Source organism: Panthera onca, chromosome E1 (genome assembly GCF_046562875.1).
Source record: "Panthera onca isolate mPanOnc1 chromosome E1, mPanOnc1 haplotype 2, whole genome shotgun sequence".
Taxonomy (NCBI): Eukaryota; Metazoa; Chordata; class Mammalia; order Carnivora; family Felidae; genus Panthera; species Panthera onca.
The window spans coordinates 11,355,487-11,422,488 of NC_138352.1; the positions used below are offsets into that span (position 1 = coordinate 11,355,487).

General features: G+C 55.6%; 4 protein-coding genes and 3 long non-coding RNA genes across 11 annotated transcripts; 2 read left to right on the forward strand and 5 right to left on the reverse strand.

Moving 5' to 3' along the window:
- Positions 1 to 7,132: 7,132 nt before the first annotated feature.
- On the reverse strand, positions 7,133 to 16,552 carry CYGB (cytoglobin). Of its 3 annotated transcripts, none has more exons than XM_081791118.1 (4): positions 16,250 to 16,552; positions 11,384 to 11,615; positions 10,927 to 11,064; positions 7,133 to 8,471 (listed from the first exon to the last, which is right to left on the reverse strand). In XM_081791118.1, exons 1-4 carry the CDS (start codon positions 16,390 to 16,392, stop codon positions 8,397 to 8,399), a joined length of 588 nt encoding a protein of 195 aa, XP_081647244.1. In that variant the 5' UTR covers positions 16,393 to 16,552; the 3' UTR covers positions 7,133 to 8,396. The 3 variants fall into 3 exon arrangements, with proteins under 3 accessions (XP_081647244.1, XP_060501280.1, XP_060501279.1); XM_060645297.3 differs by having other exon boundaries at positions 10,891 to 11,064; positions 16,250 to 16,549; XM_060645296.3 differs by having other exon boundaries at positions 10,901 to 11,064; positions 16,250 to 16,548.
- A 364-nt stretch (positions 16,553 to 16,916) lies between these two features.
- Positions 16,917 to 29,520, forward strand: PRCD (photoreceptor disc component). Of its 3 annotated transcripts, none has more exons than XM_078438112.2 (5): positions 16,917 to 19,312; positions 19,429 to 19,604; positions 19,912 to 19,980; positions 22,340 to 22,420; positions 27,919 to 29,520. In XM_078438112.2, the coding sequence occupies exons 2-4, from the start codon at positions 19,531 to 19,533 to the stop codon at positions 22,359 to 22,361; spliced, it is 165 nt and encodes a 54-aa protein (XP_078294238.1). In that variant the 5' UTR covers positions 16,917 to 19,312; positions 19,429 to 19,530; the 3' UTR covers positions 22,362 to 22,420; positions 27,919 to 29,520. The 3 variants fall into 3 exon arrangements, with proteins under 3 accessions (XP_078294238.1, XP_078294239.1, XP_078294237.1); XM_078438113.2 differs by lacking the exon at positions 27,919 to 29,520 and adding an exon at positions 26,646 to 26,702; XM_078438111.2 differs by lacking the exon at positions 27,919 to 29,520 and adding an exon at positions 22,821 to 23,236.
- Positions 23,254 to 26,566, reverse strand: LOC132687283 (uncharacterized). Its single transcript, XR_009614034.3, has 2 exons — positions 24,698 to 26,566; positions 23,254 to 24,053 (listed from the first exon to the last, which is right to left on the reverse strand). It is a non-coding gene; the product is annotated as an uncharacterized LOC132687283 (long non-coding RNA).
- A 148-nt stretch (positions 29,521 to 29,668) lies between the features above and the next one.
- On the reverse strand, positions 29,669 to 34,060 carry LOC132687281 (uncharacterized). The gene is made up of 3 exons (XR_009614033.3): positions 33,877 to 34,060; positions 32,737 to 33,165; positions 29,669 to 31,783 (listed from the first exon to the last, which is right to left on the reverse strand). It is a non-coding gene; the product is annotated as an uncharacterized LOC132687281 (long non-coding RNA).
- Positions 34,061 to 34,130: 70 nt separating this feature from the next.
- Positions 34,131 to 39,798, forward strand: LOC132687280 (uncharacterized). Its single transcript, XR_009614031.1, has 5 exons — positions 34,131 to 34,233; positions 34,690 to 34,772; positions 37,616 to 37,701; positions 37,828 to 37,866; positions 39,384 to 39,798. It is a non-coding gene; the product is annotated as an uncharacterized LOC132687280 (long non-coding RNA).
- A 1,196-nt stretch (positions 39,799 to 40,994) lies between these two features.
- On the reverse strand, positions 40,995 to 57,431 carry ST6GALNAC2 (ST6 N-acetylgalactosaminide alpha-2,6-sialyltransferase 2). Its single transcript, XM_078438109.2, has 9 exons — positions 57,017 to 57,431; positions 53,524 to 53,584; positions 48,624 to 48,798; positions 47,814 to 47,982; positions 47,305 to 47,443; positions 45,991 to 46,094; positions 44,158 to 44,241; positions 42,924 to 43,023; positions 40,995 to 41,770 (listed from the first exon to the last, which is right to left on the reverse strand). Exons 1-9 carry the CDS (start codon positions 57,139 to 57,141, stop codon positions 41,603 to 41,605), a joined length of 1,125 nt encoding a protein of 374 aa, XP_078294235.2. The 5' UTR covers positions 57,142 to 57,431; the 3' UTR covers positions 40,995 to 41,602.
- LOC132687279 (testis-specific serine/proline-rich protein) lies at positions 44,241 to 45,181 on the reverse strand. The gene has a single exon (XM_060645294.3). The coding sequence runs from the start codon at positions 45,115 to 45,117 to the stop codon at positions 44,242 to 44,244; it is 876 nt and encodes a 291-aa protein (XP_060501277.1). The 5' UTR covers positions 45,118 to 45,181; the 3' UTR covers position 44,241.
- Positions 57,432 to 67,002: the final 9,571 nt, after the last annotated feature.

Consider the following 67,002-nt stretch of genomic DNA (forward strand, 5'->3'; position numbering starts at 1 on the left):
TTTTCTTCCCTCAACCTTGGAGGCTGCAGTCACCCTGGGAGGGCGGTGGGGGCGGGGTGGGGGGATGCTGGCTTTGGTGGCAAATACTCCAGTCTACCCAACTCACCACTCACTAGCTGTTTGATGTGTTACATTAGGCAGTTTAGCTAACCTTAAGGTGCTGAGGCCTCCCTAGGAAGACACACTACCCTAGAGACTCCACCTAGAAGCCATAAGCAAAAAGATCGACAGATCTGATAACACAGAAGCTATAGACTTTTGTGCCATAAAAGATGCCCTTGACAAGGTTGAAAGCCAAGCAAATGGGAGAAAGTACTTCCGGTGAATGTAACTGATCAAGGATCAATATCTAGAAGCTAAATAAGAGGGCCCACAAATCAATTTTAAAATTACAAGATAAGAGAGGCACCTGGCCAGCCTGGCTGTCTGTCTGGGGAGCATGTGACTCTTGACCTTGGGGTTGTGAGTTTGAGCCCCACGTTAGGAGTAGAGATTACTTAAAAATAATTTTTTTTTTTTTTTCAGAGAGAATGAGAGAAAGAGAGAGAGAGAGCATGCACACGAGCGGGAAGGGGGAGGGGAAAGGGCAGAGGGAGAGAGAGAGAGAATCCCAAGGAGGCTCCCATTGGGGAGAGGGAGGCAGGGCTTGATCCCATGGCCCTGGGATCATGATCTGAGCCAAAATCAAGAGTCGGATGCCCAACCGACTGAGCCACCCAGGCACCTGTTAAAAATAAAACCTTAAGGGGCGCCTGGGTGGCTCAGTGGGTTAAGTGTCCGACTTCGGCTCAGGTCATGATCTCACGGTTTGTGAGTTCGAGCCCCGCATCAGGCTCTGTGCCGACAGCTCAGAGCCTGGAGCCTGCTTGGGATTCTGTGTCTCCCCCTCTCTCTGCCCCTCTCCTGCTCATGCTCTGTCTCTCTCTCTCTCAAAAATAAACATAAAAAAAATAAAATAAAATTATAAAAAGTAAGATAAAATCTTAAACAAAACAAGAGGAAAATTGGATAAAAGATATGAACAGATAATTCAAAGAAGAATATGTAAAAACAGCCAGTGAATATACCCGATGCCCAAGCCCACTAGTAACTGGGGGGAAATGCCAATTAAAACTACAGAGACTCGGGGCGCCTGGGTGGCTCAGTCGGTTAAGCGTCCGACTTCAGCTCAGGTCACGATCTCACGGTCCGTGAGTTCGAGCCCCGCGTCGGGCTCTGGGCTGATGATGGCCCAGAGCCTGGAGCCTGCTTCCGATTCTGTGTCTCCCTCTCTCTCTGACCCTCCCCCGTTCATGCTCTGCCTCTCTCTGTCTCAAAAATAAATAAACGTTAAAAATATATATATTAAAAAAAAAAAAAAAAACTACAGACACTCGTAGCATCCGGATCTCAGTACCTAAATGGAAGGCACCACTGAAGGAACCAGGGCTCCCTGGAAAAATGGCTGGCTCCGGGTCTGGGGCAGGGAAAGTGCATGGGGAGCTCAAGACATCTTGTTTGTGACAGAAAGCAAGGAAGCTTTCAGAGATTAATGGCATCATGTCAAAAGGACATACTAACCCGCTGGAAGGGACTCCCACTGGCCAAACTGACACAATCTGAGCATCAAAACGAAAAATGAGTACAGGTGATGGAAATACACTAGAATCACAAAAAGTCAGTGTTCTTGAGAAATGTGAACAGGAGAAATCCAGAGAAGCTCTTAGGACCCCCCGGAGAGGCATTTATTAAACCAATACCTTACTCTGAAAGCTGATGGGGGGCAGGGGGCATCTGGCTGGCTCAGTCGGGGAAGAGCATGTGACTCTTGACCATGGGGTTATGAGTTCGAGCCCCATGTTTGATGTAGAGCTTACTTTAAAAAAAAAGGTCAGGCGCGCCTGGGTGGCTCAGTCGGTTGAGCGTCTGACTTCCGCTCAGGTCATGATCTCGCGGTCCGTGAGTTCAAGCCCCGCGTCGGGCTCAGTGCTGACAGCTCAGAGCCTGGAGCCTGCTTCAGATTCTGTGTGTCTCTCTCTCTCTGACCCTCCCCCCATTCATGCTCTGTCTCTCTCTGTCTCAAAAATAAATAAACGTTAAAAAAAAATTTTTTTTTCTAAAAAAAGGTCAATAAAGGGAAAATCTCAAGCATCTCTCCTGCCTTTTCAGCAGGAATTGTGTTTTAAAGTAACCAAATAGCCCTACTTTGGAGGAAGGAAAGATCCACTTTTCAGAAGAATGCCAGGGGTATTCCTTAGTTATGGCTGCACTAGCGAGTTACCCGCTTAAAACAACACACACTATTCTCTCACAGTTTCTGTGGCCCAGGAATCCAGGGTATCTTGAGAGACTATAATTGAAGTGTTAGCTGGGCCTGTGGACAGCTCAACGCCTGGCTAAGGGAGGATCCATTTCCAAGTTCATTGGCAATGGCTGTTGTCCAGAGAGGCAGGGCCAGCTTCATGGGCATGTGACCCGGACAGCAGCACAGGGCCCTGTGCTCAGAAGGGCTCTGTGCTAGATTTAATGCCCTGTAGTCTGTCGCTACTTTTGTCTTTGAACTTGTGTTTTGTAAGTGAACCAATGGGACGATGTGCTGTGTACGTGAGCAGAGGAGACATGCCATATATGTGTCCCCCATCGTTCCTTGTGGCCCCATTTACATAAATTATTCAAGATGCCCCATGAGCACCAGGCACGGTGCAAATGCTTTCTGTATATGGGTGAATTCATTCCATCCTCCAACAGCCCATTATACAGATGAGTAACTGAGACACCATAAATTCAAGTCGCCTGCTCAAGGCTTTGCAGCTGGCAAGTGGGGGCTGTTCTCGGGCAGCTTATACTCTATAGAGTCCCTGGAGAGAGACTGTTCTATTTTACTTTAAATTCACAGACTTGATTTCAGCTTGGGTCATGATCCCATGGTCGTGGGATGGAACCCCCCATGGGGCCCTGCATTGGGCTCTGTGCTGAGCATGGAATCTGCTTAAGATTCTCTCTCTCTCTCTCTCTCTCTCTCTCTGTCTTTCTCCCCCTCTCCTTCTCCCCCACTTTCATGCACACAAGGGCATGCTTTCTCTCTAAAATAAGATTTGGGGGCGCCTGGGTGGCTCAGTCCAATGAGTTTCCGACTTCGGCTCAAGTCATGATCTCACGGTTCATGGGTTCGAGCCCCACATCAGGCTCTGTGCTGACAGCTCACAGACTGGAGCCTGCTTCGGATTCTGTGTCTCCCTCTCTCTGGCCCCCCCCCCCCCCATCCCGCTCACACTCTGTCTCTCTGTCTCTCTCAGAAATAAATAAAGACATTTTAAAATTTTTTTAATAAAATTTCAAAAATTCATAGGTATTTCTAGACTCTTTTACAATGAGAATATATAAATGTATATTTATGTAATTGAAAAAGAAAAATAGAGAAGGAGGAAGAAAAAAAGAAAAGAAATCCTTGTTCTGCATTCTTCTTCCTCCTGGGGCCTGGTCCTTGCCTTCCCGGAACCCTCACTGTGGCCTGGTGCCCAGACCCTCTCTGTTCTCAGGGGGGCTACTAGTCACCTCTACGGCTTTCAGTTCCCTGGGGCCCCCTGAAGTAACTCTCAGGGGAGACTCTGGGCTCAGCAGAAAAGGGAAGAGTTCAAGAGCCCGTGGACTGCAGTGGTCACCTGGCCCTTCGTCTGGGGCTGCCATCATTGGGGCTTAGCACGGGACAGATTTGCCCACGGTTGCACAGTAAGGCAGGGCAAATCTGGACCGGTGCGTATCTCCTGACGCCCGTCCGAAATGGTGCCACCCACACTCTGTCCTGAGAAACACGAAAGCTGTTCTGAAAAGCTTTGGTCCCTCGGGCTCCCAAAGTCTTTACCAGAGTCTGGGTCCCACCACTCCTCCCGAGCTGGGAACATGGGGACTCCTACCATCGGCCCAGATCTCAGTTCGGGAAAGAGAAACTCAGAACCTCAGGTCTGTGAACGCTCACTGTCACTTCTCTCCCTGAAGCTCTGTGGGGCCTTTTCGCTTCTCCCCAAAGTCTCAGACCCCAGCTCCTTTATCGACTTCCATAACCTCCCCCATTATTAGCTGTTGCTTCTATAGGGCCTTCTAGACCCCAGAGGGCTGTCCAGGACCTGGAGGCCTTTGGTAGGTCTGAGCTGGGGCCAAAAAGATTCGAGAAAGCATTGCCCAGCTGCTAGGTGGAGACAGACTATGAAAGCAGCAGAGTGGTGAGCAGGCCAGGCCACGGGCTCAGGCCAGGATTCCAGGCGAGGGGGGACGGCTTCTTGCTCTGTTCTGTGTGCTTCACTCTGCTTCTCTCTGCTGAGCTGTTGAGGGGCTCGGACTTTGGGGTCAGTCCGGAGTTCCTGCTCTGTGACTGTGAGCAAGCTGTTAACTGAACCCAGTCCTTGGGCCTTAAAATAGGGTCATGAGGAGTATCTCTGAGGCTGTTGGAGGAGAACAGATGAGGCCCGTCTATAGGCGCTCCCTCCTACCCCCAAGACTATTGTCCTCGCTGGTCTGAAATTATTTCGGGGTTCACACATTCTCAGGCGCCCCTAGTCTGCTTTTTTTTAATAGAGCATTTAACTTTTACCGCTTGGTTCAAACTACGGGAGGATATTTTCATATATAGGTGGGAGGGCTCACATTTTTCCTTTTTGCCTCAGATGATGTCCGTTAAAGCGAGGGAGGAAGGCGGGCCCACAGAGAAAGGGAAGTAGGAAAGGGAAGGTCGCCGGCCCACAGTGCTCGGCCTCTGGTGAAGGTCTCACCAGTCGGCCAGCAGGGGGCGCTGTGGGGCCGCGCGGCCAGGACTGGTTGGCGGGGAAGGAGCCGGAGCCTGGGCACCCCCGTTCCTGACACCCCATCACTCACAGCCCGAGAGCGCCAGGGGGAGCTGGCCCAGTTGCTTAGCTCTTCAGCGACAAGGCTATCCCTGAGTGTAGAGCACGAAAGCCCAGACATTGCTCCCCTACTCTGGGGACAGCCCACTGGGGACACCTGGGCTCTGCCCAGTTGGCGGTAAGTTGGACTTGTCCCTCCCCCACCCCACTCCCCACTTCCCACCCCTGTCCAGCAGCATCTCTAGCCCAGGTCTGGGGGGAGTCGCTCACTGCCTGCGCCCCCTCTCTAGGTGGTGGGGAGCCGAGATAAACTTTCTCAAGGGCCACATTCCAGAATGATTCCAGTTTTGCTGGGTTCGGAGGCCCCTTCACTAAGTGAAGTGAAGGAAGGGGTGTCTTTCCTCCCAGAGGCTCTCCCCCGCCCCGCCCGCAGATGCCCCTTTTCCTCTCGCAGCCCTGCAGCCCCCAACCCTGGCTCTGGCTCAGCCTGAGCTCCTTAGGGTCCTTCAGGCCACCTCGCTGTCCTTTGTCCTGCTTCCTGAGAGTTTCCTCCTTCATTCACTGCCTTCCTCTTTCCATCTCCGCCCCTCCTCTCTCAAGACCCATCTTGGCCAGTCCGCCCTCTCGCCTCCTTCCATTTGCTGCTTCCGATGGCCTGACAGTCAGGTCACCCTGCCCCGAGCAGCTCTTACGTCCCCAGTGCCGTGGCTGGCTTCTGTCCTCTTCCTCCTGGTACCTACCTTGTTCACTTATTTTATTTTTTATTTATTCATTTTGAGAGAGAGAGAGAACATGAGCAGGGGAAGGGCAGAGAGGGAGAGAGAGGGGATCCCATGCCGGCTCTGCACTGTCAGCGCAGAGCCCCACGTGGGGCTCGAACTCACGAACCATGAGATCATGACCCGAGCCGAAATCAAGAGTCAGACGCTCAACCGACGGAGCCACCCAGGCTCCCCTCACTCCTATCTTAAGTTAGAGGTGACCACGCAGCCCAGAAAGGCGAAACGGCTTGCCCAAAGTCACACAGCATTAGGAAACAGGCTGGCCCCGGGAGTCCAGCGCTCCATCCCGGGGACACAGCCTCCCTGGAAAGGCCTTGCCCCATTGACGTCCTCTCCACCCCGCACTTACGTCTCATGCACACAGCTCACTCTTGGCCCCGTGTACGGGTCTTGCTTTCTATGAGTGGAATTCATTTAGTCTCTGGATTTCTACTGAGCACTTCTGCTGTCCCAGGCCCAAGAGATTGAAGGCATAGCCTGCATTCAAGGAGTTCATGGTCTGGGAGATAAGACTTTTCCTGTCTGTCAGCTGAATCTTCCCAGGCAGCCAGGAGTCCTCCCAAGGGGCGGAGGCTGCTTCCTGCTTCTCCTGCAGCCCACCCAGGGGTGGTGACCTCCCCGCCCCTCCTTGGGGAGCTGATGCTCTGGCTGTTGCTTCCATTGTGTGTGGGGGCTGGGCAGGTCAGCCTGAGGCTGTGGGATTCAGGATACAAAGCTTGGGGAGGGGTGGGTGCGGAGAGCGCAGGGAAAGGGCTAGGGGTGTCAGGTTGGTACTAACAGACTTCCTTTCTCAAACTCCGGAGGGTTGGCCTTCCGCAGGGAACTGGAGAACACTTTGCTCTCCCCTTGTGGGAGGCTGGGTGCTCGGGTCTGACAAGTGGGGGCCCGATCCTTGGCTCTCTCACTGGCCCATGAGACCAGCAGAGGCCCTTCTTCCTGAAAGTCTCTCCCCGATTCCTCCCTCACTCATTCTATCCTCCTTAGGGAGGAGAGTTCCAGAACCAAAGATTAAAAGCCCCTTGACTTTTGAAAACAAGCACAGGGGCACCTGGGCGGCCCCGTCAGTTGAGCATCCGACTTCGGCTCAGGTCATGACATCGCGGCTCGTGGGTTTGAGCCCCGCGTCGGGCTCCGTGCTGACAGCTCGGAGCCTGGAGCCTGCTTCGGATTCTGTCTCCCTGTCTCTCTGCCCCTCCCCCGCTCACACTCTGTCTCTCAAAAATAGACAAACGTTACAAAAAATTTAAAACAAGCACAAACACCCTTGCTGGTTCCCTCACCACCCCCGCCCCCGACACAAGCCCCAAAGCCCAGCTTCCAGTCTCCAGCTCTGTGCTCCTGATGAAACGGGTCGGGGCGTCCACTCCCGTGGTGAGCCCCAACTCAGAGGAGCCCCGGCCAGCCTAGGCTGAGGTACAGGAGAGCGGGCCCTTGGGTGGCTCCCAAGAAAAGCCCTGAGCCCTGAACTGAGGAGGGGAGGCAGAGGCCAGGGACAGCTGGCAGGAAAAGACAGAATGAGCAGCACAGACGCGGGAAGAGCGAGTCTGTTTAATGACACGGCTGGGACTGGTTACAAACATCAGAAACTACAAAAGGGCAGACAGTTGACGCATGGCTGCAGGAGGAGGGACGGGAGGGGACACAGGCACAGCAGCCACAGCAGCCAGACACCCTTGAGGACGGTACACGACCAAGGGACACACATGGGGGGGGGGGGTCCCCCGCATCTCTGACCCAGATGGGTGGGCAGGACCAACTGCCAGTCAGCAGCCAGGGTGGGGGGAGGTGGGGAGGGAAGGCCCGAGGCCCGCAGAGCCCCGGGATGGGGACATCTGGCCCGTCATCTCTGACAGTAGCATAGAGCCCCTGCTTCTGCTGGGATCCTAAGCAGCAAAGGCAGATGGGGCTGGCATTCGAGGCTTCTTTACCACGGCCCCTCCCCCAGGGCAGGCATCCTGTCCCACACGCTGGCCCCTCTGCTGGCCCTTGCCCATATGGGCTGGAGCAAGTCAGGGAGCCACATCCTTTGGGGGTGGGGGGGCAGGGGGAAGCCAAATCTTTTTAACCTAGAAGTGGAAAGCAGGAATGTGGGGAGCTGGTCAGAGAATGGGCTGGACTTGGCTGGCAAAGCTGGGTCACCCCAACCCTGCCCACCCAGGCCCTCGGGTCACCCCAACCGTGCCCACAGGCCTAGATTCTCTCCGACACGGGACCCCCCATCTCTGCCACAACACTCTGTCCTCTGCCCAGAAGCATGACAAGGACCCCTCCCTGCCCCACACGCAGATGGGCAGAACCCAAGCTTCCCAAGTGCCTCTGGGCCCCTGGGCCCCGCAGATACACAGTATAGATATGTATGTATATATATATATATATATATATATATTTTATATATAGATCGTATATAGAATATATCTGTATATATGGTAGATGTGTGTGTGTGATGCTCTAGATAGGTGACACGGGACCTGCATGCTGGCCGGGCAGACAGAAACGGGGCTGGTTTATTCCCGGAGAGACTCGGACCTGCCCCGGACTCCTGCCAGCTGCTCAGCTGGGTCTCTGACAGAGAGTAGAAAAGCTAAGAAGGGTGGGCCCAACTCTTCGAGGAGGAAGGGTACCCCATCCCCACAGGCCACTGAGCTGGGGTCAGCATCCAGGCAGCCAGCGCCACCTCCTGGCGGCTCCGGTGGGGACCGTGGCCACAGCAGAGGCTGCCTCTTTCTGGGAAGACGAGTCAGGGATTCCTCCAGCTTCCTTGGCACCCAAGGAGGGTCTTCAGAACTCGGCCTTCGGCTCAGGGTGCTGCCTGGGAGGGGGGAGGAGTGAGGGGGGGTCCTATGGCCCCGAAGAGGGCAGCGTAGCCGGAGGGCTGTGAATGAGATAGCAGATGAAGTGAGAGGTTATGGGGGGAGGGGCATGGAGTGGGACCAAGGGACACCGGGAGGGGGGCAGCGGGGAGGGATCAGGGGATGGCAAGGCAGGACAGTATCTTCCAAGAGACCCATCACGCTGCAGCTTGGAGGCAACCCACTAGACCCCAGTTCTGCTAGGAACCTGCTGTGTGGCCTCAGACAAGTCAGGTCCCCCCGCCACCCGCCCCCGGCCCCCAGATCTTTCTCTCCACCATGCGAATCACATCTGAAGTAACATCAACTGTGTGAACGTGTTTCACACGCTGCAAAGAACCCTTCCAACATCAGCTCTTTTTCTATGAATTCTGAGACCCGTGCCTTCACTCTGGTTGGCCCCGCTGGGTACCCTTCCTGCCACACAAAGGCATTCTCTGCCCGTAAAGCCCCTGTGCTGGCCCACCACCGCTTCCCTGATGAGAGAGACTGGATGGAAACCCTGCTAAGACCCTGCTGTGTAACTGCCTCCCACTGTCTCAACCCATTTGAACCTTAGCAGTAGGTTGGGTGTGTAGGCCCCGGGCCCAGGGAGACAGGCCTTCTTGGGGCCCACGCCCCCGCCCTCAGGAGACCCGGGTGGGGGGGGGGGGGAAGAGTGTGCAAAGGGACGAGGGGACAATCGCCTTCATGTCTGGCGGGGGGTGGGGGTGGGGAGTGACCTAAATTCGAGATGCCCAAGTCTAGATGGGGGCGGGGCCCCTGTAGCCCTTTGCGGCTCACTCTGCGAGGAGCAGAAATGGGCAGACTGAGATTCTGCTGGTTTCTTCGTGTTTGGGGTTTGGCGAGATGGAAGTCCCAGGGGTCCAGCTGGGGCAAGACAGGGGAGGGGACAGGGCTTCGTGTCGGGAAACGCTGTCCATGTGTTTCTGATTCACTGGGGCGTGCACTGGCCAGCTCTCTCTCCTTCTCCCCCTCCGGTCCCTCTAGGCCCCTGTAAAAAAAGCCCTTTTCTCTAGAAGCAGGAAGTCTTGTCTCCTGGCTGTAAACAAACTCATCTCCGGCAGCAGCGAAGAAGCCAGGCCGGGGAGAGGCGTGGGAGGGCAACCCCCTTCCCCCCAACTGACCCTCCCTGGCCCCTCTGTCTGCTTCCGGCAGCTCTCTAGGCTCTGCCAGCACCCCCTCTGGCAGGTAAAGATCTCTTGCCTGCTTCCCATCCACCCTGGGGATCTGGGGCAGATCCCCAGGGCCCAGCTGTGCACATCTGGAGTTGCTGCCTGGCTGTAGCCAGAAGTTCCCGAGCTCCCCGAGCTCCCCGAGCTCCCCTCCCTCCCCTCCCTCCCCGGGTGGTGCCGATGTGGGGGGAAGGGAGCAGGAGCACGCTGGGGCCAGTGTGGTCAGCGGCAGGAAAGTCAGGAGGCCTGGCCTCCCAAGGTTGCCCTCCAGGGACCTCCCCCAGAGCTGGGCCCGGAGGCCTGCGAGCAGGAGGTCTAGGAGGTTCCGTGGGCCAGCTTGGAGCCTGGGGAGGAGACGCGCCTTTTCTATGGGAAACTGCTGGGAATGTTTCTCTACAACGCGTGTCCTGAGCTGCTGGCTGACCCCTGCTTCCCATTCCCGCCCACGCTCCTCTCCCTCTTCCCTACTCGAGCTCTGCCTCCTCCGCCCCTCCGTGGAGCTCCCAGAGCCGCCTTGCCCCTTGGGGGCCCAGGCAGGCCGGAGTGTTCCCAGCCACCATGTCTAGGGGCCAGCCCTCCCCTCGTGCTCTGACTCGGCTGGAGTCACTGAGGCTGGCCACCCTCCTCGAGCCCATCCCCAGAACTGGGAACCCGGCCTCCAGGGCCAGCCTAGAAATAAACACCCCCCCCCCCCACTCCCACCCCATGGTGTGCGTGGTGGTGATACCCACGCAGGCCCCTCGTGGGCCTGGGCACGTGCACGTGTGTGCACACGTCCTTGTGATTCTCTGGCTCCAGCCCTGTTGAGGCAGAGGCAGCGGGGAGCACTGGTCAGCCTCAGATGAAAAACAGCCCCCACGTGGTTGGTACCTAGGGAGGAAGTTGCAGGAGCTGGCCTGGGCTGCCTCTGGGCTCGATGAGCCAGCCTTCCTGCTAGGAACCTCTAGCTGCTGCTAGACCCTCCCTCTCTGCCTTGGGCCGCATTGGTGTTGGGCCCTCTGGGTGCTCTCTGGTTCTAGGCAGCGGGATGGCTCTCCTGGAGGAGGACTTGTCCGAGGCTCACTGCTCTGCGTAGCCTCGAGCAGGCGCCCTGGGCTCAAGCCGGCCCGTGCCTTTCCCATCGTGCCTGTTCTTAAGGGTGCCAGACCCCAGACCCAGCCTCCCGGAAGGGTTCCCGCCCCAGCAGTCAGCTCCAGTGCCCCAGGAGAGATGGGAGGTCAGGGGGCGGGGGAGGACACCGCAGGGAGGCTGCCCGGCCCACCCTCACCCCTCCTCACGTGGTGGCGTTGGGGACCTGCTGTACCCAGCCCACTTCCTTGTAGGCGGCCGTCACATGGCTGTAGATGAGGCCACGCAGCTTGGCCCAGGCTCTCTGCGTCTCTGGTGGGAAGTCATTGGCAAATTCCTCGGCGATCACTTCCAGAATTACCCCGGAGAGGATCTGGGGGCAGAGGGAGGAGCGGGAAGTAGATGCCTGGGCGTCTTGCTCCCCGAAGCTTCCCAGGGCCCGCAGCACCCCTTCTACCCAGCGTCTGGCCGAGGGCATTACTCCCGACACAGCAGCCTGGCAGCTTTGGGGACCAGACACCTTCGAGACCCAGCCCCGGCTGCCCTCCGATCCTGCTGCCCCTTGCTGTCACAGCCACCCCAGGGGAAGAAGCTGGGCTGCCCAGTGGTCACCTCTGCTGCCCCCTCCCCGAGCGTTCCCAGAGCAAAGCAAGGTGGGTGGTTAGAGTGGCCGTACCCACCCAGCCACGTACCTTGAAGTACACGGGCTCCACCTTGTGCTTGAGGGCGTGGGCTTTGCCCACAAGGGCGAGCACAGAGGATACCTTCTCGGGGTCATGTAGGTTCTCCACGACGGTGTTGAGGGCCCCCATGACCCGGCAGGCGTGTTTCCGCAGCTGGGGGCTCCGCTCCATTTCCAGGGGCTCGGTCATGTGCTTGAACTGGCTGAAGTACTGCTTGGCGGACGGGAAGTTCACGAAGAACCTGGCAGGAGGTGGGTGATCGCTGAAGGAGGGGCAGCCCGGCCCCGCCCCGAGGTGGCCAGGATACAGGGGGTGCGGGGTAGGAGAGGCAGGACCAGTCATCGTTTCGCCACCACGGGTGCTGTCTCTCGGACACAGGCCCTCCGTCTGGCCGAGCAGGCTTACATGCAGCCCCCCACCCAGGTCCTGGCCATTTCTGTCGGCCAGACTTGCACAGACGGTCGGCTCTGTCTCTCAGGCCTCTGCCTTCCTCGCTCTGGCCTCCTTTCTAGACCCTACGCGCCCTTCGACGCCTGCTCCAGTCACAGCAGAGACACTAGGAGCTCTAGTTCTGGGATCTCGGGCCAGTGCGACCCCGGGGCAAGTGACTTCACTTTTCTGGGTCTCAGTTTCCTCATCCGTGCGATGGGCATCGTTGTTCCTAGCTTGTTATGAGGCTGCACGGAGAGACCGCGTGGGGAGCCCTCAGCACAGCAAATGCCAGCCTTTATCACGATAAAGGTAGGGCTTTCTCTGTGAACAAAGTACAGCCCAAGTGACTTAGCTCAGGTCACCCGGTCAACGGAGAGAAGCAATGAGACCCAGTCCTCCCGTCTGCGCGCGTCTTGGGGGCAGACCCCAGGTCTTTCTAGCTCTCTCCTCCCCTCCCCAGCTTATCTGAAATTGTCTAACACACTTCATTAGGTCAAACATCACTTTCATTAGGTCACTCTCCTGCTCAAAAACATTCACCGGCTCCCCATTGTCTACCAGCCAGAGTCAACGTCCTTAATCCGGGATTCCAGTCCTTTAATTTGGGATTAAACCGTCCCAACTCAAGCCATCTTCCTCCAGCCCACGTACTGCTGGTAAAACATTCTTTGAGCGTGCCAGCCTTTCTGTCCACACAGTGGAATGTCTTCCTTACTCTTCCTCTGGTCAGACTTGCCTTCCCAGAGTGCCCAGGCTGTGCCCGGGGGCTACTGCTTTCCCCTCAAGGCCATTAGGGGTTCCCTGACACCTTTTATGGACTCTTTTCCTTTCTGCCTGTTGGATTGGGTCCCACAACCCAACTCTCACACACCCTCTGACCCATCACCTCAGGGCCCAGGGCCCTGTGGCCTGCAGGATGATACTGGAGAGCTGACTGTGGTGGGAGGTCACACACAGGCTCCATCGGAACTTCCCACAACGGGATGGAATGTCTTGGGCCTGTTTTGTTAGGTTGTTTCACACCCCTGGGGTATCTCCCCGCTTTGCGATCAGAGAAAGCCGATAATTTGCCAAATCAGCCCTTTGGCCAAAGAGCCCAGAACAGATGCAGGAAGAAAGGCATCTGGCCCAGGCCATCCCTCCAGGCGACAAAGCGGCTGCTGGCGGGGGGAAGTGACGGGACACAGTCCATGTGGAGACCCAGGGTGACCTTGGGCAAACTACTTCACAACCTCCTGTCCGCAAAGCGGGAGAGGAGATCCTCTGGCTCGATACTTCACAGATATTCTGGTGGGGGCCAAATGAGGCAATGAGGCTGAAAATACACTGGATTTTTCTGGAGAGGCCCTGTAATGAAGGACAAATGTAAACAGCCCAATCTGGACTTAAATGAGTATCTTAGACTTCGGGCGTTTCACATCGCAATAAAAATAATGATCGCTGTTCGCCCGGCGCGTGTAACAATATGCAAAACGTCCCAGCCTGTTATTTCATTTAATTGCCTCGACCAAGCAGGCATTGTATCCATTTCAACTGAGGAGGAAATAGCAGGGGATACTCACTGAGCACTTACTAGATTGTCTCATTAATCCTGCAAAACGCTCCTGTGGTTGCCACCGCCTTTATCGCCGCATTCTGTTTTAGGAATCCGTGCCCAAGATTGCCCAGCAAAGTGGGTAGCAGGGCCAGGAAGGAGCCCAGACGGTCCCTGCCTCGACGGCTTCCCCATCCTGCCTTCGGGGAGGCGGCTGTGCCAGGGAGATGGTGGCCTGGAACCCAATGGGTCTCCTGCCTCAACACCCAGGGCCAGGTTGTGGCCCCTGAGAAGTGACAGTCCCAGGGAGTGGCCCGCGCTGGACCAGGGGAGTCTAGGGGTCGTGTGCTCTGCTCCTTCATCCGGGCTTCTCTCCCCGGCCCCTCCACCCTTCCACGTGTACTCTCGACCCTCCCAGTCAGCCTTGGGGAGTTTCTCAGCTCCCAGAGGCCTCTGGGTTTCCAGTAGAGCCTGAAATAGGCTTGTCTGAGTGCGAAGGGGAAGGCGGCAGAGTTACAACCGGGAGGGGAGCCTTTCTAGAGCTGGGAGGGGAGACTTTCTAGAGCTTGGGCGGTCGCACTGCAGGTGCGGGGTCTGGCTCAGACTCCAAGACTGCTTCGCCACGGCCACTGCCACTCCACGGCTTCGTGGCTGCTCACTCCTGGGGCGGGGGGAGGGCGTGGGGGTGCAGCTGGCCTTAGCCCAGTGGGGAGGGAGGACCTGAGAGGGATGGGTCAGACCAGTTTCTCAGGCTCTCACTGGGGCCTGTCCCTGTGGACGTGAGTAAAGTTGGGGAGGGGGGCGTGACAAACTGGGGAGGGGCCTTTGGGACACCTGAGAAGCTTATCCCTTATAGCCCCTTTAACCCAGCCCTCCCCCAACTGGCAGGTCATGGGCAGAGAGGACCCAGGAGAGGAAGGCTGGTGAGGCTTGGAGGAGGGAGGCTGGCAGGGAGGAGCTGGGCTCCAGTCAGCACAGAGGTGGGGTCAGGTGAAGCGTGGCCTGGGCTGACCAGCAGACGAGACCTAACTGCTATCTCGGGCCTTCTCAGATTAATTGTGGGCCTCTCACTGAGCACTGAGTCCATTGGTAAATGCCCCCCTCCCCCAGCCCAAACCCAGCCTCCCTAAGAGTCGGGAATGGGGAACTGCAGGGGCACAGAGAGAAAGGAAATCTTGCCAAGACATCAGCCTCTCCAGAAACAGCCCTGGCCTTAGTGGTCAGTTCCCTCTTCTGCACCCCCCCCACCATTCCTGGGGAAGTTGGGCGGTACCCCAGGAGCTGGATCTTGGACACGTCCCCTCCACGTCCTCCCTGGCAAAGGGCAAGGTATCCGGACAGAAAATCTCCAGGGTCCCGTGGACTCCACCTCCTTTCTTCCGGGTGACCCATGTGCTCACCGGGTGCATCCTGAGGCCTGGTGGGCTGGCGTGTGCCAGCATACATGGCTAAGAGCCACCCTCCAGGGATGCAGTCTGGCACATCCGTGACTCCACGACCCACAGTGTGCTGGTGTGGGTGCTCCCACGTGCCGGTCGGCGCCCGAGAATGTCCGATGGCTTCGGGATCTGAAACCCCCTCTTGGTCTCCCCGCCATCCCCCCCTGTGTTTCTGGGCCTCGGAGCTGCCCACATGCCCATATCCCTTCCTCTAGAATCCTCCCCCAAAGAAGAGGCCACTCAAGAGTGCTTCTTGCTCTTTTTTCTCCAAAATCTGGTTCCAAGTTGGAATCAGGGCATATCAATATGGAGCTGGGCAGGTCCCAGGCCTGGGGGAGGCAGAAGGGAGAGAGAGTCGGGGAGGCACAGGAGCCAAAGCCCGGCCAGGACTGGGAGACAGGCATGCATTTCCACTCTCCTTTTCACAAGCAAGGGTTCACCCTATCTCCAAATAGTAAGACTGCCCTACTCTGCTGGAGATCCGGCAGCTTCCCTCTGCTGCTGACAGGGGGGTTGAGGGTGAGTTGCGGGTCTGCCCGCCCCCCCCCCCCCCCCCCGCCCCGGGGACCAGCGCGTGTGGGAAGAGAGCATCAATCTGCAGCTAGAGTCAGTCACTAGCTTGTGGGGGTTGGGGACATTAACTACAGAGGAACGGTATGTGTCTACGGGGCCTGTAGATGTGTAAATAAGTGAGACTTCAGGGGCATGTGGTACCTGGATAACCTCTAGCCCAAGACACATGGCCTTTCCTCCCCAAGGGGTGGTTTCAGGGTGGAGCCTTGACTCCTGAAGCTTCTTCCTTTCCCTCCACCGAGCTCAGCAGGGACGGTACCCTAGGGACTGCTTGCTTCTCCACTCACCTGTGCCTCACCTGGGAGCTCGCTGCCCTCCCAGCCCCTAGGGGCAGGAAGGGGCCGGCTGGGAAAACTGGACCCCCCTGTGACCTACTCCTTCTGACCTCTATTCTCTGGCCCTTGGCTCTGTCCTTCCAGGAGGTTTTGAACACGGAAAGGGGCTGCGCTGGAGAGAGGGGTCTGCTCCTCTTTGCCCGCCTTCTAGGCTGAGCCTCAGTGTTCCTGCCTCTAAAATGGGGAGCCCCCGACGCAGGGTGGGTGAAACGTGTGCCTGTGACAGCTGGGTTGGGTGGCTGGGGTCGCTGGTGAGGAAGGCACGGCCAGGAGTTCTGAGGCCCCGGGAGAGGAGGGGGACAGAGGCGTCCTCCTTCTGTGTCTGCCTCTTAGTTCCTAGCCCCTCGCCCAGAGCCAGGACGGGCTCGGCCAGGGCTTCGCCCACCCCGGGGAAGCCCCACACTGCCTGCACCCGGGCAGGCCCGGCCCCAATTTCAGCCGGAGAGGTGGCGCCGGAGGAGCTCAGGAGCTCGGACCCGGGGCCGAACCCGCCCCTGCCTGGAGCCGCTGCCGCCCGCCCTCCCCCGGACTCGGGCTCGGCCGGGGCCGGAGTGACACCTACCTCACCAGGATGGCCACCCCCACGTCCTCGCAGTTGGCATAGAGCCGGGCCCACGTAGCCTGCACCGCCTTCCTCTCCGCCTCGGACAGCTCCTCGCTCCGCTCCCTGCGCTCAATCTCCATCTCGCCCGGCACTTTCTCCATGAGCAGCTCCAAGCCCAGCCCGGCTTCGCTCGGCGGCGGCGGGGCGCGGGGCGCCGGGCGCGGGGAGCCGGGGCCGGCTGCGTGCGCGGCGGGCGGGCTGGCGAGCGAGGGGTAGAGCGCGCCGGAGGGAGGGAGCGTGTCTGTCTGTGCGCGCCGGGTGTGTGTGTGTGTGTGTGTGTGTGTGTGTGCGCGTGCAGGGTATATGTGCGGGGGGCGGGGGACCGCGAGCGGGGGGCGGGGATGTGGTCTGCTGGAAAAATGTTAAAAAAAATAAAGCCGCTCCAAACCCCCAACCCCGCGTCGGTGAGCCAATTCCGGCAAGGTGAAGGCTGGGCGGGGTGGGGGCGACGCGGCTGGCGCCCGCCGGGCCACCGCGGACCTTGACCGCCGGGCGGGGCTGGGGCGTAGGTGTGGTGGGAGCGCTGGGGGGCCTCGGGGGGAGGGGGCGGTCACGCGGCGCCGGGCTGCGCGGGCCGCACAGGAGTGCGCCCCAGGCTGGTGCGGGGGGCGGGTCGACGGGGGTGGGCGGGGGGGGGGTTGGGGGGTGGGCACGGTGTCCCCGCTCACGCTGCGGGCGGTGTCGGGCCGTGTGCGTGTGTGCACCCTTCACGCGGCGGGGAACTGACTCAAAGTCAAACACTCCCAGGCATTTGCGGCGTGGCCGCCCGCCCTCCCGCCCGAGGGGGCGGACGCAGCCCCTCCGGCGGCGCCGGGATCCCAGCTGAGCCCACGCTCACTCCCGGCCTCCCCCGAGCCAGCCGCTGGGGGCGTCGGCGCCACCCCCAGAGCTGCGGACCCCCCGGGCCTGGAGGGTTTAGGACTGGGGTCGCCTCCCTGCTCTAATCCCTTATTGGAATCCACCGCCGCGGGGATGGGGGCCGGCTGTCCAACTTCAGCGCCAGAGGCCTGCGGCCCCCTTTCCTTCCGGCCAGCACCCCCTCCCCCTCGGTACGTGCACAAGGCGTCCAAGGCGTCGGAAAAAAAGTCCCTGGGTGGCTTATTAATGACACGGGCAGGCAAAAAACACACACACACACACAAAAAAACACACACACAAAAAAAAACCACACGTGCTGCCCAGAATTCAGGCCCTGATGGAGGAAAGTCCGAAGAAGAGGCAGCCGGCCGGGCAAAGAGGTCCTGGGAGAAAGGTGTCAAGAAATCTTGGGGAGGCCCAGGCCGCTGGAGACATCTCAGCTACCAAGGCTCCGATTAGGAAGGGGTTCTGGGAGTGGAGGGGACAAATTCTTGTCCTGCCGGCCCTGCTCAGAGAGGTGTGAGCGCCACTGGACCAGAGGTGGGGGCTGGGCCTCAGATAGCCAAAGGGTCCCCACCCTGCAGGCAACTGTTGGACCTGGGACAGCCAGGTCCCCCCTCTGACTCCCAGACCAAGCCTGATGCCTGGTTCCCCTAGCTCCTGGAGACTCTGCCCTTCTCAAGACTTTGTGTCCCAGGGCAAGTATCAGAAGACCGTGGTTTTGGGTAATGTATCTTAAAAATCATGGGGCACCGGGGTGGCTCAGTCGGTTGAGCGGCCGACTTCAGCTCAGGTCGTGATCTCTCATTCCATGGGTTCGAGCCCCGCGTCGGGCTCTGTGCTGACGGCTCGGAGCCTGGAGCCTGCTTCAGATTCTGTGTCTCCCTGTTTCTCGCCCCTCCCTCACTTGCACTCTGTCTCTCTCTCTCTGTCTCTTAAAAATAAATAAGCATTTAAAAAATGTGTTAAAAAAAATCTTGGGGGCACCTGGGTGGCTGACTTTGGCTCAGGTCATGATCTCGCTGTTCGTGAGTTCCAGCCCCGCGTCGGGCTCTGTGCAGACAGCTCAGAGCCTGGAGCCTGCTTCGGATTCTGTGTCTCCCTCTCTCTCTCTCTGCCCCTTCCCAGCTCTCTCACTGTCTGTCTGTCTGTTTCTCTTTCTCTCAAAAATAAACATTAAAAACTAAAAAAAAAAAAAAAAAAATCACATTTGGAAGTAGAGAGCCCACGTGCAGCCCCAGCTTGGGCCCTCCCTGGAGCTCAGGGTTGAGGTCCCTCCCTGGCATCCTGGGCAGGAGACCCCCTGACACTGCCTCCATCTCAGTTGAGGGAAGGAAGATCTAGTGCCTTCTTCTGGAGGACTTGGTGAGGGATGGAGGAGGGGGGATGTTCAGAGCATGTCTGCTCCACATGCTGCCTGGGCCAATACTGAGCACACCGCACTGGGCCACCTCACTGAACCCCTCTGATCGGACACCCAGAGCAGTGCCATGCCCTTCCAAGTGGCTGCCCAGGAGTTTCCACTGGGACGTGGAAAGGAAGGAGGAGAAATCATCTTTCTGTTTGGTTTTATCTCATCCTTTACAAGTTTTATCTGTGTTTACGGGGCAGGAGTGTGTTTGCACAGAACTATGGTATATAATTTTTAACCGGATGCGACTACCTATCTCAGGAGTGCCCACGTGAACTCGGTCTTTATGGAAGAGGGTATGTCATCAGTGACATCTGGAGAGGATTGCCCAGAGGGGACAACCGAGTCACGTAGCCGGCCCTTCTTCACTCTCTGGCCTCCCTTGTCTTCCTGGCTTCATCATCTAACATTCTCCTCCCTTCCTCCCCCCCCCCCGAAGCCTCCGCGAGACATCATGGTTCCACTGCCCGTCAACTTCCGGTTGCTGGAATATGCTTTGTGCTTTCAGGTCTCCAGCGCTGGCAGTCTTCCGTCTGGGGGCCCAACCTTCCTTGAGCACCTGCAAATTCAGATGCCCCCAGCTCCTCTTCCCTGCCGCTTACAACCCCCTGCAGTTGCCTTCATTCACCTAAGTCACTCTATTGTGGTCATTTACCTCGCCTGCTGGTGCATGTGTCTAGACGAGAAGCCCCTTGAGGGCCAGACCCAGGCCCTAGTCACATCTACATCCCATCCACATCCCGAACAGACAGGTGAATTTACCCTGCCACGGTCGGGGACAGCCTGGGCCCAGCGAGGTTAATCAGTCTGCACAAGGTCGGGTCCGCTGACCCCACTAATCAGCTTGAGCCTCCTAATCCATCACCAGCAGGAACCTCGGGACAGACCCAGCAGTGCTTGTGGGAGCTGGCGGGGCCGTTTCGGCCTTCTTCTGCAGACCCCGTCTGGGAGGGGATGGGGCGGCTGAGCCATGTGCACCACCCTCTTCCTGCTCAGCACCTTGGCCATGCTCTGGCGCCGCCGGTTCGCCAACCGGGTCCAACCGTGAGAGACCGACTGGGCCATGGGCTCGGGTGGTGGTGGGGAGAATCCACTGGGTGCGGCGAGAGCCCAGCCAAAGGCGGGCAGAGGCTGCCTGGACCTCCAGGGAGGCTGGGGGGGGGGGGGGGGGTGGATTTGCCCGGAATCCCTGAGGGGCTTCCCCTCAGAGCAGCGGGGGAGTTTGCGGCCCTTCAGAGACTCTGGCCGAAGCCCCCAGTGCCACAGCCCAGCGTGGCTGGGTCCCGTGGGAGAGGGGGTCTGGGTCTGGGCACTGCCCACAGCCCTTCCCGCCTGTTTCTCCCACCCACAGAGAGCCCAGCGGACTCGATGGGGCGGTCGTGGGCAGCAACGTGGACACAGACCTCCAGTCCTCAGGCAGGTAAGGCAGCAGAGAACGTGGGGTGGAGGAGGGAGGTGCGTCTAAAGAAGCTACCGCTCTCCCTGCCCCTGTCCGAGCCTGGGGAGGACCACGAGTGTGTGCCCGCGCACGCTGTATGCTGGCCCCTCGCCCCAGCCACCCTGTTCCCTGTGTGCCTGGTGGGCAGACTCAACGTCTGTTTTCTCCAGTTGGCCTTGGGAGCCCCCAGCCTCTCCTCTGGACCACAGCTGCTCTGCCTGTTTGTCCGAGTGTGGGCTGGTCCCCAGGGTCCCTCCTAGCGGCAGGCGCAGGGGGACTGGAGACAGGGATGGGGCAGAGGCAGCCCTGCGTTGCTTTGCTCGCTTTCCCTTCCCCCTCTCCTGCTGCCCCCGCTCAGCCTCAGCGACTCCTCTGCCTGAACCTCTAGCGGGATTCGCTGTCCAGTCCCCAATAGAAGGCGCAGGAAGAGCATGACATCATCGGCACTGAGTGCCATTGGCTGGGCAGCCCCTGCGGGCAGGACGCTGTCTCCAGTGGCCAGAAAGTTAACTCTTCCCTCGGCTGAAACCATGTGGCCTTTACAAGGGGTGAAGTTTTGGGAACTTCTGGGTTTTTCCTTCCCTGGGTGACCAGTGTCCTTTGATGACGGGGCTCCTACGCCCATCAAAAAATAAGAAAACAAAAAAACAAACCAACAACACTGAAAAAGCAACAAATCTTTATTAAGAACATACTGTTTTGCATGTTCTTTTGTGCCTGGGACCTCCGGCTAGTGTGGGAGTCCCGTGTGAAGTGACATTCTTTCTTGCAAAAGGTCGACCAGCCGCCTCTCACCCCTAGTGAAACAAAGAGCATGATGTGCTTGGGCTCCAGGGCCCTTGGCAGGAAGGAGTCTCCCCACAGGACTCAGGTGGCTGTGCCGGTCAGCATGCCTGCCTGCTGACGAGCCCCCGTGTCTCTTTCCGGGGACCTGCCTGCAGCACCCCTTAGACGTGCAGGGACTGGCGAGCCATGAGAATAGGAGTCTCTCTCCGTGTGTGGCCCCTAATTCCTCCTTGGTGCTGGGACTCCCCCAGGCTCTGAATGTCAGCAGGCCCACTGGGAAAGCTCTGGGCACGTACCGGAAGCAGGCATTCCTGTGATGCCCTTCCTTGACATCTAGGCTAGCTGAGATGGTCACAATAGTGCCCAAGTACTCGTACCGGTGAAACGGGAGGACGGCTGCAAAATGACGGACACCGGGCCTCACACAGAGGAGGCTCTCACGTGACTGGTCCTCCCTGTTGAGTTTGGGTCTGCAGGTGCACAGAGTTCAAGTCCTGACTCCACTCTTGCTGACTGAGGGACTCCGGGAAAGTTATGTGATCTTTTTATTGGCGTATAAACTGGGATTAGTAAGAGAATGGTGTGTGAAGGGGTTTGTGAGGTTGAAATTAAGATAATCGTAAAGCACTTGGCACGGCTGCTTAATAAATGCTGGCTGTTCTCTTATTACGTGACACTTGGTTGGTGCTTTTTTTCCTTCCCCGGAGGTCTCTCGTGTATTAACTCGCTTGGAAATTTCAACAGTCCCAGAGGGTTGGCAAGACAAGTCCTTTCTTTCCCTTTCTTTCTTTCTTTCTTTCTTTCTTTCTTTCTTTCTTTCCTTTCATTAATTTATTAATTTATTTTGAGAGAGAGAGAGAGAGAGAGAGAGAGCACACACAAGCTGGGGAGGGGCAGAAAGAGAGGGAGAGAGGAAGAATCCCAAGCAGGTCAGGTCCGCGCTGTCAGCACAGAGCCCGAAGCGGGACTTGAACCACGAATCGTGAGATCATGACCTGAGCCAAAATCAAGAGTTGGATACTTAACCTACTGAGCCACCCAGGCGCCCCAAGACAGGTGTTTCTATCTCTCCGTTAATGTGGAGGAAACTGAGGGACGTGGCGTGTAAATTGCTCGCTCAAGGTCATCCATCTGATTTGGGGCTGATGGGGATTGACAGGTCCCTGAATTCAGGCAGGTCTATGTCCCTTGCGGCAAATGGGCCTGGACCCCCTGTCAGGAGAAACAGAGCCGAATCTGGACCATCTGGCCCGGCCTGGCCCAGTCTGGTCTGGCCGGAAGGGAGTGGTTGCCTGTTAACTCCTCAGGACTCAGTTCATTGGAAAAATCGGCCCAACATCTAACCCCTCCTGCTTATAGTGGCTGCTCTGAAGGTCTGGCCTGGGCGGCACATGGGTTGAAATTTCTGCTCTCCAATTCCAGCTGCTTTCCTGGCCACTCCTACCCCCTTGGTAGTGGGGTGAATCGCTAGGCATGGGCTGGGAGGAAGAGGAAGTCCAGAAACACGGGAAGGCCATCCCCTTCAATCTTCTGACTACTGTGCTTTTCTGTTTAGGGAGAAAGAGCCTCTGAAGTAAGTCCTCATCTCTTCAGGCAGAGCTCGGCCCCGGGGACTGCGATCAGCTGGCAGAGGCAGGTAGGGCAGGGCTGTGAGCCCTGGAGGGTAGAAGGCTGGGCTGGGGACAAGGAAGGAAGATTCTGCGAGGCCTGGCCGTGTGGGAGCAGAGCAGGCCACCTTCAGCTCTGTGGTCATCGACGGAGGTTGAGAATAAGGGGGCTGGGCTCCCATCCACTCCTACCTTGAGCCCGTTGTGGTCCAGGCCACGGGGCAAGGGTTAGTTTTCGGGGGATGACGTGTGATCCTGACAGCATTTTCTAGGCTTGGGGATGAGGTGGTGGTCATGCTGGGGGCCTGAGGGTAGTGCCAGAGGACTTGTAAGGGAGAGGTGGTGTTCTGGAATATGCATTCTGCATTGACACAAGCTCTTGCCTTGGCATGGGAGGAAGTGCTCATCTGGCCTGGTCTTCTGTTTCAGTTCAAGTCCTGGTTTGCCCCCTTCCCCACAAAGGGTGCTTTGGAAGCAGCAGCAGCAGCAAGAAGGAGAATGGGAAAAAGCAGCAGTGGAGAATGTAGACCCCTCCCTTTCTGCCCCTGGACCTGCCTGTCCTCTCTTCGCCCCAGGCCCTGGTCGTGGGGCTCCCGAGGCAAGGCCTGGCTGGGGCAGGCAGGAGGGGCAGAGACGTTTATTGCTCTGGGATGGGCTCCCTTCCTCTGAGGTCCGGAGAGGGACTTGGTGGGGTCTGCTGGGTCAACTCTGGGGCAACCCCAGCAGCCCAGGCTCGGGGAGGCACAGGTCGGGAATGAGGAGCCCCGGAACCGAGGGGTTGCTGATGGCTCATGTTCACTATGGAAGGGTTTCTCACTCACGAATTAAAAAAAAATTTTTTTTAACGTTTATTTTTGAGAGGGAGAGAGAGAGAGAGAGACAGAGTATGAGCGGGGGAGGGGCAAAGAGAGAAGGAGACACAGAATCCAAAGCAGGCTCCAGGCTCTGGGCTGTCAGCACGGAGCCCGACACGGGGCTTGAACCCGTGAACCACGAGATCATGACCCGAGCTGAAGTCGGCCGCTTAACCACTGAGCCACCCAGGTGCCCCACGTTCACGAATTTAATCCTTGCAATGACCTGAGGAGACCGGGCATGTTATTATCCACATTTTGGCAACGAGGAAACCCAGGTGAATGAATTTGTCCAGGGTCATCTAGCCAGGTGGGGGGGACACCCAACTGGGGGACACCCCCCTCCCACAGCCTCAGATGGAGGCTTTAAGCCCACGCTCTTACCCCCCAGGGCCCAGGCAGCCACTCTGGGAGAGAAGGGGTTCTCGGGCATTCCCCCCGAAGCTTGTGGTCCCAGGCCGTGTGATCTCAGTTTGCCGCGGGGGCGCTCAGTTCCCTGTGGCACTTGCCTCTCCCCGGTCCCTAGAGCTCACCCCCTGTCACTCACTGCTCGGCTGAGATTATCAGGAAGAAATGCCAGTTGGATCTGTGACATGTCTGCCTGCAGCTGCGAGCAGGCATCCCTCAGCTTGTCCCCCGAGTGTGGGTTTCTATGCGCGTGTGTGCACGCGTGCGCGTGTTCCAAAGGGCCAGTGGCAAGTGGGAAGGGGGGAGAGCGTGACCCTTGTTTGTGTTCAGTCTGCTGACTGCTCAGTGCCGGCGGCCTCCTTTGCCCCTAGATGCTCTTCTCATTTCTCTCTTCGCAGTCCTGCCCGATCCAGAGCAGAGATAAAAGCAAATTTCCGCTTCTGCTCCCTGAGATCCAGGCGCAGACCCCGCAGGCAACTGCTCCCGACTGTCTGGAAGCCATTCATCTTCCAAAGCCACCCCCCCCCCACCCCTGCGCCCGCCCACACGTGCCCCCTCCCCCCCATCCAGCCCCCACTGCCCACCAGGGAAGTCTCAGCCTGGCCGGCCCCGGGCCCTGCCTTCTGGAGGCAGCAGCTGGGGAATTCTCTAGACAGCCGTCCCTCTGCAGCCCTGACTCCACCTCTGAGGGAAGGAGAGGGGAGATGATGCAGACAGAGGGGACCCACGCTGAAACCAGGGGGGAGGGGCCGCTGGTAAGGCGGGGAACCTGGCAGTGGAAGCCTCTAGAAGTAGGGCAGGGCGGAGTCAGGGGAAGGGTCACACCAGGGAAAGGAGCTCTGTGCTGGAACGAGACAGAGCCCCACCGCCCACCTGACACGGGCCCAGGAGTTCGTGACCACCTGTCTCAGCTCCCGTCAGCCTGTCTTTCTCCCGCGAGGCCTCACCTTCCCCGGTGACAGGACTGTCAGGCTGAGGGCCACGGGGGCGGGGGCGGGGGGGGGGCACTGCTCCGGGGACCCAGCCTGCGCTCCCCGATCCTACCTTTGAGCTCGTCCTGTGCTCTGCTCGCTCGCCACGTTCCTGTCACTGCAGCCTCGCCTCTGCTCCCTGCCACTTTCAAGTTGCCCTGTCTCCTTCCACTAGTCTGAGGAATTGTCAGGCCAAGGTCACCCTGGCTGGACAGGGGCTGGCTCGCGGCCCAGACACACATCCACGGAGCGACACCCCTTCGCAGCACTCTTCTAGGAACCTGCTCAGGGGATGGGGGCCCCTGCAGGCTTCTGTCCCAGGAGAGGGGAGGGAAAGCCAGGGGAAGGGGTGCCGGGGGTGGGGAATGTGTTCTCGCCCGGCCTCGGCGGCTGCCGGGGGACCCTGGCAGCTGGGGCGCTGTGTGGGCTGGTTCGGGGTGGGGGTGCTCTCCCGTACGGAGCAGGCTGGCTCTGGTGGGAGCAGATTGTTTACACCTTCCCCACACACCCAGCCCACGCTCGCCTCTTATTCCCGGGGCCTCTCCCACCCCTGGGCGCTGTGCACAACCAGCACATTTGCGTTCCTGCTGCAGGAAGTTGCCACCCTCAGCCGAGAGCGTCTCTACAGAAGGCTGCCCGGGCCTGAGGCGCTCCTTCCTCAGCCCACTATCTCCCTCCCGCTGCAGGGGTGGACCCGAGATGTCCCCAAAAGGCCGAGTCCTTCTCCCCATCCCGTTTCCTTGCAAAGAGCTGCTGCTTGGGAATGAGGACAGGGAAGCACTTGGGGGGGGAGGGGGCTCGGTAGACTGACCATAATAGGAAGGAGGGGATTAAGGGCGACCAGAGAGACAGAGCCGAGGCACCCCTGGTCCAGGGCGCTGGCCACCATGAAATAACAATGCAGGATCTAAGAGCGGGGAGGCTGGAGTCAGAGAGCCGGGTTTGAATCTCGCCTCCCCCCATCATTTCCCGCCTCTGTGGCCTTGGGTGGGTTCCTGAACAGCCCCGCCTGGGGTTTCTCATACGAGGAAGGTAACAGGGAAGCTACTGTTGTAAGGGTTAAATTAGATAATGCGGAGAGAGTGCTTAACACACACAGTCGGCGTTCAATGTATCTGAGCCCGGGTGACAGCGTTTGTGACCTGTCGCCTACTGAACAGGCAAGGTCGCAACCACAGTAGGTTCCGAATAGCTAGTCCTTCGCCGCCTTCCTCACTCCGTGGCCCTTCCTGCCCGTCTCTCTGCAATCACAGCAGTGGGGTGATGGGTAATTCTGAAAAAGTCAGAGGAGGGGTGCCTGAGTGGCTGAGTCGGTTGAGCGGCCGACTTTGGCTCAGGTCATGATCTCACGGTCCGGTCCGTGGGTTCGAGCCCCGCGTCGGGCTCTGTGCGGACGGCTCGGAGCCTGGAGCCTGCTTCGGATTCTCTGTCTCCCTCTCTCTCTGCCCCTCCCCCACCCATGATCTGTCTCTCTCTCTCTCAAAAACACATAAACATTAAAATATACATATATTTGAAAAAAATATACATATATTTGAAAAAGAGCACAGCACAGGGGCACCTGGTAAGACCCAGCTCCCAGCACTCAGTCAGGCTGTATGAGGGAGCATCACTGTTGTCTCTGGGGGCCTAGAACCCCGTCCCAGCCTCCAGTGGGAGTCCTGGCCTGGACACCTCCCCTCCAACTGGTTCCACTTTCCGAATGCATCTCTGTTCCCAGAGAAGACAGGAGGTGATTGCCCTGATGCCTCTCTGTCCTCTGTCTGTATGCTAATCTCTCTGCTGGTTGGAGCCTGAGTGACAGGGAAAAGACTGCTCTGAGCTGCAGGGTGGCCGAGGGCAGCAGCTGGGAGCAGGAAGGTGCTGCTGTCTGCTGCTTCTGTGGCTGAGACTCAGGGTTGTTGCCAGTCTCTCCCGGAGACTGGAACATGACCAGAGAGCTAACGAGGTGGGGGGGGGGGGCGGGGGGGGGGAGCAAGGGAAGCAGACATAGCAGCCGCCGCTGTCCTGTGTCACCTTAGGGTGCGGATGTGACCACGGGGAGTACCTCGCCCATCCCAAACGTGTGGTTGTGTGGATGCGGGCAGGGTGGTCCTGGGCCAGGGTGCCCAAGGGGCCCTGGCCCAAGACTAGGTGGGCGTGGCTCCCGATCTGAGGCAGGCACCAGGCACGAGAGCAGGGTCCTGGCGGTTCCCAGGGACCCTCTATAGGACCTCACTGTTAGGCAGAAGCCCAAGGCCTTGCGACAGTGGGAAGTAATGCTTCTTTGCGAACCCGAAAAGAAGGAAAATGGCCAAGGTTTACGGTAATATGATAATGATCCTAATAATATTATCAATAACGTTAATGTGTCTCAAACACTTATTATGTGCTAGGCAGTGTACCAGGTGCTTTATTTACATGCATTGTCTCATTGATGAGGCAGGAACCGTTTTATCATTCACCCAATAAGGAAAGTGAAGTTCACAGAGCTTGCTCAAGGTCACTCACAGCTAGTAGTGAAGCCAGGACACCTGCCCGGGCAATGTGATGCCAAAGCCCGTGAAGGTGTTGGGGCGCGGAGGACTGAGTCTGGGCTTGAGGACAACCAGGGCACCGGGAATGGTAGCTGTGGCCCCACCCCAGGGATGCCATTGCAGGTGGATGGGGGGGGGGGGGGATGGGATTACCAGGGCTACTCCTGATGCATCATTCGAGGCTGAACCAGGCTCTGCCCCACCCCACCCCACCCCCCACCCAAAGGCTAGATCCTGGGGGATCTGTCACCCCCTGCAGGGAGGAAGCCGTGGCCGCTCACAGGGATGACAGACATTGAGGTCATCACTCAAGCTCTGTTGTTGCCTTCAACCCCTGGGGGTGGGGCGGGGGCAGAGCCCTGGGGGTGGGAGAGGAAGGTGGCAGCGGCCCAGCCGGAGAGGGAGGAGGCTGAGAAGGAAGGCCTTGTTTGTTTTTACAGGGGGAGGGTGTGGGGCTTCAGGGAGGAGGCGTCCTGGAGTGGGATCCCCCGGGGACTTAAGCTGGAAACAAGTCCTTGTACCTAAGGACTGCAGACCCTCTCTGTGCGGTACATATGCCCCCTAGTGGGGCTTAAGATTAGAGGGTGGCTGAGAAAATGAAAACAAAAAAGATTTACTGACCGACTATGACCTCTGAACCTGGATAGGAATGGCCAGGCGTGGGTCTGTGTGAGCGCATGTGCGCGCCCACACGCGTTTATTGCCATATGCAGAAGCCGGCTGAACGATGCATTAAAAGAAATTATTTAATGTGTTTCTTGGCCATCTATTTAACAAGCACGTACCGGGAGCCTGCAACATACACACCTTGCGGTAGGTGCCAGAGATGAAGGGGGACAGTGCCCGACCTGCCAGTGAGGATGACAGAAAGATCCTGGCCGAGGGAGCCCAGTCGCGCCCGCTCAGCCACTGCCTGGTCACATGACCTTTCCTTCTCCGGACCTCAGTCTCCCCATTTACCAGGCATGTGCTGAGTCGAACCCAAGTGGGCTGGTGCCAGGATGTAAAGGACTGATGACCACCCTCAGAGAAAGAACCGTCTGGTAAAATGAAGGCGATGGACCGCTTGACCTCTGGGGGCCCTCCAGACTCTCCCGATCAAAAGACACTATAATGGACTGTCTTTGGAGATGCTGGCAGTGATCCGCCCACTCGGCAAACGTTTATGGAGCGCCTGTGTGCCAGGCACTGTGGATGCAGAAATGAAGAATTCCTGCCACAGACAATCAGGAAATTGGGCCAAGCAGAAGAAACAGACGCTTGACAACAGGCAGCACACAGGCTGGTGACCCCAGGACTGTCTCAGCATCTGCCTGTTCCCCGCCTGTGGCAGGGGGAGGGGAAACCAAGCGGACCGCAGTGGTCTTGTCCGGGTGAGGAGACGAGATCAGAGCTCAAGAGAGCGTGGCGTTCCTAAGGATATGCACACGTCGGTGGGATCCCCAAACAGACACGGGGAAGGTGATCCGATGGAGGAAAAAAAAAAAAAGCCCTTTGGAGACAATACAGAAAGCGTTAGCCGTCACAGAAACACGGAAAGATTGGACTTGATCAAATTCTTGGAAAGACACTATTTGCCAGGCAAAAATCTGAGAAAGGACCTGTATCCAAAATATACAAAGAAGTTTTACAATTCAATAAGAAGACAGCCCAGGGAAAGGGGGAGGGTTTTGATAGACACTTCACAAGAAGGTATCCATACGGCCAATAAACACATTAAAAAAAGATACACAGTAGTGTGAGTCATCAAGGAAATTAAATGCAAATTAAAAAACATGCAAATGAAAACCACAGTGAGATACTAGTTCACGCTCACATGAATGCGTTAAGAAGAAGGTACGGAGCAGCTGTTACCCTGGAAGACACTGCTGGGAAACCAGTTTGGCTGTTTCCTAGCAAGTTCTCCAAGAGGAATGAAAACACAGGGCCACACCAAGGTTTGTACAGAGGTGTTCACAGCAGTGCTATTAATAACGGCTCCAAAGTGGAAACAACCCGAATATCCATCAACCGGTGAATGAATAAACGAGGGCTGTACGGAATTCTGGTCAGCAATGAAAAGGCGACGGACCACTCTGTGGGCCACAACCCGGGGCACCGCGAGGAGCCAGGCACAAAAGAACACGCTCCTGTATGAATCCGTTTATAGGAGATTCTAGAACAGGCAGAACTAATCTGCAGCGACAGAAAGCAGATCAGTGGTTGCCTGGGGCCAGGGCTGGATCTGGAGACTGAAATAAAACCCGGAGGTGCTCTTCAGGGCGATGACAGGGTTCTAAATCGTCACCGGGGTGGCGGTTACGGGTTACGCGGGTGTATCACTTACTAGACTATCGAATCGTACATTTTAAATGGATGCGTTTGGTTGTATGTAAATTACACCTCAATAAAGATGACTTAAAGAGTTAAAAAAAAAAAAAATCAATGAAGACCTGATCCTTGTCTGGCTCACAGGCTGGTGGAAACAAATAATCACGAGACAGTGAGCATCATAAGAAGTATGCTCAAATAACACGAGTTCTTTCTTTTTCAAGTTTATTTTTATTTATTTTGAGAGAGAGCGCGCGCGTGAGCAAGCAGGGGAGGGGCAGAGAGGGAGAGAGAATCCCAAGCAGGCTCGAAGCCATCACTACAGAACGCGATGCGGGGCTCGATCTCACGAACCGTCAAAAATTGGACGCTTAACCGACTGAGCCACTCAGGCGCCACAAGAGTTCTGTTTATTTAAAGTGCTCCCTTGTGCCAGGCCCGTGGAAGCGTTTTGCATGTACTGTTCTAAAATTCCAGATAAGAAAAGAGGCTGAGAGGCACCTGGGGGGGCTCAGTTGGTGAAGCGTCCGACTTTGGCTCAGGTCACGATCTCACGGTCCGTGAGTTCGAGCCCCGCGTCGGGCTCCGTGCTGACAGCTCAGAGCCTGGAGCCTGCTTCGGATTCTGTGTTTCCCTCTCTTTCTGCCCCTCCCCTGCTCGCACTCTGTCTCTCTCACTCTCTCAAAAATAAACATTAAAAAATAAAAATGAAAAAAAATAATAGTAAAAAGAAAAGAGGCTGAGACAGAGGGGGAGGTCATTTGCCCAGGGATACTCAGCTAGAAGCAGCAGGGCTGGGGCTCGACTCCAAGCCTGTCTGGGTGCAGTGCATGTGCTAAACCAGCCTGGGACAGAACACCGAGGAAAGAGCTCGGGACCGTTGCAGCTTCTCAGGTGAGACTTTGCGGAGGGGGTATTGACATAGGAGTTGGAATTTGCTCAGCAGAGAAGAGGATGAAGGGAAGGAAATTTCAAGGCAAAGGGAACAAACAGTATAAGCAAAGGCTGGGCAGCAGTCGTGAGAAGGCAGGGTTTCTGGGAATGGAGAGACGTGTCCTGAAAAGAGCAGAAGAGGTCAACAGGACATTACACATTCTTCACATACGCCCTTATTTTTTAAGAACCCATTAAGCAATAATTTTATGAGAGGCAACAGCTCTTCAAAGCAGGCAAGTGAAATGCCTGCTGTTGGCAAACACAGGAAAGAACCCACTGCAATGCCAAGGTCGCCTCTTCTCCATAAATAGGGTACACTTTATTGTTTTTTTTCTTTTTAACGTTTTATTTATTTTTGAGAGACAGAGAGCCTGAGCAGGGGAGGGGCAGAGAGAAAGGGAGACACAGAATCCGAAGCAGCCTCCAGGCTCTGAGCTGTCAGCACAGAGCCCGATGCAAGGCTCAAACTCGTGAACTGTGAGATCATGACCTGAGCTGAAGTCACACGCTTACCTGACTGAGCCATCCAGGTGCCTCTCCTTTTATTTTGCCCTGACTCATTCTTTCGGAGAGTTATAATTAAAAAAAAAAAAAAAAAAGATTTGGGACAGGTCGATCAGATAATTTAGGATGGTTTTGACTCTAACAGAACACCAAACTGAAGATGGCCGAAACAGTAAGGAGATTTTTTTTTTTTTTAAATCTCACATTCTGCGTGTCACTGAAACTAACATGCCATTGTTTGTAAGATGCCTCTTGCATTCAGAAACTCAGTAAAATGTAAAAATATGTGACTCTGAATCAGAACAAAAGGTCTGAAGGTGGGGGCTTCAGGACTGGGATTTCGGCAGTTCATCATCACAGACTCTACGTTTTTGGTTTCCACTCTGCCGGGTCAGATTTTGGCCTCTTGCTTTGCAGCAAGCCTCACAGATGCAAGATGGCTGCCACAGCCTCGAGCATCACATCTTCGCGGTGTCCCAAAGCCAGAAGAGAGGCTGCTGTTTTTAAAAACAAGAAAACTTTCCCCAACTTGGCAGAATTGCATCACAAACCCATTTCTGAATTCCTGGCAGAAGGAATAGAGTTACCGCAAGGGTCTGGTGCAGACTAATCGAGACTCACCCTTAGGGCTGGGGAGGAGCTTCCCGCCACTGGAGCACAAACTCGTCCAGTAGCTCTGTTCCGTTTGTAAGATGTAGAAACAACAGCTGTGGGCTGGTGATGAACGGTGCTGCTGCACAGACGAACTTCCTATAAGTCGTGGTGCCACTGTTCACGGTGTAAGCAGTCCACTGCTTGGGATAAACCTACCCACCTTCTGTTCTGGCTGATGACGGTAAAGGTTTCCTTTCCAGGTGAAGAAATTAACCTCAATATTCCAAAGACTCTGTTTCCTATTCGTGTGGGTTTCAGACACCATGTTTTAAATCCTATCAGTGGATGGGATTCCGCAAGCTAACCACCTGAACACAGCAGGACAGCTGACTGCATTTCACCCCGATGCTCAGAGCCAAGGTCCTGGACCAGCACTTTGGCTCTGTTCAGCTTGTGATCTACTTCTGTCACTTACGGCTAGACTGTGTGACTCTTTCCACGTCAGTAAATACAGAGCCACACTAGCCTTGACTGACAGCTACATAATAATGCCACCGTACGTTAAAAACTCTAACGTCCCAGACCTCACCAGCAATGAGCGCAGAAGAAATCACAACACTACCACTTTGGTCTCGACAGCTCTGAACCCCTGCCTGCTAGTTCAGAAATCTGATGCATCCTTTGTTGTCTTTCCCACTGATTTCTGGACTGCCCGGGCAGCGTGCCCGACATGTGCTCCGGCACCAGCCCGCTCACTGCGTTTTGCTCTGTCCTCTTGGCCACTGCCCAGCCGCCCGTGCCAGCCCACCCGCTGTGAGCCTGCTGCTCTTCCATTAAGTGCCTTGTCGGTGTCAAAGTTACACCGTGGACCATGGCACAGGGGCCCCTCACCACACAGTAGGTGGCAACTAGTCTGGGACTCAAGACGCCCCTGCCAGAGCCCAGAGTCTCACAGTCTTGTACCCATCCACCCCTGCAGCCTGCCATCCTCACCCTTCCTGCCCTAAAGTGGCTCAAAACCATGGAACAGGTGCCCCCCCGCCCTGCCCGCCGATTCCATCCCTAACCACCCCTACAAACACACAAAACCCCTCTTTGCTCCCCTCCCCCCACACCCAAAAGCCCCGTAATATGACTGATTTATAGATATATGCAGTTCAGTAAAACTTAGTGCTAAAAGCATGGATTCTGCAGGGCTGAGATCAAACCCTGACTCCAGCAATGACTAGTTGTGTGAATTTGGGAAAGTTACCTCGTCTCTCAATGCTTGCATTCCCTCCTCTGGAAAACGGGGGTAGTGACAGCACGCTTCACAGGGCGGTGGTGCAGATTAAAGCAACCGACACACATAGGGTCCAAAAGTCGTGAATGGCACATAGTAGGTGCTATGAAGTGTTCGCTAGTACTATGTTTTGCCTGCAGCAGGTTGCTTGCCGACAGACAAGCAGCTTCTCGTAACTTCTACCCTCCAAATTCCCTCTCCAAGTCTGAAATGAAAGGAACTTAGTTTACAGGGAGGGAACCCACGCTTCCTTTTGGTAATACACAAAACAGTGCCTTTAAGGGCAAGACAGAGACCCTTAAGAGTCAATTTCACATGACAGAAGTTACCGCGAAGTGAGTCAACTATTATTTGTTGAGTGCTTACTGCCGGCAGAGGCAGCGGAATACCAATGAGGCCCTGTGAGGAAATGAAAAAAGAAAAAAAAATAATTAAAAGCGACGTCTCCTGCCTTGAAGAACTTACAATCAAAATTAAGGGAGGCAAACATAAACAAATGTGGTAACATGAAGATAAGCGCCTGCGACATTCGGCCATATATAACCAGAAAAATATAACCCAGACTAAATGCCCCTGAGAACCTTGCTAAAAGGGTCGAAGACAATGGGGAGAGGCTAATGCAGAAGAGGCTTCCCGGGCTTGCAAACTTAATTTCCAAACAGGTGTAAGTTGTGGCCCTGACTCTAGTTGTTTCTCCCGATTGCTACTTCAAACACGGAGCCAGAGTGTTGCCTGAAAAACAGCGGTCAGAAGGGGCGGTGGGTGCTACACCATTCCCAGTTTTCATAATTTATTTGCTCCCCCGTCGGAATTAAGGCTACACGGCGAGAGCCGCGGAGGGTCAGTCGGATAGCTGCTCGTTGGCGCCCCCTGCCGCCGGAGCCTCTCCGCCCCCGCCCCAGCTTCACCTGCTGCTGCGCCCGACGCCCCCACAGTCCCCGGGAATCAGCACCCCCTTCTCTAACGCAACCCATCACCCAGATGACCCCCTCCCCGCCCCAGGTGAACTCCGCAGGGCAATTAAGAACGAAATCCGGCCGGGCCTCGGTTTCCTTATCCATTTCCCTCGTGAGCCCCCCCCCAGCCCCGCCCCCCACTTTGTAAGCCAACCCAGTCTTGGCCAGGGACAATCCGTGGACACGAGATAAATGGCTGTAACTGAAACAACCGTCCGTCTTCGTTTTCTTCAAAGATCAGGCCTCCCACCCCAGGCTCTCTACTGTCCCTGGTGGCGGCCACCGCAGCTCCAGGCTCTCGCTGAGGTTGCGGCCGCCCCCAGCGACGGTTGTTTGCACTACATTTCCCATGAGCCTTTTCCCGGCATCGCGAGAGCTCTGCCGAGACTGCCGCGAAGACTTGCGCGCAGGCGCAGTTCCGCCTTCTCTTCGAAGCAGGCCGCGTGGCTGGGAGTCATGGCGGCCTCTGTCTGGCCCGAACGGGACGAGCAGTCTCGGGTGTTTGGTGCTGGTAAGGCTGCGGTGGTGGGGAAATGGGGTCTTCCTTGACCCGACGCTGGTTCACTTGCCCCCCCCCCCCTTTCTTCAGAGGCCACGATAAACCGGCGTCGCGTCTACCGTGGTTGGGGTTAGTTGAGATGCTGGGTGAAAGAACGCTTTCTGAATGGTTCGAGTGTTAATGGTTGGTGGGAGAGAGCTCAAGCCCTTTTTTGGAGCCTTTATTTTTCAGGGAGGTTCTTCCAGCCTGCTCAGCCCGGTGAGCCGCACAGCCACCGCGTGCCGGCCCTGCGGGTCTCCCAGGGCCGCCCCGGGAGAGGGCACCCGAGTACTTCCTCCTGGAGGGTCTTGTGAACGGCCCCATTCCGTAGTTTTTATTCCATCCTACAGTTATAAGTGGGATTGCAGATTTGGGAAAGTCATGAGTTTACAACGAAACCGTCCATGCACACTTTTCCCTTCCCCGCAGGCTTTTCTTTGGCGTCTGCGGAGAACGCGAGCAGCAGACCTGCAGGGTGAAGTTTAAAAGTGACGGATGGAGCCCTGAAACGGGTAAGAATGGGTGCCGGCAGGACATGGGTGGTCACCAGAAGTGAGAAAGTCCAGATGATGCGCAGGCCTGTCACGTTCCGCCGTCTCACCCCGTATTCTGATTTTAAGTTTAATTTCATGAACACGTTGACGCATAAATCCAGGTAGGGTGAGAAAAATGGACCCAGAATCCGGAAATGAGTAGGGTCTGTGCCAGTGTAATTTGGGGCCACTAGGTGTCACTGTTTGGGACCAAAATGGTTGCTGCATACTGGGGTGGGAGAGAGACTCAGGAAATGGGTGTTGGTTGCGGTGGGGGGAGGGATTTAGAAATATTTGTGCGTGATTCAAAGTTATCCTTGTGTGAAAGGACATCTTTTCTGAAGAGTTCTGATGCCTTGAGGCTCAGCTTTTTAAATAACCAATCTTGAGAACGTCTTAATGTTGCTTCTGTTAGGATGAAATAGGTTGTCCGTGTTTCTCTTATAGATGATTTAAAGTTCTGGGGTTTATTTATTTTTTAATGTGTGTTTAATTTTGAGAGAGAGCGTGGGAAGGGGGGAGAGGGAGACACAGAATCTGAGGCAGGCTCCAGGCCTCCAGCGGTCAGCACAGAGCCTGCCATAGGGCTCGAACCCATGAACCGTGCATGAGACCATGAGCTGAGCTGAAGTCTGGTGCTTAACTGACTGAGCCACCCAGGCACCCCAGGTTTGGGTTGTTTTTTTTTTTTAATTTTTTTAACGTTTATTTTTGAGACAGAGACAGAGCATGAACAGGGGAGGGGAAGAGAGAGAGGGAGACACAGAATTGGAAGCAGGCTCCAGGCCCCGAGCCATCAGCCCAGAGCCCGACGCGGGGCTCGAACTCACGGACAGAACCGTGAGATCGTGACCTGAGCTGAAGTCGGACACACAACCGACTGAGCCACCCAGGCGCCCCTTGGGTTTTTTTTTTTTTTAATGTTCATTTAATTTGAGAGCATGAGCAGGGGAGGGACAGAGAGAGAGGGAGACAGAATCTGAAGCGGGCTCAGAGCTGTCGGCGCAGAGCCCAACACGTGGCTAGGGGCTGGAACTCACAAACCGGGAGCTCATGATCTCAGCCAAAGTCGGATGCTTAACCGACTGAGCCACCCAGGCGCCCTGCTGAAAACCATTGAGTGTAAGGGTTTTTGTGATGAGATTTCTATTAATGGAAATAAGTCTTTTTAGCTCTTTGCCAGAATTGCATAAGTTAGGGTCCCTTTAGCGTCCCATCTGTTAGATTTCAGGGATGCGAGCCTCCCAGGATTGTTACTGCCTGGTTAAGGGAAGTGGTGTGGAACCCTGCTAGGCTCCTTCCCAAACGGTCTCCCACCAAACGATTTCTAACAAGTCTTATGTGCAGTAGTTACTTTCTCCTTTGCTACTGAGTAAAGAAACTGAGCCTTAGAGTTACATAGCTGTTATTTATTGTTGTTTTGTTTTTAAAGAACCATAAAAATAGGGCAAATTGTGTGGGGGTGCTAAAACCATTTTTCAGTCTCATTGAAGAATTATTGAGGTCCGATTAGACCAGTTGGTGGTGGCGGGGGTGGGGGTGCGGTTAGACCAGTGGTTCTCTGCTGGGGGGTGGAGGATGCTAATGGGATCTAACGGATGCTGCTTAGTATCCTGCAATGCTCAAGACCGCCCCCCACGACAAAGACTATCTCCCCAGAACCTCAGAGCTGAGGTTGATGAAAGCTTGTATTAGATGAATTTGAAAGATGCAGGCTCTAGTCTCAGGCTGTTGTGAGATAACCCCACCAGAGCTTTATCTCTTTGTCAGACAGTGTTACTGCTTTCCAGACCTGGCTATACCTCCGAACTACCTACAAAGTGTTTAAATGTACACCTCCCGCCACGGGTGTGCGTGGCCCTGGAGTGAGCCCAAGAATTGTGTGGCTGTTTCAAGAACAGTTGTATGGGAGAAATTAGACAATCTGATCTACTTTTAGCTCATGGATTTTTATTGCAGCAAGATTATAGCCCTGGCTATTTTTAAGTAGCTCTTGGGGCAGATCTATAATCCTCTACTTAAAAAACTGATCTTGCTCTGTGGATCCTTTCATACGCATAGGTGAGCGAAGGAGAAATGACCTTGTGTCATGTTGCCTCTTGGCAGCAGGTCCCCTTCGTACAGTTGGCCTTGAACGGGCTGCCTGGAAGAAGTAACCGCACTGTCTGAGGATTTTACCGACAGATAAACCCCATACTCCGTGCTCAGGCACTTTTGCTCAGGTGGAACCTGTCTTTTAAAGGGCAGGGGGGCACCTGGGGGGCTCGGTTGGTTGAGTATCCGCTTAGGCACAGGTCATGATCTCCCGGCTCGTGGGTTTGAGGCCCTTGGAGCCCGCTTCGGATGCTGTGTCTCCCTCTCCCCCTGCCCCTCCCCCGTTTGTGCGCGCGCTCTCTCTCTCTCTCTTTCAAAAATAAACATTAGAAAAAAATTAAAACTAACGGGCAGGAAGTGTCACTGAGTCAGATCTGGGATGCTGGGGACATCTAGGCTCTAGGTGTCAACAGTTTTTACCTTTGAAGGAAAGTTAGTACACAAGTTTGAGAATACTTCATGAGGGACGTAGAGCAGAATTTGGTAGGGGAAGAATGGAATCTGCCCGCGCTGTAACTGGCTGGCTGGTGGGAGCTGAGTCCGTGATGATGTAAAGTTATCCCTGTCTGAAGGCAAAGAAAGGCCTTTCTGTGTGGAATGTGGATGTCTGAAGCTCAGTTTCCCAGGTTGGCTCTCTGGAAAATTCAGGTCCGATTTGAAAGTGAGCTGCTTGCGAGTACCCGTGTGTATCTTCAGCAGGTTTTTCTCTTGCAATTTCTCCTCGCCAGGTACAGTCCCAGCCTCGGTTTCTGAGGCTGAAAAAGGACCCTCCAGAAGTAGCTGCCAGCGGCGACGTGTCTGAAGAGGCTTTCTGGTGTGTGTAAGCAGAGACCTTCTGAACGGACGCGGCTGGCATGTTTGGTTTTGCCGCTCCTGCCCTGGGCTTAGGATTGTGCTGAGCGGCAGGGAGATTGTAACACAGGTCTGTTTCCTTTGCTAGATGTCCGCAGCGTGTGAGTACAGGACTGCTTCGCCTCAAGTAAGTGAAATGATTCTTCCCCTGTTGCTTTGTAGTGTTTCTGTCTTTGTTTTTCTGAGAAGCCCCGCAAGCCTATGATGGTTAGTTATCCCTGTCTGAAAACCTCGGCTGAGGGGAAACCCATCTATTCTGAGGCTTTGGGGTTTGTCTCTGTGCTCTTAAAGGTTCAGGCTTGGGGTGCCTGGATGGCTCGGTCGGTTAAGCCTCCGACTCTCGACTTGGGTTCAGGTCATGATCTCCTGGTTCATGAGCTCAAGCCCTGTGTCGAGCTCTGCACTGACGGTGTGGAGTGTGCTCGAGATTTTCCGTCTCTCTGCCCCTCCCCGTTTGCACTCTCTCTTTCTTAAAAATAAGTAAAAAACTTAAAAGTTCAGGCTTTATCAGGGATCAAACTGAATGGATTCCAGAGGGAACTGTGTCTACCCGGCCAAGACCCCACGCATTGTCCCTCTGCAACTTGAAAACCGACAGTGCGGCTGCCTTGTCACGCTCTAGGCCCCTTGATTAATGGTTCTGACGGTACAGGCTAGAGGAGGTGCCAGAAATGGGCAAGTAGCCCAGTTCGGGGTCATGTTCTTAACCGGGGTATGAAAGAGTGCTTGTCACACATTTCAAGGCAATGAAAGCACTCTTTGAAACAGACGGGAATGTAGAAAGTCTGCCAGCTGTGGCGGTGTGAATGTACGAGGACCGTGACCCCCTCGGCACCGCATCCTGACCTTCAGGAGAGAAGGGCCGTCCTGACACCGGCAGGGCTATCAGGTTTCCGGGTGCTTTGTTTCCAGCAGCCGGGAGCTCTCCGCGGGGTTCACTCCGATCGTGAGGTCGTGTCCGCGCGACGTGACTGGCGAGAGCCGCCTCGGGTGGCAGAGGGCCGGGTTGGCTGGCACGTGAGCGAGCAAGCAGCACAGTGGTGCTGGGCCGGGCCGGTGTCTGGCGCTGTTCCCGTTGAAATGCCAGGCTTGCAGCGGGCTCGTGCCTTTTTCTGTTCAGATTGGGAGGTATGTGTGGGCTCTTTAAGGTCACATATTTGTTCAGTCACCAAGGAGGCTAGATTTGGGGTGGGACTTAATAAGCCTGAAAACCGGCCCCAGCAGCTTACAGCCTGGAAGTAAAACCCAGTAAAAGGATGTGTTAGCGAGTGGGGAACCCGCTTCTTGCGTTACGGTTGCCGCTGAGTGGGTGTGACTGCTCGACGGGACTCGCATGGACATTTAGGTCTGACTTGCAAAGTTTTACCTCCAGAAGAGGGTCAGGTGTGAATGTCTCCAGACTGGCCGTTGCCAGACACTGTTCCCTTTGAGCATCAGCTCCCCAGGGCACGCTGCAGTGTCGAGTCCCCTGGGAACCGCACCGGCCTGCACCGACGGTGCCTTCAACAGTGTGGGCCTGATGCTTGGCTAGAACGACTGCTGCTACCATTGCCTTTTCTTTAAGTTAGGGTCTTTAAATGTAGCCTTCAGTTTTGAGTCACCTGGTTGGCCGTTCTATCGAATGATTCTCCTTTGGTCTTGCAGGTTCTCTCCCCAGTGATGCCAAGTTCCGTGCCAGTTACTAATGCCTGTGAAGCAACTCCCCCCCTGCCCCCCCGCCAAAGGAGAGCGACTTCAGAGTTGTTTGGACTTCGTCTCCAAAAAGCAGCCAAAGACTATGAGTGACTTTATCCCGGAAAATATTTGGCAGTTGGTCAAATCAGGGCATAGCTAAGAATATCCAGGATGCAATCTTTTAGCTGATGTGGGTATAATTCGCTCATTGGCAAGAATGCAGCGGTGGTGGACGGAAGGCGGTTAACGTGTACACGTTCTGTTCGAGGAAACTGAGGGGACGCAGGTGTTCAGCCTCGGAAGAACGTTTCATCAGGGTGGATTTCCTGTGAAGTTCTGTCTTGGGCTTAAATTTTGAAGTACAAATAAAAGTGTTTAAAAATGGGCTTTGTGACATTGTGGATTCCACACTGAGACCCACGTTATGGGATTTTACTCGGTGCTCAGCTAACTGTGTTCTTGTAGAAGTGAAAGTTTCAGAGAATACCATTAAGTAGGGTTAACAGTTAACACAGGATGCAGTTGGATGTTTTGTTTGCTAAGTTTCCCCCAAATCGATTTTCTGCCCCTTAATGGGTGGCCACCCACAACCTTAGCACTTCTCGCTTCTGACAGATTGACAGAGTGTTCTGATAGCTGCAGATGTGAAGGGGCTAGGGACAAAGTGTTACGGACACAAGGGGGTCAGGAGTCCTAGCTTGGGCTGTGCTGGCTTATCAAGGTCGTCGTGTTTCTTTACTAGTAAAGGTCATCGTGTCAGACCCCAGGATGGACTGACTCTGTACCGTGAATCCCACATTTGATGGTATTCTTTCTGGACCATGTATTCTATCCAGAGAAACATACTCAGTACCGTGCTATCCTGGAGACCAAGGGACAGTTTGTTGCCAAGCTAAAGTGGTGAGAGGCCTTGGCCTGCTGCTGTTCTGAACTGTTCACCCCTCCCTTCCAGTCTAAACTGTTCTCTAGCATCAGCTATGGTTTCAAGTAGCTGCCTCACTCGTGAAAGCCCAGTCTGTTCTTTTTCCCCCGTCTGAATTTCTAAAGTAGAATTTTGATTCCAGTGTTGGTTCATCCCTCTCATTAAATGTGCCGATAGGATCTACCTTCCAAAACCACAGAGCCAGAGGCCCGCTCCTGGCTGTTGGTGGATCGGCCAGTGGCGATCAGTGCCATGTTGGGAAGGCTCTGGCCAGCCAGCCTTGGGGAGACTGCCCCCCACCGCCCCCAGCGTTGCCCGATAACAGCAGATGAGACTGCCAGGTTATTAGGCATCGGGCCAGTAAACTCAAGGCTTCAGGGCTATATGGTGATCACCAGCTGAGTTGAGACCTTACCTTCCGTAGAAGCCCATGTAATTGGTAAAGCCATGATGTGAAGCTGAGGGCTCATTACCTCATGTGCTAGTGGCAAGGCAGTGGTCGCTCTCCAGTGGGACTTCCCTTGGGCAGGCAAGCCTTCTGTGTGGTGGGCCCCTGTCAATACCAGGACATGCCCGTGGTTCTTGGATTCTCTGATCTGCATGCTAAGCCCTCCATGGTGTCCTGCCCCGGTCCCCCCAGCAGACAAAAAAGACAAAAGTGGTCATCTATCATTTATGCAATTAACCACTTTCAGAATACATTCTGCCTCTTGCGTTCTGATTCCATCGCGGGGCAGAAGGAAGTTGGTTGCGTCCTCAGGTGGTGTAGGTGTCTTGGAGTCCAACTGCTTTGGAGTCGGCTGGACACGCCGGTGGGAGGGTTCGGCCGGGGGGAGCAGGTGTGCGCCTGGCTGCTGCTGGTCCACCAGCATCTTCAAGTCGCCCAGTGTCAGCTGCTGGCTGGCTTTGAAGATCCTTCACTCCTGAGTATGCTTGCCCTTTGCTGGGGAGGGTCACGGTCCCCTCTTGTGTTACCTTTGGTTGTAAAATGCCCAGCAGAGCGGTCTTCCCTTCACCAGGGTCGGAAGGTGGGTCTCAGACCCAGGAGGGAGGGAGTCTTCTTGGAGGAACCAAGAACAAGATGGAGTGTCCCGCAGTGAACACGCTTCAGTGACAGTCACAAATCCACTTCTCCATGCCCTCTAGAGACGAAGCGGTGGGGGGAGGGGAGCTGGAGCCCTTCTCAGACTGAAAAGATAAGGCAGCTCTGGCCACGTGGGGAGTCAGGGCCACAGCTGCGGGAACAGAGGGCTTGGGTACTTGAGGGTCAGCGCTGGTATAGTCGGAGGATGCCGGCCTTGTGCAGGTCCTTCCACAAGGTGGCTTCCAGGGACAGGTCGTGGTTGACGTAGAAGATCAGTGGCTTCTTTATTCGCTCAAAATAGTGGTCAGAAAATTTCCAGTAGTTGCTTGTGATGAATCCGTAGGCACTAACCTAGACAAGGATGGCCCCTGAGTTAGCGTTCACTGAGCTAGGTGCAGACAAATCTGTGAAGTGATAAGATTCCAGAAAAGCACAGCACCCCCCCCCCCGACCCCCCTTCTTAGATGCCACGCTGAAGATACAGGTAAACAGTAGTTTGAGCTCACGCCAGCGTCAGGCACTTGTGCTCTGGGACGTGTCTCCTCAACCCCACAATAATCTCAGGTACTATCCTCATTTTACAAATGAGCGGGGAGCGCCTGGGTGGCTCAGTCGGTTAGGCGTCCCGACTCTTGATTTCTGCTCAGGTCGTGATCTCACTGTCAGATCGGGCCCTGTGTCGGGCTCCGCACCGACAGCACCAAGCCTGGTGGTTGGGACTCTCCCTCTCTCTCTGCTCCTCCCCTCCCTCTCAAAATAATAAACTTAAACAGGGAAGCGAACAGGTCTTCAGTCACAAGCCACTGAGTGGCCAGGCTGGGTTTTAAACCCTGGTCCATGATGTCTGGGCAAAGCCATCACCTCCGTGGTGAAGCCCAAGACGGAGGCAAAAGCCCATCACTACTCCTGTCCCAGTCTGATGGGAACGTAGTCAAGAGACCACTGCTATACAACAGGGAAGAGGTGTGGGGCACGGAAGAGAGGGGACTCTGGTTCCCGTGCTGGCGTAAGTGTGGGTGACCGCAGACTGTTTCACGGCTGCCTCCACGTGGCTCCCGTGGGCAACACTGCACTGGGGACATCTGCAGTGATTTCAAAGGTTGCGTGTGGAAGGCCGACTCTGCTGTCCAGCTCAGTTCTAGAATGTACTCATAAAAGGATGTGTCCCTGCCACTTCCCTGGAGGAGATTTTGGTTCCGCAAGAACAATCTGATAGCGCGTGCCTTGGGTGTCATAGGGAACGGCAGCCGGGGAAGAGAGGGTGAAGCCCAGAAGTGCTGGGACAGGTGGCTGCCAGAGGAAGGCAAGGCTGCCCACCCCCCCCCCCAAGCTGTCCTGGAAAGGACCCTCGAACAGCCGGTGTGGAGGGAGCTCAGCCGTCCCATTCCCTCCCGCCCCTTCCAGAAACCAGCTTGCTCTTGCACCTGGGGAATCCCTTCCCCACAAAATACAGGTGGAGTCCCAGACTTAGGTCCCACCCACGCTTGTCCTCTGCTCCCGTTACCTGGTCACAGGTGTGCAAAGCTGTCAGCAGCATGAGGGCCCCAGTACTCGGCATATATAGGTCTCCAAAATTCGTGTTCATCAACTTTGATTTCAGAAACCTGGAGGCCAAAAGAGCCATCAAAACGAGAGAGAGAGAGGATTAGGTCTCACTCACTTGATGGTTGTGCCCTTTGGCTTCCCGGCTACCGAGTCACACGGGCTGGAAAGCCGGTGAGGACTTCCTGGCCCTTCGAGTGCAATCCGTTCCCCGTTTAGGAAAACCCCCAATGAACCAGATGCAAAAGTCTGGTTCACCGGGGGCGCAGGGGTGAGAAAGGAACAGGCCCGTGCGGAAGCACCACAGGGACCATCCTTCCCGCTCTGGAAGCCTGAACCCAGCCTAAGTCCCCTCTCCTCTCTGCAGCACCCTGCCTTCCCCGGGGGGGGGCTAGGGAACCACAGCGGGTAGGGCACAAGTGGCCTGTTTAGTCAGCCTGAGCCCTACCCCCAGGCTTCCCCACATTCCGCCAAGCCGGAATCCCTCATGTGGGACATGAGGGACAGGGCACCCACGTCCGGGGACTGGAGTCACCGGTGAGATGGCGCATGAACCCGCCCCCCCCCAGGGGGGGGGGGCGCACACGCGCAGAGTCCGGAAGTGAGGCCTGACTTCAGCCTCGGATTCACATCCGAACTCTGCCAGACCAACCACGTGGCCTCTCTGAGCTGGTTTCTTCCTCTGTGGAATGGGGCTCTCGCCACCGCCTCCAGCTGGCCTCCCCAGACCCACCCACCGTCCTTCACCCGCTCTCTGTGGCGCCAGCCCGGGGGCTACGGCAGGCCTCTCGACCACGGCCCGACTGACGTTTGGGGCCAAGTCATTTGTTGCAGGGACGCCCTGTGCCTCGTATGATGCTCAACGGCGTCCCTGGTCTCTACTGGCTAGTGGCCCGTACCTAGTGACAACCAGAATGTCTCCAGAGAGGGGGGCAAGTGACTGCCCCCCCCCCCATGAGAAACCACAGGCAGGGGGAGAGGGACTGAGGGAGGGAAGGAGATCAGGCCACTGCTGTCCCCCAGGCTGATCCCCACGGTCGCCTCGGGCTGGGCCTCGTCCAGGTTAGCTCTCCGGGGAGATGACGGTGAGCGGGCCATACAGGGCCCGCAGCAGTCGGGGGGCTGGCGTGCAGGGGGGCTGGAAGGGGAGCCGTTCTTCGTGCGCCCGCACCCCCGCCCTCCACACACACACCTACCTCTCCCTCAGGTAGCCGATGAAGTGTGGATGTAGCAGCTTGAATTTCCCGGCAGAGGCTTCTGGTCCGAAATAGGTCTGAGGCCTAGGACCGGTGGAAGAAGTGGACAGAGCGGCCCGAGCCGTCGTAGGGCAAGTGGGGGAGCAGGCTGAGGGGGGAGGCGCTGGGCCCGCGGCGGTGCCCGCGGTACGGGCGGGGCTGGGTGTAGTAGCGGGAGAAGGGCGTGTAGAAGGTGGCCGGCAGCACGGTGGGCACCACGTGTGGCTTCCCGCTCACCAGGACCTCGGTGGGCGGGGAGTAGGAGAGCGAGGAGGGGGGCGTGAACAGGGCCGGCGGGGTCGGGTAGGAGCAGCTGACCCGGGGGTGGTGGGGAGGAGGGGGGAGCAGGGGGAAGTAGAGGGACTCGGGCACCTGAGGGCGCTCGCAGCTGCGGGGCGGGCAGGGGAAGGAGCAGGGGAAGCACTGGTTCTGGGGCAGGGGCACGGTGGGGGGCTGGAAGAAGGGGGGCTCCTTCAGGAAGCGGGGCACGTAGGGGGCGATGTAGGAGGGGATGCCCCGCACCGGCCCGATGTAGGAGGCCGAGGTGGCCGGGCTGTGGGAGGGGGACCTGGCCACAGGCACGGGAGGGGTTTGGGAAGAGTTTCGAGAGACGGACTTCAGGCCAGACTGGGAAGGAGACTTGGAGGTGGGCGGAGTGGGGGTCTGGGAAGCCCCTCGGGGCACATGCTGGACGTGAGGGCTGGGGGTCAGGGAGGAAGCCCGGGAAGAGGGCTGGGAGGCAGTTGGAGTGGGAGGGTGAGAGGGGGGGCGGGAGGACGACCCCCGGGTGGGGGACGGAGACGGGGCTGAGCCGCCGGAGCTGGAGAAGGCCTGCTGGTTGGTGGGGGTGACATGGTTGGACCGGGACTGGGAGGGGGACTGGGTAGGGGACGGACTGGGGGTGTGGGAGGGGGAGCTCATTGGTGTTGGGGAGGCTCGTGACCACCCGACCGATGTCCCTGAGCCGGCCCCCCCGAGAGCCCGGTCCCGCCCGTGTCACAAAGCCCACTCGTGACCAGGTGCCGCATCATGAGCGATTGTTGGGTGGCACCCGGGCGGGGGCGGGGCGGGGCGGTGGTGGGCCAGTGTAAGCGGCCGGGGCCTTTGGGGGCTTAGCCCCTAAGGACCTCAGAAGCTGCTCTTTTGGGGGCGGGTGACGTGTTGGGGGTAGGAGGGCTGGACTTGGCGGCTGCAGAGGTGGCACGGGTCTGTAAGGACTTGACTCTGGGACAAGGAATTGTCCCAGCGCCACAGGGAGAAGGTTCAGCTGAGGCCGGGACATGGTTCAAAAGAGCTGGAGAGAGGCCTGCTGCCCAGGAAGGTCGGGGAGAAAAGACAGAGCGTCCTTTGTTCTCTGCAGGACACTGGACCCATGTCACCTGCTCTCCCGTTTCACGGGCACAGCGCTAGGAGGCTGCCCACCAGGGCAAGTGGCATGGACACCATCCCCCCGCCCTCAGTTTCCAGACACGGTGTGCTCAGCAGGACAGCAGAGTCAGGAGAGGACGGACCCAGTCAGTGCCGCGGGCTGGGGGGGCTGCGTGGGTGATGGGGACAGCAGCCCGAAGCTGAGCAGCCAGGGTGGCCCTTCAGGCGGGTTCCTGGGGGGACCAGCAGGGTCACCTGGGCTTTTCCATGGGGAGGACAAAAGAGCCTAATTGCCCGACACCCTCTTGGATTCTTGGGGACTTCCTTGCTGCCCTCACCCACTCTCCCTACCTGACAGTGGGCCCAGGGAGCAAGCAGGGGGATGATCCCAGCACTACCACACCCTGCACCCATTTGGCGGCTCACCTGTCCCCTCTGTCGGGGCCCTCAGGGACAGGCACACCCAGAATGGCCGATCTCAGCATCACATAGTCACGGATGTCAGAGGGGATGAAGATGTAGCGCAGGTCCTGTTGGGGCAACAGAGACACTGAGCCAGCCCCCCTCGCCACTCCCCACCCCTGCCCGAACAAGACCACATCCTGCTCAGATTGGACAGCCCTCTACCCGTCCTGATGGGAGAATTTCTCTTCTCTGCCTGTAATCCCCCCTCTCAACCTCGTGACTAATGAATAGAGAGCAGCAGAAGCGATGCTGGGGGGTGATCTCGGAGACTAGGCCATAAAAGGTCCCTGGGACCACTCTGGGTGAAGTTAGCTGCCATGACCTGAGAACACTCTAGGAGCCTAGAGAGGGGCCGTCTCGATTCCGGCCTCAATTTTTTTTTTTTAAAGTTTATTTATCTTCAGAGAGGGAGAGAGAATCCCAAGCGGGCTCTGCGCTGTCAGCTCAGAACCCAATGCGGGGCTCGAACCCACGAACCGTGAGATCATGACCTGCGCCGAAGTCAGACGCTTAACCCACTGAGCCACCCAGGGTGCCCCGGCAAACACCTGAGATCCTGAGCCAAAACCAGTCTACTAGGCTGTTCCCGAATTCCTGACCCACTGGAACTGTAAGACAATAAATGTTTGCTGTTTAAAGCTACTAAGTCTGGGGTAATTTGTCCACACGGGGATGGATCATTCCTACAGGCGGTGTGGCCACATCACAAAGCTGCTTCATTTCATTTTATCACGAGTGAAGAGAGGTCCTGCTGTGGCTAGGAGACTCCTGAATTTCCTGCTCCGAGGAGGAAGCTTCTAGAAACTCAACCTTATCCTGGAATCTCCCCTCTTTAGGTGTCACCCTGACGGCTCTTGAGGGAGGGGCAGTGTTCCCGAAAATGGGCGTGGCTGAGGAGCTGGAGGCAGTGGGCGGTCTCAAGTTCTGGCTCCCCGCCCCCCCTTGCTGGGCACGCTGCTGCTCACGGCTGGATCCCTTTGAACCCAGCCTCCCTCACAGAAGGACATTCTGGAGGGCAGCTCTTTGAAGCCGGGCCCTGCTGCCGCCTTGCTGAATGAAGGGCACCCGGCCTCAGTCTCCTCACCAGGAAAATGGGACTGACGGGCCCACGTACGGTGCCTGGCACCCCACAAGCTTTCAGTAAACACTAGCCATTCACGCTCTACTCCAGAGGAGGCCTGTGCTGCCTGGAACTATGGGGTCTGCCCCACGGAGGGGCTCTGGGAACAGTGGCGCTGACTGTCCACGGCCTTGCACGCCCGTCAGAAGCCTCACCTGGCCTTGTGGCACAGACGTGAAGCCGAGGTTCCCGTAGGAGATGAGGGAGTTCTTCATCGTGTTCACAGTGAAACCATAGAAGGAGGTCTTGGTGCCCACATCCTTCTCGAAGCCTTTGATCACAGCGCCATTGAGTCTGGTCCAAACAGAGGCCCGTCAGCCTCCTCATGGTCACACGATGCCGTGTCTGTACTTGGACCTGCTGCGTCTGTCCCCAGGTCTCTGTGCAGACCGTGCCCTCTGCCCAGGGCGCCACCAGTGGGGGTCGCCAGCCCCATACCCACCCCTCCAGACCTCAAGGGATGCCTGTGAAATGGGCACATCCGGCCGTGGCAGCTCCCTCCCCCCTGGCATGCGGCACCCACACTCCACCTTCGGAGTCTGTCTGCGAAGCTGCCTTTGTCCGGGCCTGCTTGTCTCACTGCCGCCCGAGGCCGGGGCTGCCCCGCAGCTGGCCCTCTTTCCAGCTTCTCTCCCACCGCCCCCCCGGCTCCCGGCCCGCACACCTGAAGACGTAGTCGTGGGCATCGATGTTCAGACCCTGGCGGGAACCATTCAGAATGCCTCCATTCCCCACCACCGCACAGCGGACGCAGTTTGGAAGCGGCTTCCCGGAGGCGGCAAACAGCTTGGAGCTCTCAGAGTCATTCAGGAGGCTCAGGGTGGAGTTGATGGCTGTGGGGGCCAGACAAGGTGGGGCGCTCAGAGGAGGGATGTCGTGTTGGGGCCTCCCCAAGAATGCTCCTGGCACCCCATCTGCCAGAGGTCTGACACCAGGGCACAAAGGGTGGAGGGGGGTGCAGGGAGGGCAAAATGTCAGTGGGACCGTGGGCTGAACTGGGCGGGGGGTGGGGAGAGGATTTGGCTGTACCCTTAAGTCATCTCAAGACCTTGAAGAACTAGTTCTCTCAAGACTGTATGGCACAATAAAATAATCTGAGGCACACAGGGGTGGGGTGCAGATTGAACGGGGAGGGGGGCCTCTGGGCAGTTTCCCACGGCAGGAACCGTCGGCAGGCTGAGGTCCCAGAGCCCCCTGTTCTCGGCCACCTTGGACCTTGGTGCCAGCGCCAGAAGGGGAGAGCTGGCTGGCAGGTGCAGCCAAGCCCCTCTCCCTGACCCCGTGGTGCTTGTAGGGGGTGGCAGATACGGGGGGAGTCATACAACGGGGTGGGGGGGGGTGAGCCCTGAGACCTTCCTGGGAAGAAAGGGGCACGGGGTGGGGTGGGGGGGTCGCTATGAGGGCAGGGTCTGCCCCAGAGGAAGGGGTTCACTGGGGCCAGAGGGCTGGGGGAGAAGCAGCGGCTGCCGGTTACCTTGGAAGGAGAGCCCCTGCCAGCCATAGGGGGCTTTGTACTGGCTCAGGCTGTCCCAGAGCTCCCGAGCGAAGAGGCCCCCCGAGAGCAGCACTGGAGTGGAGAGATTGAACAGGGCCCGGAAGTGGGGGTGCTTCTGGATGGCCAGAGAGAGCGGGTGTCGGCAGTGCGGGCTCTGTGGGGCGGGAGGGAAGAGCGCTGAGCTCCATTAGCTGGGGGTGGGCGCCTTCCCAGGAGCCTGCAGAGCCCAACCTGCAGGAAGGTTGGGAGGGAAGAGCCGTCCTTCCCCTCCAGCCCTGGTTCACCCCCAGACCCGCCAGCTGAGCTGACCTGTGTGGCACAGCGGTGCGGCGAGGGTCAGAGAGCTTTCTGGATCTACCCTGCCCGGCCCTTTCTCTCCTGGATGCCACGTCTCCAGGGCCTGATGGCTCTGGCCTCCTACTCCTTCCCTTCGCACTTAGAGGAACTTTGGGGCGTTTCCCCACAAAATGGGTTAAGACCCGTCTGCCCTTGAGCGGAAGAGTGCAGCCTGGATCCAAATCCTAGCTCTGGCAGTCCTCACTGTAAGATTCGTGTGCAACGGGCTGCCGGGATGGTTACCACCGTTTCCTTCCAGGTGGAACCTGTACTAGGTTGAACAGTGCCCCCCCCACCCCCAATTCTGTCTGCCTAGAATCTTAGAACGTGACCTTATTTGGGAATAGGGTCTTTGCAGATGTGGTTCATCAGGGTGACGTCATATGGGTTTAGGGTGGGCCCTAATCCAATGACTGGCGTCCTTACACAGCCGTGTGAAAACAGACACAGAGACTGCAGTGATGCGACCACAGGCCACAGAAACCGGAAGAGGCAAGGAAGGATTCTTCCCTAGAACTTTCAGGAAGGTGGCTCTGCCGACCCCTTGATTTCGGACTTTCGGGGTTCAGAACTGTGAGAGAATCAATCTCTCTTGTTTTAGCACCCCCCCCCCAACTCCGGTTTGTGCCCATTTCTTTCAGAAGCCCTAGGATAGTGAGGCAGTGCCTCGGCACACAGGGACCTCGAGGGAGGGTAAAGCACTCAACAGGTTCCAACCCCATCTGCCTGCAACCCCCCGTGTCAGAATCCTGCACAGCCTGGGCCTGGGTGGGGCTACCCTTCCCACCGAAGGGGGCTCTTTGTTAGGCTGCTGGTCTGATGCTGAGTGCAGGGAAGAGCTGTACGGTCGCTTCTGCTATAAGGTGCCCTACGGACGGCAAAAAACCTACCACGCTGTGCAAAACTGTGCAATCGAAACCCCGGGGCTTTTGGGAAAATGGGATTAGTGGTGCAGCACTCAAAAGCTTTGTGATGCTTTGTGATGCATAAAACACAAGGGGGTGGGGCCTAACAGACGGAAGCACAGTTTCACGGTTAAAATCTACTGCTTCTATTAAACGTGTGGCACCTGACCTTGGGAAAAGACTCGACGTTTGCTCACGTTAAGCGGGCATCAGAAGGGTGGCAGCCTGTTACCGTGAAGCAGTGGGAAGAGAGTTGTAACACGCTCAACGAGGTGCATATCTGGAGGGTGCATGTGTGTGGATTTTGCGGATTCCTCCGTGGCTCCCTTTGGTGGGGTGTGGTTTTCTGCATTTAACCTCAGCACTCCCAAGGACAAATCACCCCGAAGCAAACACAAAATTTGTGTTAATGCTCAAACTGTTTCCTAAGATAACCAACCTTCCGGGAACAAATTCACGTTTTCAAACCAAGCATCATAGCCAGACTGACTGTACTGATTTCACTACTATTCAGCTTCTCTTTGGGCTGTGTTCCAGGGCCTTCTTTAAGAGATGCCAGGAGAAAACTCTTCAGGTGTTTCTTTTTTTTTTTTTTTTTTTCTTTTTTTTTTTTTAATTTTTTTTTTTTAACGTTTATTTATTTTTGAGACAGAGAGAGACAGAGCATGAACGGGGGAGGGTCAGAGAGAGGGAGACACAGAATCCGAAACAGGCTCCAGGCTGTCAGCACAGAGCCCGACGCGGGGCTCGAACTCACGGACCGTGAGATCGTGACCTGAGCCGAAGTCGGCCGCTCAACCGACTGAGCCACCCAGGTGCCCCTCTTCAGGTGTTTCTATCAGGAAGGGCTGTGCTTCACTTGGGAAGTGGGCTTGCTATTATCTCATGGATGGACACAATGGCAAATTTCTTTCTTCACTGTGGCCGCCAGGAAGCTCAGAGCTAGATCCATGGCCCGTCCCTTACACCTTGTGGCACATTTTTCCTGCACTTATCTACATGACGTTGTCTTACTCTCCTACCTTTATTTTTCCTGCGGCCATTTCTTCATTTTATTCTGTTTATAGGTTTGTCTTGTCATGTGTATCCAAAAGTCACCCCGAATCCTTTTTTAAAACAGGCGGGGATATGTCAATGAGCATCAAGCAGCTCAAGGTGGAAAGAACGTTGGGAAACTTAAAGATGAACCATAAGCACCCAGAAGATGCTTGGGGTTTGTCTTCAGCCCGCAGGCCAAGTGTCTACCCCTGCCTCTGTCCTTAAGATGGGGATGGGGACCCCCCACCCCCACCCCCCGCCCAGGGCTACTTGCTTTGTGCCTGAACAGCTTAGCTGTTCACTATGTTTGACATGAGAAATTTCTTTCCCTGAGGCCTCGGCTAACAAGTCCGAGTTTGGGCTCTAGGACCTTGAAAACAACTCTTAAACCCGAATCGATCCAGAACAACAGTCATGGTCCTGCTGGGCCACAGCACACAGAGCGGGGCAAGGCTGTATTCCTCAGCGGCTCAGAGGACACGCTCTGGGGTCAAAGCAGAGGCTCAAATTCCAGTACCACCTATTCTCCCAGAGGGACCCTGAGCAAGGTACCTGACCTCTCGGGGCCTCGTTCGTTCGCCCGTAAGAGCTACATGACAGAGTTGCCGTGCAGCTTAAGTGAGAGAATGTGGGTGAAGTGCTTCAGCCCACAGTTAACGCTGACCATTCCTTATGGAGCCGGGCCTAGAAGCTTCTCGAACCCCGCCCTGGGCAAGCTTGGAGCATCTTCCCAGGGTTTGCTTGTTTACTCCATGTCGAGCAGTTTAAATGTGACTTTTATAGTAAAAAGACATTTTGAGGGGCACCTGTCTGGCTCAGTTGGTAGAGCCTGCGACTCTGGATCTTGGGGTTGTGAGTTTGAGCCCCACATGGGGTGCAGAGATTACTTAAAAATAAAATCTTTAAAAAAAAAAAAAGATATTCTGAGTAGGATGTCAAATTCACAGGCTTTTTTAAAGATAAATCACGTTGGGAATGCAAGCTGGTGCAGCCACTCTGGAAAACAGTATGGAGGTTCCTCAAAAAACTAAAAATTGAACTACCCTACGACCCAGCAATCGCACTACTAGGCATTCATCCATGGGGTACAGGTGTGCTGTTTCGAAGGGACACATGCACCCCCATGTTTATAGCAGTACTATCAACAATAGCCAAAGTATGGAAAGAGCCCAAATGTCCATCGATGGATGAATGGATAAAGATGTGATATATATATATATATATATATATATATATATATATATATATATATATACACACACATACACACAACAGAGTATTACTTGGCCATCAAAAAGAATGAAATCTTGCCATCTGTAACTATGCGGATGGAACTGGAGGGTATTACGCTAAGTGAAATTAGAGAAAAACAAATATATGACTTCACTCATATGAGGACTTTAAGAGACAAAACAGGGGCGCCTGGGTGGCTTAGTCGGTTAAGCATCCGACTTCGGCTCAGGTCATGATCTCGCGGTTCGTGGGTTCGAGCTCTGCATCGGGCTCTGTGCTGACAGCTCAGAGGCTGGAGCCTGCTTCGGATTCTGGGTCTCCCTGTCTCTCTCTGCTTCTCCCCTGCTCATGCTCTCTCAATAATAAAAACATTAAAAAATTTTAAAAAATTAAGAGACAAAACAGGTGAACATAAGGTAAGGGAAACAAAAAGAATATAAAAACAGGGAGGGGGACCAAACAGAAGAGACTCATAAATATGGAGAACAAACTGAGGGTTGCTGGAGGGGTTGTGGGAGGGGAGATGGGCTAAATAGGTAAGGGGCACTAAGGAATCTACTCCGGAAATCATTGTTGCACTATAGGCTCACTAATTTGGATGTAAGTTTTCAAAAATCAAAAATAAAATTGGGGTGCCTGGGTGGCTCAGTCGGTTGAGCGTTCAACTTCGGCTCAGGTCAGGATCTCACAGCTCATGAGTTCGAGCCCCGCGTCAGGCTCTGTGCTGACAGCTCAGAGCCTGGAGCCTGCTTGGTATTCTGTGTCTCCCTCTCTCTCTGCCCCTAACCCACTCCCATTCTGTCTCTGTCTCTCTCAAAAATAAATAAACATTAAAAAATAAATAAATAGGGGCGCCTGGGTGGCGCAGTCGGTTAAGCGTCCGACTTCAGCCTGGTCACGATCTCGCGGTCTGTGAGTTCGAGCCCCGCGTCAGGCTGATGGCTCGGAGCCTGGAGCCTGTTTCCGATTCTGTGTCTCCCTCTCTCTCTGCCCCTCCCCCGTTCATGCTCTGTCTCTCTCTGTCCCAAAAAAATAAATAAATAAATAAAATAGTTTAAAAAAAAAAATAAATAAAAAATAAATAAAAATAAAAAAAAATTTTTTTTTAAATAATAAAATAAAGATAAATCACATGATTTCCCCAAAACTTTTCACCTGGCTGCACCCCTTCTCTGCTGCTGTGGTACAGGGAACCCTCGTGGTCAGGTCTGACTGCTCGCTCAGCTCGAAGTCTCATGGTTTGGCTGTTGCAGAGTGCTCTCACCCAGCAGCCTTCCGAGAATGTTCTCGTTTGCTTTTCTTTTTCACCTCCTCCCTGCTAACTCGAGGATGCTCAAAACTGCCAGAATAGCTGACCCAAGTTTTACCTTTCTCGTCCTGGCGTTTGACACTTCGCGTCCAAAGAATGTTCCAGACCATGTGGTGTTCCTGGGGGAGAAGCAGAAGTAAAGCAGGGGTTGGACTCAGCTCCAGAGGCTGACAAGGTCTGTCAGGGTCAAAGGTGCCACTCCTTTGATCCTCCTAGGCTCTGATTTTTGCCCATCTCTCTCTCTCCGGAAACAAAATTATTGTCACATGATCACGTTTGGCTCAGCTCTATAAACCCCAGAAATGAAGAGATCCCACGGCAAGCGGCAGAAATACGGTTTACGGAACAGTGAGATGGTGGGTAAAGCACGAAAATAGGAAAGCTTGCCGGCCCCCGCCCGCCGTCAGACGGACCTCCCCGCCAAGGCCCCGGAGGCAGGGGTTACATGGTCCCCCTTCACCTTGGGGTGGGTTGTCCTGCCGCCGGGCTCCTGCCCTACGGCTCCCGATGGCAGGCATGGGGTCTGAAGCCTCATGCCCTAGGTTTGTATCCCACGATCTAAGGAAGTTACCTAATTTCTCCGAACTGTCTGCATCTGTACGGCAGATATAATCATAGTGATGTGACTAACAATCATATCCCATATCCAATTGTTGGCAGGATTCAGACAGAGAATCTGTAGTATCTCATACAAAAAGCATCCTCTGAGTATTAGCTAAAGGAAGGAGTGGCAACTTCTGTGACAGTGTCCCTCGGGGAGGGAGGGCAGGAGCTGAAGCTACTGCCCCACCCCTACTCCCACCTCCCAGGCGACCCCAGCATCAGGGAAGAGGGCAGACAGAAGGAATAGGGGCCTCTGCCTATGCAAATGGGTGTCGGGCTTCCCCCAGACTCCTGCCTCCTCCCCAACCCACAGAGGAGCAGGTGGGGAGGATTTTGGCCGGCAGTTTGCAAGGAAACAAAAGGCCTTTTGTTACTTGCTTCTAAGGTGTCTCCCCAGCTGAGCCGCCTGGGAGCTTGTGACCTGCCTCACTTCAGGTTTCCACAGACCCAGGAGGGCCAGGCCAGAAAGAGCAGGCATGATCCCTTCCCCCATGCTTCTCTCTCCCCCTCTGATGGCCACCTGCCCCCACACCCCAACCTGTAGTTCCTGTCCTCAGCAGGACAGGACCCTCTTTGAAGAAGGACCGGGGACACAGTACCCAGCCCTCAGGGGCAGTGAGAACCCCTCCCCTGGGGGAGTCCCCTATTCTGTTTTGCTGCTCTGAACACCCCAAACTCAGGGAGGCCTGCTCATCTCTAGAGCACCGCCCCCCCCTCCCCGCAGTGCTCAGTGATTTCTCCCAGCCCCTCCTTCTTAGGAATCCAAGGGCTTCTAGATACCTGTCTGGAGAGCCTGGAAGGAGTGAGGGAGGGGGTCAGCCCACATATGCCCCTCCCGGATGTTTTCCTGACCTGATGAGAAATAAGGACCTTGTACAGTGGTCCTTCCCTATCCCGGGGGATATATTTCCAAGACCCCCAGCAGATGCTTGAGACCATGGCAAGTACCGAACTCCATACAGATGGTGTGCATACAGATCTGTACACACTGTGGTTTTTCCTCTACATCCATGTATGTATGATAAAGTTTAATTTATAAGTTGGGCACAGTAAGAGAGTCACAACAGTAATTAATAAAATAGAACGGGAGCGCCTGGGTGGCCCAGTCGGTTAAGAGGCTGACTTCGGCTCAGGTCATGAGCTCATGGTTCGTGCGTTGGAGCTCTGCATCGGGCTGTGTGCTGACAGCTCGGAGCCTGCTTGGGATTCTGTCTCCCTCTCTCTCTCTGCCCCTCCCCCGCCCCCATGCTCTTTGGCTCTCCCTTTCCCTCTCTCTCAAAAATAAATACATAAACTTAAAAAAACAAAACGCCCAAATGATGTTGACAACAGATGGTAACTGGCAGGTAACTAACTGGAAGCCTCTGTTCTCACCATCAGCCCCGCCCCCCATAACAAAGTTTTGTTTTGTTTTGCTTTTTAAATAAGTCTAGATATCCTGATGCCCGGAAACTGCTGACCCAGATTCCTGTGCCATGGGTAAATTCCTGGGCTGCAACGAGAGCCCGGCCTCAGATCCAGTAAGACGGGGTCCCAGCACCCTTCCCTACAGGGGCTCTCTGGCCAGGCCACCTGCTTTCCCACCCCAGCTGGGGAGCTCACGCAGCCTGCCCGCGCCTTCCCGGTACCGTCCGGCTTCCCACCCAGCCTCTCCTGGCACTAAATACCCATCTCCTGTAGCGAGGCCCTGCCTCCCGGCCTGGGGCGTAAAGACCTTTAAAAACTTTGTTGAGACATAATGGATGTTGGACAACCTCATATTTAAAGTTTATTAGATACTTTCAAAGGGTGTTTAAACGTGTTTCAAAACATCTTTTACATAAAATTCACAAAGGATTCTCTTATTCAGCGCCTGGCCTTATGCAATTTCGGGCTACCAGGAGATTAAGTAACTTCAGGTACCATCTGCTAGGGCACCCTTTGTTCTAAAGGGACTGGGCTCCTAATGGGTTGCACGTGTTTTCTATTGTTTCTCAACTTCAGATGCCTTTTGACCTTGTTTTCCCGAGACCAGATACTGACTTTGCTTTCATCCCATTATGCCCGGAGCGAGGTTTGGTGAGGAAAGCGCAGGTGGTAAAAGCGCGCTCTGGAAGGGAAAGCCTGGGCGCAGAGGCCGGTCGGCGAGACTGGGGGGGGGGGGGGGGGGGGGGCTTGCAGCCTGCCTGATCCGGACACGGGGCACAGCTCGATCCGCCTCCCAGACGTAAAACCAAGTGCTTTTGAGGCTTCTTCAGTAACTGGCACTATCACCTACCCAACACAGGCTCGAAGGGTTGTGCTCGCGGGGCGCGAGTGCAAGGAAGGTGCGCTGGGCGAGCGCGAGGGAGTGGAGCCAGTTGAAGGCTCAAGGAGAGGAACTTGGATGCAGCCCACAATCTGCCCGTGTTCCCGGGGGAGTCCGCCGCTTCGCGGGATCGCGCCCAGACGGCGCTTATCAAAAGTAGTAACATAGCAAACGGCGCGCGGGGGACAGAAGGCAGCCCGGCGCGGGGAGGGCAGGGACGGAGCGAGCGGGAAAGGCGACCCGCCACAGGCGAGCTGAGGATCCCGGCGAAGTTGGAACCGCGACTTGGGTCCCTTCCCCCAAAGCAGAGTCGGAGAAATGGGCCGTTAGCGAGGGAGAGTTCCCGACAAAAACGGGGCTGTTTTTATCTGACTCCAAATCTGGAGGATAGAAAGTGTTTCTAATCAGGGAATCCGGAGGGAACTAACCCACAAGGCTTTCGGGAGCCAGTGGCCGATGCTCAAGGTGCGAGGTCCTTCTCGCACCCCGACAAGGGCTCTGGGGACCGGGCAGCGGAGGTTGGGCGCCCGGGTGGAGGCTCCGGGGACAAAGGGCCCCCGACCCCGGGGAGGCCAACGCGGCGCGCGAACTGATGGGGCCCGGGCTGGGCGCCCCGCGCGTCCCCTGCGCCTTTCCGGTCGGACCGCGCCGTAGCCCCTACCTGGCTCCAGACCGGGGCCCCGGGTAGGGCCCCACCGCCGAGGAGTACAGAGCGAGGAGGATCCCCGAGCAGGCAGCCGTGAGCAGGAGCAGCAGCCAGCAGAGCGGGCCGCGCGGGGGCCCCATGCAGCCCTCACCCGCGGGCGCCCCGTCCGCCGGCGCCCCGTCCGCCGCCGTCCCGGGCGGTGGGGAGAGGCCCGGGAGGGCCGGGCGGGACTCCGGGAGGCGGCCGCCCAGCCCCACCAGCCCTGCCCCCCTCCTGCCCCGGCGCGCCGCACCCTCGGGGGCGGGCGTGTTGCCCCCCCGGCGCTCGGAGCTTGCCCGCGCCCTTCCGGCGCTGCCCTCTGTCCCGAAGCGGGCACCCGGGCGAGCCGGGGTTTGAGCCGGGAAGTCTCCCGCCGCGGTCAAGGGCAGGCGCGCGCGGTCCGGGAGGCCCGCGAGGGGGGCGGGCCGCGGGGAGACGCCGCCACCTGCCGGGTGGGCCGCGCACTGCGCGCTCTCTGCCCCTCCCGGCCCCCGCGGTTTCCGGATACCAGACGCCGCCGAGGAGACGGCGACCGGGAGGCTCACCTCGGAAGGACCCTCCTGAGCTGTCGGTCAGGCCCCGGCACCTCGGGTCCTTCCAGAAGTGCGGACACAATGGTGTGGGGGGGGGGGGGGGCGGTTTGCCAGGACGGAGGAGTAGACCCTGTGTTGGATGGAGGTGGAGGGGGCGAGGTGGGTAGGGCTTCTGATGGGGGCGGGGGGGGGGGGTAGCTGAGACCTTTCTTCCCCTCATTTGGTGACCGTCCGGGGCAGCCAGGGTCGTCAATCGCATAGCGTTCTTTTTCCAAACCCAGGCCAGCCTGGAGCTCTCGGGCGGCAGAGGGACCACCTGAAAGGTGTGACAAGGCCTCTGGTGTCACCAGGGAGGGCGTCACCTACAAGGGCGGGGCAGCCCTGGCCCGTAGGTGGGGGGTATACTCTCCAGCAGGCAGCGTCCAGGGCCTTAGCCCGCCCCGCCCCCCCCCCCCAGACTGTGAGGTCCTCTGGCCCCCCGCTGTGAAGAGCTTCAGGGATGAGAGGGACCCTCCCTCTCCCAGGGATGATCCGCCCTCCCCTTTTCTTCCCACGTGGGAGCAAATCTGGTGTAGCAATACAGGGCTTCCCGAGAAGCTTCCCGGGGCCTGCGCCTGTGGGCAGGAATGGGTCATTCAGGCTCTGTTCTCTCACCTTCTCTGTGGGCCACGCCAGGGTCACCAGAGGGCACTCGCAAAGGGGAGGTTCTTGCCTGTGTTCCAAGACTGCCTGCGAGCGAGCTGCACCTCCCTACCGCCTTGACCCGGCGCTGCATGGAATCGAGGGTTTCAAGGCTTTCATTTCGGTCTTTGTGGTTTTCGGCCATCAGAATCCCTATGGATGTCACTTCTCTTCCCGCGGTGGTTAAGGAGACCTCAGGCCCTCTCTCTGAGCCCACCAAGCACGCACTCACCCTTGCTTTCAGTAAAAGCGTCTCCTACTTTACGGCGAGAAAGGGAATCACTATTAATTTCTTCTTTTTTTAATTTTTTTTTTTTAAATTTTTGGTCTTTTCGAATGTATTGAGCGTGTTGTGGCCCAATGTGTCCTGTGTGCCCTTGAAAAGAGTGCGTATTCCAGGGTTTTGGGATGGAATGATATATACAGATGGATAGATATAGATAGATATAGGTATATAGGTATAGATACCGATATCTGTTAGGTCGGTCTCGTCTAAAGTGTCATTCAAAGCCAACTGGTTTTCCAACCTTCCGTCTTCAAGCCCACAAACTTGGTCCTCACTGCGGCCCAGGCCCCACCTGCCTGGACTCCAGCCTTAAGGGGTGGGGGAGGAGTGCTCTCTTCCTGTGTGGGAGCTGGCCCCGCACCATCCATGTCAGCAAGTACAGCCTACCTCCTACACCTGTCTTTTAGAAGTTTCTTTATTTTGAGAGAGAGGGAGAGGGGCGCCTGGGTGGCGCAGTCGGTTAAGCGTCCGACTTCAGCCAGGTCACGATCTCGCGGTCCGTGAGTTCGAGCCCCGCGTCAGGCTCTGGGCTGATGGCTCGGAGCCTGGAGCCTGTTTCCGATTCTGTGTCTCCCTCTCTCTCTGCCCCTCCCCCGTTCATGCTCTGTCTCTCTCTGTCCCAAAAATGAAAAAAAAAAAAAAAAAAAAAAAAGAAAAAAGAAAAAAAAAAAAGGAAAGAGAGAGAGGGAGAGAGCGTGAGCGGGGCAGGGACAGAGAGAGAATCCCGAGCCAGCTCTGCACGGTCAGCCTGGAGCCCGACGTGGGGCTTGATCCCGAACTGTGAGATCGTGACCTGAGCTGAAATCATGAGTCAGACGCTTCACCGACTGAGCCACCCCGGCGCCCCCACCCCTCACATCAGAAGAGCCTGGACTTTTCTGTCCAGGCAGGAAAGATTATGACCCTTGCACAATCTGAGCCGCTACACGCTTAGCTCCAGCTGGAGTGTCTACACCAGCCGCTTTCCGCTCCTCGGTTACCTCCAGCTGCCTCCCGGCTCCGCGCTGGGTAGGGGAGGCCCATGCCATCTCCGTTTCTTCCTGCCATCTGGTTACCCTCTGAAACTGTCCCCTCTGAGGCCAGCACAGGCCTTCATCGTTCCCGGTGGAGCAGACCCTTTCCATCCTAACCCTGCTACGTCTGCCTCTGAATTTGACCCGTGTCCTCATGGTTACTTTTCCGCCTCGGTGAAATCCAACATCTGGCCACCCTCACAAGGCACTTCCTGCTGCGGTCTGTTTCCAGAGTGAGAGCAGAGTCATGCTTTCCTGCTTCTCTGCTTGTCTCATATGGTTTTGTTGAAAACGGAACATTTAAGACAATATATTGTTAGCGGGGCGCCTGGGCGGCTCGGTCAGTTGAGCGTCCGACTCCGGCTCGGGTCATGATCTCACGGTTCGTGGGTTCGAGCCCCGCGTCAGGCTCTGTGCTGACAGCTCGGAGCCTGGAGCCTGCTTCGGACTCTGTGTCTCCCTCCCTCTTGGCCTCTCCCCCGTGTGCACGCTATCTCTCTCTCTTTCAAAAATAAACATTAAAAATTTTTTCTTAAATGTACTGTGGCAACTCTGGGTACTGGACCCCCATTCTCCATCCCAGGTTTGTTATTTGCTTGCTTAGTGACTGGTTGGCTTATTTTAGGGAAGCCTCCCCCCACTCCCACCCCCAATTCCCCTAAAGTGTTAAACCTTTGATGTTCCCCCGTAGGGAGGTGTGATTTGGGGCATGTCGCCCTGGGTTGGCGGCGGTTTGGGCTGCACTCGACACCTCTTGCCCTGACCAAACCCAGATCTTAAGCTCCATGAATTGCCATCTGATTGCTCTAGGGTTTACAACAATGCCCTGGGGCAGAAATTGCTCTACAGACCCCTCACTCCTCTGAGGTTAGTGTTCCTACTGAGGAGGGCTCCTGCCACCTGTCCCCTTCCCTGGTTCTCTCCTGCAAACTAGCTGGCTTACTCTTGAACCTACAGCTTCATGAAATCTACCAATCTTCTCCCGGTTGCCTTAGGCTTGAACTTCTCCGCCCTCTGTTGCAAATAAAGCCAGTTCCTGTGGGAAGAGATGAGGACCTGTATGGTTGAGAGGTTTTGTGTGTGTGTGTGTGTGTTTTGTTTTGTTTTTTTATTGTTTTAGTAAGCTCCGTGCCCAGCATCAAGCCCAATGCAGGCTTCAACTCATGACGCTGAGATCAAGACCTGAACTGAGATCAAGGGTCAGACGCTTAACCGACTGAGCCACCGGGGCACCCCAGGACCTATGCAGTTTATAACCTGCTTCCGTCTCTGGCCAAATCTCTGAGCCGGGGCTCTGGAGCTGGGGTGGGGGGCGATGGTGTGATCATCTCTCTCTGAGTGATGCCCTTGTTTAGGAGTTGAGCACGTGACAGATGGGAGGCAGCAGGCCTCAGGTCTTCTCAGCTTGCCCCTCCTGGCATGAAACCATCACCGTATAAGCCAGGACAGGGACAGCCAAGCCCTCTGCATCCTCAGTGACATCACGCTCAAGGTAGAGTCTCCATTCCGTGAGTGGGAGCTGAGCAGAAGGGAGTCCCCACCGCTTGGCCACACTTGCCCAGAACTTAGCCTCAGCCACAGGTGGCTGGTGCCGGGTGACAGATGCTGATGGCCTGCCCTTCCCTGGAAGAAAGCCCCGTGACAGGGAGCTGAGGGGAGAGGGGCCCTGTGTTCTCAGCTGCACCGATCTGGAGTGGGGGTAGGGAGAGAGGGAGCAGTTTGGGCTCAAATACCACACACCCTTCTCAGATTTTAGTGGCTCTTCTTGAATAGGTATTTTATCATTTGTGTATACCCTCAGGACCACTTCTAGCTACTGTAAATGGTTGTCTTTTTACACTTTTCACCCATTTCATTGGAGCCTGGGTCTGTGGAGTCCCTCACGTCATGCTGAAATCTTTCTCTTTTTATTTTTTTTAATTAAAAAAATTTTTTTTAGTGTGTATTTATTATTGAGAGACAGAGAGAGACAGAGCATGAGCATGGGAAGGGCGGAGAGAGGAGGAGACACAGAATTCGGAAGCAGACTCCAGGCTCTGAGCTGTCAGCACAGTGCCCAACGCGGGGCTCAGACCCACGAGCCATGAGATCATGACCTGAGCCGAAGTCGGACGCTTAACCGACTGAGCCACCCAGGTGCCCCTAAAAAATTTTTTTTTAATGTTTATTTATTTTTGAGAGAGAGAGAGAGAGAGAGAGAGAGAGAGAGAGAGAGAGGCAGAACGTGAGCAGGGAGGGGCAGAGAGACACAGAATCTGAAGCAGGCTCCAGGCTCCGAGCCATCAGCACACAGCCCGACGGGGGGCTCGAACGCACGAACCGCGAGATCGTGACCTGAGCCGAAGTCGGATGCTTAACCGACTGAGCCACCCGGCCACCCCTACAGTCTTTGTTTTAAAGTCTGTTTTGTTTGCTGTAAGTACTGCTAGCCTGACTTCTTTTTCTCCTTTCCATTTCCATGGTAAGTGTTTTTCCACCCTTTGCTTTCAGTCTGTCTGTGTCTTCCATATTGCAATGGTTTTGAACTTAACGTTGGCTTCACTGTTGGTTTGTTACCCTAAAATTCTATTGCCGAATCAGGGAAATACGAAATATAAACTGGGTGTTTGGTGGATCTAAGGAAAATTGTTAACGTTTTTAGATATGGTCATAGTAGTCGGCTTATTTCAAAGAGTTCTTACCCGTTCGTAAGACATACTGAGGTATTTACAGCCGGACAATATGGTGTATGGGGTTCGCTTAAAATAATCCCGTCTGAGCTGTAAGTGGGGAGGGCACGAGAGCACCGGTGAAAGAAGATTGGCCGTGAGTCGACAATTATATTAATAACTACATCAATTTTTGTTAATACGAGCTGCGCAATAGGGGTTCATTACACTATTCTTTCTACTTTTGTGTATGTTTGAAATTTTCTAAAATCGGTTCATTTATTTTGTCTACATGTGAAATATACCTCATTAGATTTTGTTTTCTACAAATACAAGGTCATCAATAAGTTGAGTTAAAATCTGGAAAAGTCGGGTTGCCTGGGCGGCTCAGTCAGTTGAGCGTCTGACTTTTGATTTCGGCTCAGGTCGTGATCTCATGGTTTGTGGGATCGAGTCCCACATCAGGCTCTGTGCTCAGCTCTCTTCCCCTCTCCCTCTCTCTCTGCCCTTTCCTCCCTCTCTCTTAAGATAAATAGACTTAAAACAATCTCGAAAAGTATGTATAACATACTTTTCACTTACGACGTGGATTATGGCTTCATAAAACCAAGAAGACTTAAAAACTTCAAGGACTCTGTGTTCTGAAACAGTCTTGTGTAAGCATCTTTGTAAAAAGACATTCTTACTAAAATCAATTTTTATTTTTCAGTATCTGAAGTGGCATGCATTTCAGGCAAGTTTCTCATCAAAATTTATTAGATATTCTAATTATGCATCAGAGGCTGGTTTGTCATTTCAATCAAAACGACTTTCAGATGATTAAAGTGTTTTATGGAAGAAAAAAAAAAAGCCATGATGAAAATTGCCCCAGTTGTATTTCAAGAATTTATAAAAAGACACATTGATGTACTGAATTGAGGCTGAGTAGAACCGAGCTTGCGAAAAGGAAACACATTTGATGACCAAATTTTAAACATCAGCCGGGATGTTCTGGATCAGTCAGAGTATGAATTAGCACTTGTGACTCAAACAATTAGAGCCTAATGCTTTCCGAGAGTTAAAAGGTTTCTTTTTTTATATTTATTTTCTATAGACCTATTAATGGGAAGGGTTGGGTTTTTTTTCCAACCTCTCGAAAATGTCAACTTCTTGAAAAAAATAAATGTCGTTTTGTAAGAAGTGACAAACTAGTTTTGACAATAGATAATTTGCCCACTTGTATCCCACAGTGCAACTGATAAAATGTTGCACAATTGTGATTGGTCTCGGTAACCGTAGGAAACAAAAACGTTAACATCACAGAACTTAAAATGATTTTATCGTTCATCTTAATTGTGCTGCCATAATATTGTTTTTTTTTTAAATTTCTTTCAACGTTTATTTTTGAGAGAGAGAGAGAGAGAGAGAGAGAGAGCGCGAGCATGAATGGGGGAGGGGCAGAGAGAGAGGGAGACACAGAATCCGAAACAGGCTCCAGGCTCCGAGCTGTCAGCACAGAGCCTGATGTGGGGCTCGAACTCACGAACCGCGAGATCATGACCTGAGCCGAAGTTGGACGCTTAACCGTCTGAGCCACCCAGGCACCCCAGTGTTGTATTTATTTTAACCCATTAACTATTTCAAGATAGATCATAGTGATTCATGACTTTTCTGTCTATCGTGTTTAAAACTGTGCGCAGCGACTTTTTTTTTTAAATAGTTTGGAATCCAGATGGAACTCATTCGCCATCTTGATGCTAAATATTTTTGCAAATCTCCGCTCCTTTCTCCACCTCTACTGCAAGTGGCCAAAAGCCGTTTGGATGATAGTTGGCTTCTAATTCACTTCCCTGCCACCCACTTTCAACCGTTCACTCAGCTAGCTGCTGATGTGATTTATAAAGTCCACTGGTGTGTTTGCTAATACCTGACATCAGTGACACGGTGATGTTGGCCCTAATGGACGGTTCCGGGGGCAAGCTTTGGACACAGTCTCAGCTGCCTAGCAACACGACCACCTATTTGGACTTAACTGTATTTGTTGGGAGGGAACCTTCTGAGGGCTGGGCATAGGAAATGAAGATACACTGAAAGGGAGTGTGTGTGTGTGTGTGTGTGTGTGTGTGTGTACATAAGGTGTGTGGTGAAGAAGTGTGAACCAGGGGCCTTCAGTCAGTCCCTCGGAACTGCACATGCCTGCCCCGTCCTCCCGTCTCCTCTGGCAGAATCCTCTTTGGGAACCCCTGTGGGGTGCACCTTCTCCCCGAGCACAAGATCAGGCGAGTTCTCTTTGAGGCCGGTCCCTGGAGACAGCTGGCACCTCAGCCCTGAAACAAATCAAACGCTTCCTTGCTTCCTTCCCCAGTGAACCCCCGGGGTTCAGATGTCCTTGCCAAGCCTCGCCTCCTGGCCTCAGAGTGGCAGCTGGGGAGAGAGAGAGGGAGAGGCAGGGATGTGTGCTCCAACCTCTATCCCCCTGAATTCCACGGAGTAGACAAGGAAGGGAGGGGGAAATGCCAGAGAAGGGAATACCTCCGGATGCCTAGAACGTTCCAGAGGGTGGATCGCAAAGCCACGGTCTCAGTTCTGCTGTGTGGACTGGGACAAGTGCCTTAAGTTCTTCATTGCTTTATGCCTTGGTGTCTTCATTTGTAACAGGGGAACGATGACAGTACCGACTTCGTAAAGCTGGCTGTGCCTGCTAACTGTGCCTGCAGCAGTATGAGGACCGGAGGAAGCCCCGTGCGGAAGTGGGCTGTTCCCACCCTGCGCAGACTGTTGGGGACAGACGCAGGGCCATGAGAAAGACCGAGTCCCTCTCGGGGAAGCCCTGCGTCTGCGCATACCGCCAGGCACCGGACGGCGTAAGAGCAACGCTGTACGTGCGAACCCCGTGTCAGCGGGCATGTCGCTGGTGGCGATGGCTGCCCCAGGTCCTGCCATCCTGGGATGCACACTCCCCACCCCAACGAGAGGGCACGTCTGTCTCCCCGCGCCTTGACTCTGGCCTGGCCTTGTGATTTTCTTTGGCTAATAGAATGTGGCCAAAATGACATCTGCCTTCTGATAATGGGCCTCCAGTGGCCTTGCGGCTTCTGTTCATGTGCTCTTGAGTCCCCTGCAATCACGTCCAGGAGCTGGCCGTAGCCTCCTTGAGGAAGAGGACGGAGACGCCCAGCCGGGAGCCAGCATGACCTATCAGACAGGGCAGAGAGGCCATCGTGGACCGGAGCCCCAGTCCAGCCCCCGGATGTCCGCAGCTGCGTGGGTCACCGCGGGCCAGAGCAGAAGGAAGCTGGTCCCCAGCCCCAGTGGCTGGTCCATAAAATCATGAGCAAATATGTGGCCATCTTTTAAGCCTTCGGATTTTGGAAGACCTGGAAGGCAGCTTCACAGGCAGGTGTGATAAGGCTCGGCCTTTGGGATGGCGCCACCGAGGGCCCCGGGAGCTGTGTGCTTCTTGCCTGGGCTTCAGGAGAGGGCTGGTAGTGTGCTGGCGTTTCTCCCCTTGCCCCCAAATGTGGAAACTGTCATTCTTGCCTCACTTCTCACACCCTAGATGGCCGGCCTGGTCGCTGAGAAAAGACAGAGCTCCACACAAGCCGAAGAGAGCGGCTAATTTGGAAGAAGGATTGCAGAACCAGAGAGGGAGGAAGGTCAAGCTCAACAGCCGCTACCACCCACAGCAGGAGAGCGAGGGAGGGGCCGGTGGGAGGGCTAACTCAATGGTAACACGGTAACATGAGGCTTTCCATGGAGATTCTATTAGAACATTAAAAATAAATAAGTAAATAAAGTCTTGGGATTCAAACCAAGCAAAACAAAACACAAACCCCATGATTTATAAATTTTTTTTTTAAAATTTTTTTTTTTTTTCAACGTTTTTTATTTATTTTTGGGACAGAGAGAGACAGAGCATGAACGGGGGAGGGGCAGAGAGAGAGGGAGACACAGAATCGGAAACAGGCTCCAGGCTCCGAGCCATCAGCCCAGAGCCTGACGCGGGGCTCGAACTCACAGACCGTGAGATCGTGACCTGGCTGAAGTCGGACGCTTAACCGACTGCGCCACCCAGGCGCCCCAATATAAATTTAAAAATTCACTAGAGTCTGAAAAAAGATGCTAGTCTTTGCTGAAATGCAAATAATTAGTACACAGGGCAGAATCCTCCGCCCCCGTTTTTAAGATGTGATTTATATGGGGGCGCCTGGGTGGCTCAGTCCATTAAGCATCTGACTTTGGCTCGGGTCGTGATCTCTCGGCTGGTGAGTTCCAGCCCCACTGTGGGCTCTGTGCTCAGAGCCTGGAGCCTGCTTCGGATCCTGTCTCCCGCTCTCTGCCCCTCCCGCACTTGTGCTGTCTCTCTCTCTCTCTCTCTCTCTCTCTCTCTCTCTCTCTCTCGTGGACAGAGGTGGAGGACAGATCTGGGGGAGATAACACCGGAGAAGACAGCGAAAGGTACGTTAGCCGGTGAATGATAAAGGGTTTCCGGATCTGATAGAAAGGGAGCTGGGCTGGGCTTGCAGATTAGAAGGGCTCTCAGACACCCAAGTGGGATTGCCTCTGCGGTCATAGGCATGGAAACCTCCCCGCTGGCGACACTCCAGAATTCCAGGGACAAAGACGTTCCCGACGACGACGACGACGACGAGAACAGGTTATGCCCAAAGAAGAGAGAGCTAGCCTAACGTGGCTTCTCTAGTTGCCAGCCCCTGGAGGCTGGGAGACAGGAAGGCAGGAGAAAGAGGCTCCCGAGGGCTGTGGGGGTGTATTCGCGAGTCCACAAATGTGTGTGCATGCGTGAGTATGTGTCTGTGAAAGG

Excerpts from the sequence above, each read along its gene's own strand:
- CYGB (XM_081791118.1), bottom strand. The coding sequence starts at position 16,392 with ATGGAGAAAGTGCCGGGCGAGATGGAGATTGAGCGCAGGGAGCGGAGC. Across the intron at positions 11,616-16,249 it reads GGGGTGGCCATCCTGGTGAG|GTTCTTCGTGAACTTCCCGT; the intron begins GTAGGTGTCACT and ends ACCTCCTGCCAG. Across the intron at positions 11,065-11,383 it reads TGGAGCCCGTGTACTTCAAG|ATCCTCTCCGGGGTAATTCT; the intron begins GTACGTGGCTGG and ends CTCTGCCCCCAG.
- PRCD (XM_078438112.2), top strand. The coding sequence starts at position 19,531 with ATGTGCACCACCCTCTTCCTGCTCAGCACCTTGGCCATGCTCTGGCGC. Across the intron at positions 19,605-19,911 it reads TTCGCCAACCGGGTCCAACC|AGAGCCCAGCGGACTCGATG; the intron begins GTGAGAGACCGA and ends TCCCACCCACAG. Across the intron at positions 19,981-22,339 it reads GACCTCCAGTCCTCAGGCAG|GGAGAAAGAGCCTCTGAAGT; the intron begins GTAAGGCAGCAG and ends TTTTCTGTTTAG.
- LOC132687279 (XM_060645294.3), bottom strand. The coding sequence starts at position 45,117 with ATGAGCTCCCCCTCCCACACCCCCAGTCCGTCCCCTACCCAGTCCCCC.
- ST6GALNAC2 (XM_078438109.2), bottom strand. The coding sequence starts at position 57,141 with ATGGGGCCCCCGCGCGGCCCGCTCTGCTGGCTGCTGCTCCTGCTCACG. Across the intron at positions 48,799-53,523 it reads CAAACGCCAGGACGAGAAAG|AGCCCGCACTGCCGACACCC; the intron begins GTAAAACTTGGG and ends CCCGCCCCACAG. Across the intron at positions 47,444-47,813 it reads GCCCACGACTACGTCTTCAG|ACTCAATGGCGCTGTGATCA; the intron begins GTGTGCGGGCCG and ends TGTTTGGACCAG.